This window comes from Lissotriton helveticus, chromosome 8, assembly GCF_964261635.1.
Source record: "Lissotriton helveticus chromosome 8, aLisHel1.1, whole genome shotgun sequence".
In the NCBI taxonomy this organism is placed as follows: Eukaryota; Metazoa; Chordata; class Amphibia; order Caudata; family Salamandridae; genus Lissotriton; species Lissotriton helveticus.
Window position 1 is genome coordinate 672,099,196 of NC_136069.1, and position 72,089 is coordinate 672,171,284.

Sequence of the window (72,089 nt, forward strand, 5' to 3'; positions counted from 1 at the left end):
CTTAGGCTGTGCATCCCACAGACCTGGGAGTTCCCAGGCCTTGAAACCGGTCTCACACTCAGCCATGGTCCAATTCATGTTCAGATCATCAGAAGGAGGTCTTGGAGAAGATAGTGGAGTACCCTTTTTTTCGTGCGGAGATCGGGAAGCCAATGGTTCAAGAAGAGATACATTTTACTCAGAAGAAAACTAAATCTCCTGTTATGCTCCTACTTCAGGAAGACCTGTTATTGCTGGCTGCTGCTCCCTTTGTCTTATTTGCTCAGTTTCCTGCAACATTGGGTACTCACACGGCCTGCCAGGTATCAGTAATAGTCAGCAAAAGTATTGAAAGTTGTCCTTTATCTTTCTGTTGAACAGGGATATGGGATTCAGCAGTGGGTCATGACCCCATATGCACACTCCCCTACAACCAAGCTCTCAAAAAAACCAGGAACACTATTGAGCAAACCTTCAGACAGCTCAAGGCCTGGTTCCACGGCCTGGATATTTCAGGGGGTAGATTGCTCTAATCCCCCTAATGGTCTGCAAATTAATCTTCGTGTGTGCCAAACTGCCCAATATATGTGTGTGTACTAATGTTCCCTGGGTTAGGGACCTACAACTGCAGGACCTGATGGAGGAGGAGGAGGAGGAGTGTGGAGCCATCCAAAACACTGCTGCAGGCAATCGCCAATGCACACACTTTGCGCAACATTTCTTTATGCAATGCACATGATTGGGAATGAAAAATGAACCAACATGTCATGAAGGTTCAACATGAGAAACATGTTTGAAACCATTACTAGGCTTTGTGTTTATGTCACTGTTCCAGGAAACATCTACACACACACATTTAGTCAAATAGAAGTAACTCTCTGAAGTTTACAATCATGTTCGAGACCAAGCATCAACGTCAAAACCTCGGAAGTAATGTACTGTGCATTGTCGTGTGTTGTGTGTCACTTGCACCTTGGCCAACTCCATCGCAATAAGTCAGTAAAAAAACAAGTTTGAGTAGGAAAGGTGACACTCTAGTAGGAAATGTGACACTATAGTACGACGATGACTTTTTAGTAATAAACATGACTCTTTGCTATAGAAAGTCACACATTACCACTACATGTGATGCTTCAGTAGGAAAGGTGATACTTCTCTAGGGAAGATTACATTTTAGTATTAAACATGACTCTCCGTCCGGACCTTCTCCTAAGCGGTCGCTCCCCACGCTTCCCATCTCCAGAGCCCCCAGCGTGCTGCTCCTCTGCCCTGAGCTGAACTTACATTGCCCGGAGTTTCTCCTTAGCGATTGGTATCGTAGCCTGCTTTGCTATTAGTTTTCAAGCGCATTCAACAGGTCATAGCGCTTAGAATCGGAACGCCGCATTTTGCACATTTAATTTATTTGATTTATTTACGCGACGCCGCTGTAACATTGTGCTAGCCTGCTTAGAGATTCACTGCATTTCACCGGTTTCTGCTGACTGTGCCCCTGTCTCGCTCTGTGTTGTTGTCCACCATCTTGTGTTGTTGTTTCCCTTGACCCGCCTCTCCTCCCCGCTACCGCCTCCCAGCTGACCCTACCACCCACGGATAGTAGACTCACCTCCTCCTAATCACCTCTGTGACCGCCCAGACCTTCTCCTAAGCGGTCGCTCGCCACGCTTCCCATCTCCAGAACCCCCAGCGTGCTGCTCCTCTGCCCTGAGCTGAACTCACATTGCCCGGAGTTTCTCCTTAGCGATTGGTATCGTAGCCTGATTTGCTATTAGTTTTCAAGCGCATTCAACAGGTCATAGCGCTTAGAATCGGAACGCCGCATTTTGCACATTTAATTTATTTGATTTATTTACGCGACGCCGCTGTAACATTGTGCTAGCCTGCTTAGAGATTCACTGCATTTCACCGGTTTCTGCTGGCTGTGCCCCTGTCTCGCTCTGTGTTGTTGTCCACCATCTTGTGTTGTTGTTTCCCTTGACCCGCCTCTCCTCCCCGCTACCGCCTCCCAGCTGACCCTCCCACCCACGGATAGTAGACTCACCTCCTCCTGATCACCTCTGTGACCGTCCGGACCTTCTCCTAAGCGTTCGCTCCCCACGCTTCCCATCTCCAGAGCCCCCAGCGTGCTGCTCCTCTGCCCTGAGCTGAACTCACATTGCCCGGAGTTTCTCCTTAGCGATTGGTATCGTAGCCTGCTTTGCTATTAGTTTTCAAGCGCATTCAACAGGTCATAGCGCTTAGAATCGGAACGCCGCATTTTGCACATTTAATTTATTTGATTTATTTACGCGACGCCGCTGTAACATTGTGCTAGCCTGCTTAGAGATTCACTGCATTTCACCGGTTTCTGCTGGCTGTGCCCCTGTCTCGCTCTGTGTTGTTGTCCACCATCTTGTGTTGTTGTTTCCCTTGACCCGCCTCTCCTCCCCGCTACCGCCTCCCAGCTGACCCTACCACCCACGGATAGTAGACTCACCTCCTCCTAATCACCTCTGTGACCGCCCAGACCTTCTCCTAAGCGGTCGCTCGCCACGCTTCCCATCTCCAGAACCCCGCTACCGCCTCCCAGCTGACTCTTCCACGCTCCGCCCCCTCCAGTATCCATTTATGACAGATGTCCCAACGCGCAGCGTCCACGCGCTGAAGGTGCGCCAAAGGTAAGCCCGTCTACGCCCGTCCGCGCCTGGACCGCGCCCAGCGCCAGACCCCCTGGTCCCCGCATCACCCACCCCTCCCGCATTACATACGACGCCTCCACCCTCTTAGCACTTAACCCCGGCCGACTCCCTAACTGCGCCCTAGCAGCACCAGGACACATCCATGGACCCTTCACCTGCCACTCCTGCAAATTCTCCTGCATCAAGACCCACACCAAACCCACAAACACCAAACAGAGATCCAACACCAACCACCTTAAATGCATCCTTCTCAACACCCGCTCGGTTCACAAACACGCCATCGACCTCTGGAATCTACTCAACACCATTTCTCCGGACATCGCCTTCCTAACAGAAACCTGGATGAATGCCTCTTCAGCTCCAGACATCACCATAGCCATCCGAACGGCTACAAGATCATCCGTAAGGACCGCACCATCCAAACAGGTGGAGGCATCGCCATCGTCCACAAGAACACCATCCGCTCTCAACCAGCTCAGAAGACAACATCGCTATCGCCGAACACCTTCACTTCCAGATCCACACCGACCCCAAGACCACACTCAGAGGCACCCTCCTCTACAGGCCACCAGGACCCCGTACAAAATTCAGCGAAAACATCACTGACTTCATCACCCCACACGCCCTCCTCTCGGAAGAATACATTCTACTGGGAGACCTCAATTTCCATCTGGAAAAGAGCAACAACAGTAACACTACCACCCTTCTGGACAATCTCGCCAATCTCGGACTCAAACAACTTGTTAACATCCCCACACACTATGCAGGACACACACTCGACCCTATCTTCACTTCCAGCAAGCATATCTCCTTCACTCACACCACACCCCTCCACTGGACGGACCACAGTTGCATCCACTTCATTTACAATAAGACCACGATCCACAACCACCCTCAACCAACTCTGCGAAGAAATTGGAACAAAATCACCATCGACCAGATCTCCACATCGCTTCTTCAAAACCCCCCTGCCTATTCAGCGAACCCTAACTAAGCCGCCATCAACCTCACACAATGGTTAACCCAAATCGCCGACAAACTAGCACCCTTGAAAAAACATCAAATCAAGCAAGGAAGCAAGAACGCCCCCTGGTTCAACGATGACCTTAAGAAATCCAAGAAGCTCTGTCGTTCCCTTGAGAAAACTTAGAAAAAAGACCCAAACACTATCACCCAAGCCGCCTTCAAAAACGCCACCCGCAAACACCACCAACTAATCCGGACAGCCAAGAAATCAGCACTCAAAGACCGACTAGACAACAACACCCACAACAGCAAGGAACTTTTCAACATCATCAAAGAATTCACCAACCCCACCGCCAGCTCAAACGACATCACCCCCTCTCAAGTCCTCTGCGACTCCCTCGCCTCATTTTTCCATGACAAAATCGCCGACATTCATAACAGCTTTGACAACCAACCCGCAAACCAGCCCACCCCACTCACCTCTGAACCTGCACCTCCTCCGAATAACCTTTTCGACTGGAACCCAAATCTCCACAGAAGACACAATTCGCCTGATGAACTCCATCCACTCAGGATCCCCTACTGACCCATGCCCCCATCACATCTTCAACAAAGCAGACTCCATCATCGCACCCCATCTCCGAGACGTCATCAACTGCTCCCTCAACTCCGCCACATTCCCAGAAAGCTGGAAACACGCCGAACTCAGCGCCCTTCTGAAGAAACCCACAGCTGACCCCACCGAACTCAAAAACTACCGCCCCATCTCGCTCCTCCCATTCCCTGCCAAAGTCATTGAGAAAGCCATCAACAATCAGCTCGCCGCCTTCCTCGAAACCAACAAATCACTTGACTCCTCACAGTCTGGCTTTCGAGCCAAACACAGCACCGAGACCGCCCTCATCGCAGCAACAGACGACATTCGAACACTACTGGACAACGGAGACACAGTCGCCCTCATCCTCCTTGACCTCTCTGCAGCCTTCGACACAGTCTGCCATAGCACCCTGATACAATGCCTCAGAAACATCGGAATTCAAGGAAAAGCATTGGACTGGATCATCTCGTTCCTCGCTGGAAGAACTCAGAGAGTTCGCCTCCCCCCTTTTAAGTCAGAAGCCACCGAAGTCATCTGCGGCGTCCCGCAAGGATCATCACTCAGCCCCACCCTCTTCAACGTCTACATGAGCCCCCTCGCAACCATCGCACGTCAACACAACCTCAACATCATCTCCTACGCTGATGACACTCAGCTGATCCTCTCACTCACCAAAGACCCAATCACCGCCAAAACCAACCTACATCAAGGGATGAAAGAAGTAGCCGAGTGGATGAAGCACAGCCGTCTGAAACTGAACTCAGACAAAACGGAAGTCCTCATCTTATGTGCATCCCCTTCTGCCTGGGACGACTCTTGGTGGCCAACGGCCCTAGGAAAAGCCCCCATACCAACGGACCACGCACGGAACCTGGGCATCACCCTGGACTCCTCACTCTCGATGACCAGACAAGTCAACGCCGTCTCATCATCATGCTTCAACATCCTACGCATGCTCAAAAAAACATTTAGCTGGATCCCCACCGAAACAAGAAAAACGGTCACCCACGCACTGGTTACAAGCCGTCTGGACTACGGAAACATCCTTTACGCAGGTACCACCGCAAAACTGCAGAAAAAACTCCAACGCATCCAAAATGCTTCAGCCAGACTCATACTAGACATCCCCCGCACAGACCACATTTCCGTCCACCTGAAAGACCTTCACTGGCTCCCCGTCAACAAGAGGATAACATTCCGTCTCCTCACCCACGCACACAAAGCCCTTTACGAACTTGGACCTGATTGTCTCAACACGTGCCTTTCCTTTTACTCCCCCACCCGCCAGCTGCGTTCGTTCAACCATGCCCTCGCTGCTGTACCGCGCATCCACAAAGCCACCATGGGGGAAGATCCTTCTCCTACTTAGCGGCCAAAACCTGGAATTCCCTTCTCATCCACCTCCGCCTTACTCAAAACCACCTAGCCTTCAGAAAACAGCTTAAAACCTGGATATTCGATAAGTAAACCTCTCCCCCCTTCCTCAAGCACCTTGAGACCCTCTGGGTATTTAGTGCGCTATATACATTTTTGACTTGACTTGACTTGACATTATTACTAAACATGACATTTGAGTATGAAAAGTGACTCAATAGTTTGAAAGGTGACTTTTTAGAAATAAACGCAACTATTTGGTATTGAAAGTGAAGCTTTATCACTAAGCTTGACATTTGAGAAGAAAATGTGACTTTATAGTATGAAAGGTGACTTTTAGTACTAAATGTGACTCTTTGGTATGGAAAGTGAAGCTGTACCACTAAACATGACATTTGAGTATGAAAGGTGACTTTATAGTATGAAAGGTGACTTTTCTGTAGTATATGTGACTCTTTTTTTTAAAACAACTGATCCTATACCACTAAAAGTGATGCTTGAGTGGAAACCGCATCGGGCAGAAGCCACACATCAAGGCCAAAACGTAAAAAACAATACTTGGCCATAGTGTAACTTGTAGTGTGGGCTATTTCTCAAGAGAAGCACCAGAAAAAATGACGCTTTAGTGGGAAACTTGACACATACTTTAGAAATGTGATGCATCAACACAGCAAATAATGCAATAGCTCATCCATGCTGCAAACCAGTAAGTATGACTTTTCTTTCACTTACTGTCTTTTTGTCTGTGCTGGCTGGTAGAGGTGTTTCAAGCATGCTGGAGAGTTTGATGCTGTTCCCTGAACTTGTTGGTGGCTGTGTTTTGTCCCAACCCATGAGAAACTGCACTGGTGGGAGAAGGTGCGCTTTCAATTGAGCAACATTTTTGGTGTCGAGCAGACCATCCACCAATACAAGCACCAGTGGGCCGATATAGTCAGCGGGGAGCAGGGTCGTCTAGATCAGCTGGGGATGGAAGTTGGTGAGGCTCTCTGTAAATTCTTATATGTAGCAAAATTCTCCTAACAGTTTTGTTATTGGAAGGGACATACATGTATTTACGTTACTATGGCATGGCTAACTCACTTGCAGACACTGAACTGGACAATGGGGGCAGTTCACAGGGGAATTGCAATAGCCAAAACAGACCATGCAGTGCAGGGGAGGTCCATAGGTGATGTGGGACCCATCTGGTTCTGTGCAAGGAGATTTGTCACCTGGCCTTCTAGTTCATTACTCACTCAGAACTGTGTGGACCACCCGCCATATATGCTGCAGGGGACCCAACTCACATTTCAATAGGCCACAGATTGGACAGGGTGTTCGTGTCCTCCCCAAAGGGTCACGAATATGTCTCCATTGCATAACAACATCATCATACTTTTATTGCCCTATTTGGGCCTTAATTGATCAATGTTCATTTACAGTGCACTGGTCATGTGTAAGGAGCTAAGTGAAGGAGACAAATAAGCATGGGTATTGTCTGATGCCTGTAGCATGGTAAAGCACACATATGAGCTTGAGAAAGCCCCATCAATGTCATACTATATGAGTGTGGTCAATCAATTGAACCATGTTGAAAACTAGGCTGGTCTTGTACCTTGTTTGCACTCTGTGCACCTCAAATGTGATGTTCCTGCCATCATCTGAATACACCCCATACAATGGCATACAGATGTCTATCATGAGAACATTCCAACTGTGCTGTATCCTACAAGTCATATGTGCAGACAATACCAGTTATTTGTGTAGACAATGTACTGGGCTTCATATGTACACAGTGTACATGTTCAGCATTCACAGAGCTATGTTCCAAGTTTTTGTGTTGTAGGTGGACCAAACATATACACCTTTGCTGATGTGGCAACATCCTAGATCTCAATACTACAGGAGAGTGTCACCTCATTGTTTCTGTGATCTGTAATGGGTTGCAGTGATATAAGCATGGGGTATCATCACTCTCCGGAAACAAGCTGCACCTTATGTACTACACATCGCAGGGATTAATACCAAGCTCGATAATCTCAACAATCTAATACCAAAAGCACAATCCAAATACTCATTAGCCCCAAGTACCTGCAATTGTGGTCCAATCATTGACAAACTGAGTCTTTTACTAACTCTCCTAGAACAAATCATAGCTCTCAGACAGTGAAACTCAACAGATGTTAAGCATACGGGTGCTGACAACAAAACACAAAGAGTAACTCCTAAGCAGGTGGACAACGAAGCACACACTGCAACTCCTACACAGGCGAAAAAGAAGGGAGGACGATAAGGAAGTGAAAACGCCAGAAGATCCTCAAAGAACGAAGGCAGCACCTGCAACAACTAAGATTGGACTTACAGTCACATCAAAACTGGAAGAACACACCCCTATTAAGCAAACAAAAAGACAAAAAATGCTACAGGAAAGCCAGAAACAAATTAACCATTGGAATCAACAACCCAGGAATTAAAATGTGCCCAATATTTAGTGCAACTAGAGATACACAATACAAACCTAACCTCACCAGAACTGTGGTGGGAAGGATTGACACCTCAAGTGGTAACCACATAGACAGGAATATGGAGACAGACACTCTGGAAGACATGGACCAACACAAATTGAGAGACAGTCATAACCATTGGGATATATTCACAAGAACGTGTGCTAAATATCACCAAAGAATGCTAACGCGAATTTACACATCGCAGCACATCGCAGGAAAATTACTCTGTGTTAACATGGAAATCAAAACACCGCGGTACCATGTGATAGTTTGCCAAAAATATGGCCAATATCTGCGATACAACCACCGCGACGGAGATAAAAACACATACCTCAACGCAAAAAAACATGCAATGAGCTCATTCACGATGAGGAAAGCAGGGATAAGCACTGCCAGGCCTGCGACACACACAGAAGTGAAAACCACACTTCCCGAAAGGGAGAAGGGTGAGCCAAATCAGAGCCAAAGGGACATCCCACACACAATGCCATACACACACGTAGGAAGTAGAGCACCCCAACATCGAACACAATGTGGTACAAGCACCAACATTTGCACAAACGAACACAGGGCACAAGTGTACCCGCCTCTGGCCGGTAAACGGCCATACGCACCTGGCAAAGCACAAGACAGGGACACGAGAATGCACAAGTACAAACCCACAGTCCTGATGGGGTGGCAATGCACATATGGCAGGGAGCCGGAGAGCCTGTGACACACACATTGGCATACAAATCAAGGCACAACATAGTTGGAGACGAGTGAAAGTGTGCCAACTGCGTTTCAGTATGGCCAAGAGAAGTGCCATGATATGCAGACCAATGCAGCAGCAGGCCTGAATGAGGAACATAGGAAAGCGTCCATGTCCACCTCGGGGGAGTCCACCACCAACACAAGTCAGTGCCAACCCGTGTTGGTTGTCCGCGCTGAGATCATGTGTCCAGGACAATGCAGCCATGTCCACTGTCCTCTTGCGACATGTAGCCAGATCCACCACCTGCAAACAGGTGTCAGAACACATCCAATGGGTCACTCCAGTTGTGGCTGCAGGTACCCTGTCATTCGTCCATGAAGGCGAGTGCAGCAGCGTAGGCCAACAGCTCCAATGAGCAATCGTCATCCAACACGTCCAACATGTCGTTGACATAATCCATCAGCTGACCTGTACAGATGTGCTGACTCCAATCACTTGACCCAATGTGCAACAAAGCCCAGTCGGGTAGTTGCTCAATGTGCTCACTGCACATGACGACTCGTGCAATCTCCCCTGCCCAGTTCCCAGCCTGCATGCCAAACAACAATGCATGACATAAACGGGCATCACGGTAACACTCCTGGTCGTGGGCCAACAGGAGGCGCACACACATGTTGAAATCCAGGTTAGCTACCATTACGTTGGAGAGACAGATATTCATGGACCACTCGAACATGCACAAGCGATAATGCAAAACAGGCTGAACGCAGGTGACGTCCGCAAGGCAGAAGCTCAGCCGGTAACATATCCGCAGCATAGTCAAGGGCAGTTCCCCTAGGACGTGTTGCAGACGTGCACGGTACAGCTCCACGTGACTGGAGTGAAGCATGTGTCCGGGATGGTCTGCCATTGTGTCAGTGGCTCTGCCTGATGTGGCACTGCAGACCTGTGGATAAAATGGCACAGCTCACTGCAATGAGCAGTGTCTGTGTGTAACAGGTGCAGGCCTTGGGTGGGGTGGGAGTACGTGTGAAGGCTATTGCACGTACGCTAACTATGACCAAGGACTCCTGAATGTGGGATGTGTACACATTGGTCCCACGTTGGGCAGTGAGTAGTTTGGGAGTCACAAGCAAATGCTATTGTATCTGTCAGGGGGTGCTGGGCACATGCAAGTTCCAGCTCGGAGCTGCAGATGTGCTACCGCCTGATAGTGCAGACATAGGACCTTTCATCCCTACAGTCACTTCACTATTTGCATGCATACAGGAGATGTACAGAGGCCAGTTGTGGGTGTGGTGGGATGTCTGCAACCCGGGGAATGCTGGATGGTATGCCCAGCATGTGGCACATGAGCGGCCCCACTGTGTGTTAAGTTGCGAAACAGCTACTTCTCCCTCCAACGAGCCCCCTCACTTGTGTGCGCTGCGCTCCTACATGTCCCCGTCTGTGCGGGCCTGCCCTCCTGGTGCATGTTACTTTGCAACATCGACTGCTATGGCCCTGGAGGCGACTACACCCCAACACAGAGACACACTTACAGTACTTCCTGCATGAGGCCAGGTCCGAGCCACGCCCTGCTGCCCCTGCCGAATTAGCACACCCCTGCGGTGACCTGACGTACCCCGGACCAGCCCACGGCGCATGTGCATGCAGGGGGGTGCGTGCGCAGCAACATGTCCAGGGTCACTGCCAGCGCTGAGGTGACATGGTAATGTCCGCTGATGGCAGCACACTGTGACGTTGCAGGACCAGTGACCATCATGCTGACACAATGACCACATGGACACACTTGCTCACATGGTGTAAATGGCTATGTGCTGGTGCGCACAGCCACATTTATTAGCAGGCACACATACCGAGTGACACCTGTGTTGGATGTGTGTAAGGTGTGTGCACACCAGCCGGCAAGGGCTGCCTGGTGCAGTCAGAAATCAACAACAGTGTACATCGTAAAGGAAATAGCCATACAACCATAAAGGCCCCATGACTTGTACAGCACAGAGTCAGTGGCTCCGGATGCATTGTGGCCAGAACAGGCACACCGCCACGGTACGGTGACTTGTGGTGCAGTCAGATGGGCCATGTGACCTGAGCGGGTCCCCATCAATGTATGAGGTGTATGTGGTTGAGGGTTGTGAAGGACAGTGGAAGGTGTCCTCCAGGGCATGATGCAGAGGGTGGAATCTGTCTGGAAGCAGCAAATGGAGGAGTGGAATGCCATGGCATCGTTTTCACCACAAAGTCAGTATCACTGACATGATGGCGATGACAACCTCAAGTCCATGGACTCAGTCGCCATCAGAGTCTAACCAGAATGTGTCGTAGGTCTCGGGAAACAGACTTAGTGGTACTGGGGCTGAAAGGGGATGCAGTCTGCGATGAGGCCTGTACAATGACATCAAGTTAGCCATAAATGGATCAAGGCTGAAATACAAATTGTGTGTGACCTACTCGACTGCAGTGAAGGCCTGAGGCAGCGGTCAGCATGGGCCATTCACTGAGTGTCACCCGCTTAGATTGGATGGCCCCACCGGCCTGCGTAGTTCAGGTTCCGTGGCACCACGTATCACCAGCTCGCATTGAACAGGGTTAGTGGCACCATGTGTCACCGGCTTGTGTGGAACAGGGTTAGTGGCACCACGTGTCGCCGGCTTGCGTTGCACATGGTTAGTGGCACTATGTGTCACAGGCCTGCAATATGGAATTATGCCTCAGTGATCGAAGGGGGTCTGGTGCTGTGGCCGCCGCCACAGACTTGGGGAAACTGCCGTTCAGGAATCAGGACACAGTTCCACATGTGGGGCCTACTGGTCTGAAGAGGACGCCGGTGGAGAATGTAAATGAGAAAGGAGTAATGTGGTCCAGAGTCGGGGGCCAGCGATGGTCTATGGAGTCTGCAGAGGTCACGAGACTGGTGCTTGGAACTTGCTCAGGCACGTGGTGGGAAATCTTTGACATGCACCGGTGTAGGCAGGTGAGCGGAGCCTCATTTGTGCGCTGGGGCAGGCATGAGGGGTCTGGGGACAAGCAGCCAGGTGCACAGGGACGCAGGCCCCAACGCGCTTGGTGCAGGACTCGTGGCGGGCTAAGAGAAGCTGCCCTGGCAGACGCATTGTCAATTCAGAATGAGAACCATCGAGCAGTGCAACGGGCTTTTTGTTCACACCCCTACTTAGGCCTGGCGTACGCAGGTCCAACCCACGTAAGGTGCAGCATTTCCGCTTTCTGCCCCTGGGGTGCTATCAAGTCTTATCGGCGTTTTTTGTGGCGCTTGGCAGATCTGGCATTTTGGTGTGAAAGTGGTGTTGTGGTTTTTTCGTGTGTTTTTTGCACGGGAACGCCTACTCTGCATCTCATTAGGGTTAGTTGGTGGTGTCCACCGTGGGGATACATGTTGGGGCAGTTATCGCGGAAATACTGGCGATGTCCGTGATTTGCACCGGCTTTTGAATGGGGTGTTAAATCTATCTCCACTTTTGTTGCGGTAAGGTGGGGAAAAATGGGAAGTACGTCCTTGTGAATATCCCCCACAGTGTGGTTGAGCATGAACCCAGTGGAAAAACATCAATTCTCACTTGGGGGAGGGTGGTGTCGAACCAGGCTCAAGGAAAGGGGACAACAAAAAACCCACAAAGCAGTGACTTAATCCACGGGGGCTTTGATTCCAGTACAAGAAAAGTGGAAACGAAAAAGCCACAAACTAGTGACCAGACCGAAGAGACACCGGTACTGTGGAAAAAGCAATGAGTTAGAAACACTGTGCAACCTGCTAATTTGATATCCCAAACCTTTGCGACCAATATTACCAATCTGAAGCCTAAAGATCAAATAGGAGAAACTTCAAACAAAAAAGAAGTACCTAAATCACTGCGCCGCATTGACACAACAATTACAGATTGGATTAAGCAGGGACTTTCGAAAAAGTACAAGGTAGGATTGAAGTCAATGAGTTAGAGATCAAGAACCACACAGAAACATTCTTTCAAGATAACGATCACAAGATGACACCAACATTGGCGTTCAAGAAATCATCCTCCAGACCCAAAGCAAGAGGCATCATACAGCATGAAAATCTGAGATTTTACATACAAAACAACGAAATTGCAAACTTAACAGGATGTAATCTAGGGAATCGGCCGAGGGCAATCATTCGAGAAACCGAGCCGGAAATCCTTGAACAGGAAATAACTACAAGGCAGACTAAGACAAATCAGAATAACCTGCCATTGACAGTAGCCTTAGTACAAAACTGCACTAAGGGCAGCACGCACCATAAGGGAAACTATAGACTGCAAAAGTCACCCATAGCAGGGAAACTTAAAGAAGACGAAATTAACACAAACATATGGCAGTATGTACGACCATTACAACAAATATTATTTACACCAGAATACGAGTTCCAGGGGCGGCATAATATTCTGAAGAGGGGCAACATATTAAAATTACTAACCAACATGTCAGCACTAAAACATCTAAAGTCAAAACACAAGCTAGCTGTGGAGTTCCGCAAGGGGGAAAAAGAGAACCTCAACGAACAAACACTCACCACACGGCAAACAGTGGAAGTTGCCCAGCTCATTATGAGCCAAACTCAACAATTTGATACATGGGGCATAAAACTCTCTGAACCTGCCACACCATGTTATCCCGGCCTGTTTGCTGAAAATTCCACCCAGAAGGTACATGTAGGGCCAGGACAAATAAAAGAAAAACACAAGTGTACTCAGTGCTTCAGAAAGCTAAAGGGAGGAGCGCACTCCCTACACGCTGCAACAGGGCTCCCACGGACAAAAAGGCAAACTTAGAACCCGATAATGATCAAGGGAACTGGCTCTCAGGAACCCTGAACAAAGAGAAAAACAACAGACCAGCGCCTAAATAGGTGGAGAACTCCAGAAACGGGAAACTACACCTTCTCTCGTGGACTATAGCTGGAGCGAGAAAATGACTAGAAGAAGGCAGCCCCCCAATGTAATTAAAAAATCACAATTTTTTTGAGATTCCTTAAAATTCGCAAATCCAATACAGAATTGGTATTTGCGAATTTGCAAATTAAAAAATCGCAATTTAGCGAATCTGTGATTCAGGTGCAGTCTGATGACATCACAAGCAGGAAGTGACCCCACCCATGCTGTTTCAGAGTGCATGAGGCTGTGGGAGAGGCTGAGAGGATGGGTCCATCTTCAGGAGCAGAACAGGAGTGCTTAGACAGGCAAAAACTGACAGAATCGGCACACAAGAGATGGGAAAGAAGCCTGCAGCAAGGAACAGAAAACACAAATTTTGCGAAAAGGAGTTGGAGGTCCTCGTAGAGGAAATGGTGAAGAGCCATGAGCAACTCTTTGGGAAAACGTCTGTGCACATCCCAGAATCTGAGAGGAGGAACACCTGGCTGGAAATACAAGCCAAAGTGAATGCAAATTGGGGTCACACAGTGCTCCATTGATTACCTAAGGAAGAGCTGTGTTGACTTGCGCTCCAGGCCGAAAGAGAAGGTTGCAAAAAGGCTTCAAGACATCAAACAATCAGGTCAAGCACCATCCACAGAGCCAGCGACAACACCCCTGGAGGACATTGTGGAGTCCACTCTCCAGCCTGAGAGCATAATTGGCATAGTAGATGTGGACAGCTCAGCCACAGACAACACCAGACAAGGTAAGATGCATGCAAACTTTGGGCCAGATGTAGGTAAGCCCCGATTACTGATTCTTAAATACCGAATCATACCGATTCGGTATTTCAGAACTGGCAATCGGGATGTAGGTATATTTACCGAATTAATTACCGAATCGGTATGATTCGATAATTAATGAATCGGTATTTACCGAGTCTGTAATTGCCATTGTTTCCTATGGGCCTTGAGGCCCATAGGAATCAATGTCAATTACCGAATCGGTAAATACCGATTCGGTAATTGGGGGAAATATTGAAGGGTGGCAGGGTGTCACTTTGACACCCTGTTGCACCCCTCAATTGTGCATGGGTGCACATGTTGCTGACATACATGCCCTTAGGGCATGTATGTCTGCAACATGGCACTGTTAAAAAAGCAAAAAACATGCTTTCTAAATGGTTTTCTTAATTTACCACCAACTACTAGTTGGTGGTAAATTAAGAATTCTTAAACCCTTGTAGCACTGAAAACAGTGCTCCCTACATCTGAAATTACAGAATCGGTAATTTTACCAATTCGGTATTTTACCGAATCGGTAAAATTACCGAATTGGTAAAATTACCGAATCTGTAATTTTACATGCCCCTACATACCAATGTCCAAATACCGGTCGGAGACGGCCGAAAATCGATATTTTCGGCCGTTTCCGACCGGTATTTGGACACCTACATCTGGCCCTTTGTCATGAGCCATCACCCTCCTAACTCCACAATCCAAAATGAGTCAATGAGCCAGTTAGATAGCTACTTCAGTCCACATTTTGTTAACACCCAGCAATGCATCATGGAAGATGCAGTCCCAAACATTAAATAGCAAAGCAGTGACTCAGGGAAACATATGCACCGTGTTCTCACACCAGTCAATAAGCAAGCTAGGCATGCTTAGTGGGAATACCAAATCATGTACATTTAATGAAAAGAAAATGAAATAAGGACACACAGTAAATGGCTCTCTTGTATTCACAGGTGAACCTGCGCCACACGCAGAAGACATCCAGATAGATGACGCACCTCAGCAACAACAACATGCAGGAGAGGAAGAGTCTCACACAGGAACAGAAACAACACCTGCACAAAGACAAAGCAGGTACACTGTGGCACCACTACAGGAGATAGAGGTAGGAGTGGAAGAGACCCAGGTAGATCCACTGTCCATGCCCAAAGAGCCAGCACAGCATCCAATTAGTCAGTCTCCTGTGCAACGTAGTATCAGGAGTAGCCTCAGACGCAGAGCAAGGCCACAACGTTTTGCTGTGCAGGTGCAAGAATCCACTGTCTTCTCTGGCCTTGAGGGGACCATGGTCAAGGTGCAGCATCTGAAATTTAAAAGCATGAAATCAATTCAACGGCAGCTGGTGTCCCTGAATCACAACATGAGGAATATCAAGGAGGGCATACCTGACCTTAAACCACAGTTGCAGAGTGTCAGAGGGCAAATACAGAAAGCATGAAGGACATGACTGTAGCTATACAACAGCTATGCACCACCATGCAGAGGGAACATGGCTCAAGGCACTGTGAAAAGCAACGCCTATTCAGCTGAATAGATGTGTACACAAAGGCGGTCAACTACCTCTGCAATGCCACAGCTGTCCTAAGCAGACGCACCGTTTCCATGCAGGTGGAAATGGCCCACTGCAGACAGAATGTTGCAAGGGGGTTGGTGCAGGTCACCAATGCTGTCAATCAGCTCCAGACAGAAAACATAGCTGCCATAGGTGCACTAGGTGCTGGGGACAGTGAGGAGATCTCAAGCTGCATCAGCATCACTCCACCTGTCACCGAGCTCAGACGGCAGAGTGCAGGGCGAGAACAGCAGCAGAACCCTCTTCAAGGGAGGGCAGTGTGAACACTGACTGTAGCAGTGCTGCACATGGGCGCAAGAAATAGTTATTTCTGTGGCAGAGACTTGCACATAGGTGAGGTTACCCATGAGAGACCAGTAAAAGGGTTGTAAATGTGCATGGAGTGTGAATATGCCGTGATGTGCAACTCAAGGCACACAGTGGTCAGGATTGTGAGGCTGTGTGCACACATATTGCCTGATGTCAAGGTCAATAAAATGCAGTTCTGCTGAAGTCATTGTTGGACTTGGCCCTTTTGGCAGGTTCACCCTGAAACTTTTTGCATTTTCCTAGCCTGTTTCTGTAACCTGGTGTTGGTGATTTTAGACCTCTGCGCACTTTTTCACCGTGGTCCAAAGTGCGTGCGCTCTCTGTGTATGTGTGGTGAGAGTGGCCTGCCTTCCCATAGGAATGCATGGGGATATGTGTATTCATGGTAGTTCCTGATGAGTGGGGAGTCCAGGGGCGAGTTTGGTATGTGCGAACTCGTGAGATTAAATGCTGAGTGACGATGTGCACAGATTTAATGTGTCTAGTGTAGAAGTGCCACTTTTAGAAGTTGGCATTTCTGTGTGCAGTGAGCAGTGAATGTGATTTGACTGTCTGGCTTGTGATTGACAGGAGCTGTCTGGTGTGCTTGGCTCCATGAGTCAGGATTGGTCTGCCCGTTGGTAAATTGGGAGATTTGCATGTAGATCAGAGGAAGGAGTTGCACCTGGAACCTGAATAGGGCTCCGCCTTCCCTCCACAATGCTGGCTCCACCCCCTGTGGTGCGTCTGATGTCCCTAGCCTGTGAAAGGGAGAGAGGGACAGAGCAGAACAAACATGCTCAGGAGTTCCCCTGAACCAGCTGTAGCTGGTTCTACCATTGCCTGCACCCATTTAAACAAAGGAAACGTGTGTATAAAAAGGAGCTCTGACCCCATGTAAAACATTCTTGTTTCCTACTTGAATCTATCAGGGCCATGCTGCTGCTGGGGCCAGGGGGAAAGCTTGGCTCACTGGGCCCTGCCCTGCCCCTGGATGCCTGATGGACTTCCTGGACCTAGTCCCCTTGTCTGTTACTTTTGCCAAGGCTTTTTATAGCCTAAGCACTTTGGGTGCGAGGTATTTTAAATGCCTCAGGGAAGGAGGAAGGCATGGGCTTGGCAGTGCGGTGCTGTCTGGTGAGGAAAGGGAATCCCTGGCGCGAGATAACCCCGTGATTGCCTTTGTGTCAGCTGCGGGTGCCCACACCGCTTATTTGATTAGTTATATGCGCGGGTTCCCACCCTGTGACGTTGCTCTCTTTCCTTTCCTTGAATAGAACGGGTGCCCACCCCGCTGTGTGCTTTTGATATTGAGGGAGCCTATCCCTCATTTCCAAAGGAGGGAGCACAGCACAGCGGATCCCCGTGAGGCTCTCTCAGAAGTGAGAGAGCCCCGCCCACTGCCGCATCACCAAGAGAAGCACTTCTGCCTCAGGATGAGGTGCTTCCGCGCTGGTGCCGGTTATGGCGAAGAGGCCCGACAAAGAAGGAGGCTTCCGCGACCAGAACCGGTGAGTAGGACTCGGTGGGGGCGACGACTCTTGGGCATTGCAGTGCCCGGGGGAGCACAGAGTAAGAGTGACCCTATGTGTGCAGTGGGCCGCTCCAACTGGGCAAGATATGTTTCAGAGGGCCAGAGGGTCCCGAGGCCCCTTGGCAGTCAAGAGCGGCCCTTTCTAGCAGCGGGCCGCTCCAATGTTTCGGCATTGATATTCAGAGCCAGATGGCACCAACCTATGGGCCTCATTATTTTCCAATGCCTAGCCTAAATTAGTCCTAGAGCCTGCGTCACTCCGCCATGGGGGCAGAGTTTATTAGAAAGCCCCAGTAAGGCCACCGATGGCAAAGTCGTGCCCGGGCCCGATTTTCCTACATGATCAGAGGGCACAGGGAGTGCGAAGCCTCCAGGTGTGACCCACAGCTGCGCAGCACTTAGTGCCAGCTGCTATGTTGAGGCCCATGTTGTGGATCTCAGCTGCCCGGCAAGTAGTGGGCAGCTGCAACGTTTAGGTTGGCGAAGATGGCGCAATTGGACGTCGCTGCATTGACAGCGCGCCCTGACATTCTGGACACGGGGCGTTTGAGCCCACCTATTTGAGATGGCCAGTTGGCCAGGGGGATGGTTACTGTTATAGGACACCAGGCCCTAATGTGATTTATGTGCTAATGCTTTTGGGTGCTAGGAAATGTATGGTGTATAGTATGTTTTACGTACCCAGTTTGATACCTCTAAATATGGTTTATGATTATGAGGTTATTTTGCATTTCATGTGGTTATGCTAGTGAGGTTATGTTTCACTGTGTGAGGTACACCCCTAATGTGAGTTATACATAGGAGGTAGGGTCTAATGTGTTTAGACTAGTGAGGAGGTTGCATCAGGTGTTTATGCTGGTGAAGTCAGTGCATAATGTAATTTAGGCCTGATGTGACTGTGCATAATGTAGTTTATGTTACAGGTTAAGGTGGAGTACAGTGATTACCAGTGGTTACTGGTTGTATGTTTATGATCTATTTTATTTTTACCAATTTCTGCTAAGTGCTGATTCTGACAGTGGCCCATGTGGCCCTGTCATGTGTAAATAATCTCTTGTGAATATTGCCCGTGCCAGTTGGCACAGTGTATGTTATGTGTTTACTATTCTAATGTGTTATGAGAATACAAAGGCTATTTTTATATAACCTTGTGTGGAGTTCCTTTTGTAGTGTGCCTGAGATTTTGTTGCTGTGTGCGTGCGCAAATGCTTAACACATTGCCTCTGGGATAAGCCTGACTGCTCGTGCCAAGGTACCAAGGGGGTGAGCAAGGGTTATCTTTGGCATGTAACTCGCCAACCCTGACTAGAGTGGTGGTATCTGCCTTTCTTTGGCGCAAGCCTCCGCCAACCAGAGATCCCATTTCTAACAGTCATCATTAGCTTGGTCTCATTACACACTTAGAAATAAATGTGCGTGATCTCATCACATCTGTGTCTCCCATCTGCGGCACCTCCACCACCTGCTGCTCTGCGAGGTGGCAGTGGGTCTCATCATCCTCTGAGTCAGAATCTGTGATGTCCAATGGGATTCCGTTTTTGGTAGCCAGGTTGTGTAGCATGGCACAGGTGGCAATGATTTTACAGCATGTCTCTAGGCAGTACTGCTGAGCACCTCCACTTTTGTGGAGGCAGCGGAATCTATGCTTCAGCAGTCCAAATGTCGGCTCCACCACATTGCGTGTCGACTTATGGGCAGCAATCTAAATACTAGATTTACACAAACATGTATTGAGTGTTTCAATAGTTTTGATTGTATATAATATTTTTCTTTGGGGAATTGAAAAATTGACATCAATTCTTCAGACTGTTGGACGTTTGGTTTATCATTGTTGAATGTGTCTATTTTGTGTAGAAGTATGAATGGAGTGAGTGTGAATTAGTGTATGTGATGTGATTGTGTTGTGTAAAGTATTAATTTCACTTGTTTTTGTGGGATATTGTTCAAAAAATTGTTGTACATATGGATATAAAATGAAAAAGAATTTTTCTTTATGAAAATTGAAATAACTCTTAAAAAAAAAAAAGCGACTAATGAGCTTACACATGTTTTGAAGATGTAAGAGTCATGAGTACTTCCCGGAAATTTGGCAACTATATCAGTAATGATGTGTGAGGCATTATAAATTACCTGGATGTTGATGGAATGAAATTATTTCCTGTTTCAATATTCATACTCAGTAGCTGAGGGGGGGGGCAGATTACGACATGTGTCCCATCAATGCACTCACTGACAGGTGGGAACTGTGCCACCTGATAGAAATCTATTTTAGTGTTCTGCAGTTCCTGTTGCGTAGTGGGGAACCTGATGTAATGGTGCATGCTTTGAAGCATGGCATACAGAAAAGAATGAAAAAAGCATGAAAGGCAACTTTGGGAGACCCCTCCAGCTACAGCTATCACCCCTGGTAACTCCCTGATGTAAGTAGGTGCAGTGAACACAGGACCTGCACATGTTTTGGAATGGCTTGGGTCCTGCAGGTCTGATGCTTCAGGATAGGAAGCAGGTCATCTATCAGGTCTAGGATAGTAGCTAAGTGTAGCCTGTACTTATCATGTATTTCTGCTTCTGTCTGCTGAAACAGGGTAATGCTTTCCTTTCGCCTCCTCCTTCTCTGTGCTGCTGCTTGTATCCACTTTCTCCTCGCTATGACAAACAGGGCTGGATAGATAGTGAGGCAATCTGGGCCTGTTTAAATGCTTTGCACCTGGTTACCACCTGCTTTGAGTTGGTGGTACTTTGCAAGTCGCAAATAGCGATTTTCTAGGTATTCGCTAATTGCGATTTTTCGTACATTCCTTATTTGCGAAATCACAAATTGCGAGTCGCAATTTGGGACACGGTAAGTTCATATTTGCAAAATAAGAAATTGCAAATTGAATGGACTCTGTTTTTACGATTTCTTATTTTATGAATAGGCTATTTCTTTCCTGCATTGCACACTTCGATTTTGTGATTTTCAACACTTCTCTTGGCTGCTTCTGCACCTCTCTTGCCACTTTTGCAAAGCACTTGCCTCTTTCTACACCTCACATTTTCTTTCTGTACCCCTTTTGCCTGTTTCTGCATCCCTCTTGCATCTTTTTCAACTCTCTTGCCTCTTTCTACACCTCTCTTTCCTCTTTCTACCCCACTCTTGCCTCTTTCTCTACCTCTGTTGCTTCATACTGCACCTTTCTTGCCTCTTTCTGTACCCCTCTTGCCTCTTTCTTCACCTCTGTTGCTTCTTTCTGCACTTCTCTTGCTTCTTTCTTCACCTTTCTTGCTTTTTTCTGCACCGCTTGTGCTTCTTTCTGTACCCTTCTTCCCTTTTCCTGCATGTCTCTTAGTTCTTGTCACACTGCTCTTGCCTCTTTATGCACCGCTCTTGCCTCTTTCTGTACCTCTTTTGCTTCTTTCTGCACCCCTCTTGCCCTTGTCTGCACCTCTGTTGGTTCTTTCTGCACTGCTCTTTTGCTTTTTTCTGCGCCTGTTGTTTCTTGCTGCACTTCTCTTGCATCCTTCTGCACCCCATTTGCCTTTTTCTGCACCCTTCTTCCCTCTTTGTGCATCTCTCTTGCCTCTTTGTCTCTTTGTGCACCTCTCTTATCTCTTTCTGCACCCTTCTTCCCTCTTTCCGCACCTCTGTTGCTTTTTTCTGGACTTCTCATGCTTCTTTCTGCACCGCTCTTGCCTCCTCCTGCACCACTCTTGCCTCTTTCCGCACCCTTCTTCCCTTACCTCTTTGCTTCTTTCTGCACCTCTCATGCCTCTTTCTGCACACACAGGGCTATTTAAACTGACCTCAGGGTCAGCAGTGCACACATGCAAGTGCAAACAAGGGCTGTTGCCCTCTAAACAACCATGCCCTATTAAATGCAAGAGACTTAGAGGTATTTTTAATCACCTTGCCCTATTATGCACTAGGGCCTTACAGGGGAGGTCGTGCCAATCACAGCGGTACCCCAACCCATAATGTACCCTAGTATATGCAGGTGTTTTCACTGTATTCTAAGTGTCTTTCAGCATAGCACTGGCTCTGGGCCTGGTTAGGCAGAGTCCAGGGTCAGTCAGAGTCAGTTCCCACCAGTACCAATCAGCAAAAAGTTAGAGGTGGCCAGGGCACATGATGACTTTGCAACAAGGCCTCTTTATACACCTATTTTGGTTCTTTCTGCTTATCTCTTGCTCTTTCTACGCCTTTCTTCCTCTTTCTGCAAATGTCCTACCTCTGTAGGCATAGTTAGAATTTAGCATTTAAACAAACTTTATAAATTCACTGAAAAAAACACATGTTTCAGGAACGTTATAGTTAGTTGAACATTTCACTTATAGAAACCAGAGAAATGTGGCGTTATAGTTAGTTGAGCTAACTATAACTTGTGCCCCTGCAATGCACTGCTGATAATGTCTCATATTACATCATTAATGACATGATCAGTGACATCACCGATGACATCACTGATGAAATCATCCATGTGATAATCTGATGCACCTCCTCACATATAATATAACCTTTGATATACCCACTCTAAAATACAGACTATCATTTTCGAAACCATAGAGAAACCAATACAAGTCACTATGTACCCAATTATTGATACCTAGGTCTATACACACATCTACTCATTCACTCATACATGCAGTCACTCATCAATACAGCACTATCGTATAAAGTCATAAACCTATACAGACACCCATACACTGCCACTCATCCATAGAGATACTCACACACCTAGTCAGTCATGTACAGAATCAATCATACTCCCATTTACTCACCTATACAGTTATAGACACACCACCTCACTTATTCATACCCATACTTACTCACTTACAGAATCACTGATACAGCACACACTCATCCATACAGCCACTCTCACAATCACTCACTCATACATATAGGCCTAGATGTAGGTATTTCCCATTTATAGACTCTTAAATACCGAATGTTACCGATTCGGCATTTAAGAGTCTGTAAATGGGAAGGGGGCAGATGTAGGTAATTCCGAATTCAGGAATACCGAATCTGTAACATTCGGTATTTACCGATTCGGTAAATACCGAATCGGTATTGCCCATTGATTCCTATGGGCCTTGAAGCCCATAGGAATCAATGGGCAATACCGATTCGGTATTTACCGAATCGGTAAATACCGAATCCTGCAAGGGTGAAGGGGGTGTCACTTTGACACCCTCTAGCACCCCAAGTACAGGCTTGTGTGACATGTGGCACACATACATGCCCTAAGGGCATGTCTGTGTGTCATATGGCACAGATGTGCATGCACAGATGTGCATGCACAGATGTGCATGCACACCTGAATTCGTTATTTTACCACACAATAGGATTGTGAGGTAAAATACCGACTCTTAAGGGCCTGTGGCACTCTTAGGTGTGTCAGCTACATATGGATTTACCGATTCGGTAAATATACCGATTCGCTATTTTACTGATTCGGTATATTTACCAAATCGGTAAAATTACCGATTCTTAAAATTACATGCCCCTACATCTGAAAACCCTAATACCGGTCGGAAACGGCCGAAATCAGCCGTTTCCGACCGGTATTAGGGCTCCTACATCTGGCCCTTAGTCATTTATATACTCCAACACTCACATATACTTCCATTCACATATATAGTTACTCACACATGTACCACTGAGACATCCATTAACATACCAACACACCCATATACACACTCACCCGCATATACAGCCCTTCACAGATTCACTCTTTAAAGCATACACCCAGTGAATCCCCCACTCACACATCTATGCACCGATTCACATTTCCCCTACCCACCCACATAGACACTCAGGCACCCATACAGATACTCAGACAACCAATCAATAACCCATATAGGCACTCATGTAGCTACTCACCAACCCATGCAGCTGCATATACAGCAACTGACAGACTGAGACAGACATTCACACAGTTTAGTCACTAACCCATGCATTCAGTAAGACACGTTTAATCACTCACTTATACAGTCAGTCAAACACCTATTAAATCCTCCACCCCCATTCTACACCAACTCATTCTTCAATACACCTTGAAATTAACATATATGAGAGTGAGTAAGTGTGAGAGTGGCAGTATAAATGAGTGTGTGCTTGTGCCAGTGATTGTATAAGAGAGTAAGTTTATGTTAGTATCTGTATGACTAGGTTAGATAGGGAATGTATAACTGTATAGGTGAGTAAATGGCAGTGTTATTGATTCTTCAAATGTCTAGCCAGGTGTGTCAATAACTCTATGGAAGAGTGACGGTGTATGAATGTTTATATAGGTGTATGAGTACATATAATAGTGCTGTATGATGAGTGACTGCATGTATGAGTAACTGTATGGGTGAAAGAAGGAATGTGGGAATGTGTGTGTATAGCTAGGAATTAGTCAGCGGGTATATAGTAACTGCTATTGATTTGTCTATGGTTTCGAAAATGGTAGTCTGTATTTTAGAGTGGGTGTATCAAAGGTTATATCAGGGAATGAGGAGGTGCATCAGATTATCCCGTGGATGATGTCAACAGTGATGTTATCAGTGATGTCATTTCAGATGTCATCAGTGATGTCACTGACCATGTCATGAGTGATGTAATATGTGACGTCATCAGCAGTGCATTGCGGGGACGCGAGTTGTAGTTAGCTCTACTAACTATAACGTTTGGATTTCTCTGCTTTTGTACGAGTGAAATGTCCAACTAACTATAACATCCCTGAATCCTATGGTTTTTTTATTGAACTTCCAAGGTTTTTTAAATGCAAATTTCTAATTATAATATTCATTAAGCCTATAGTTTTTTCCGTGATTTTAAAATTTCATTCCATTCTCAATCTGGTGAAAACAGCCGATATCGCCAGTTTTCCAGCAACAGCTTCCGCAAATAAAATCTACGCTAATAATATGCAGAGTAGGCGTTCCTGTGAAAAAATAACACGAAAACACAACTTATCAATATTTTCAACGAGCAGCAAAATCTTCGGTGTGATCCAAAGACAGGCGATAAGCTGCGTTAGCAGTAGGAATGTGTTCTGCCTGGTTTCTCAGATTAGATAGGACCAGCTCATCAGAGCATTACTAACTCAGCCAGAACGTTACCCTCTCCCCCTCCCTAGGACCTATTTACAACGGGTAACAACATACATCTACCACCTAAGGACAGGGAATTCCTAAGATGCATACCATGTACCTCCTATAATATCAGCAATCGGCGGCCTCGCGGTCCCATACGAACCCAGACCTCTCTACCCAGACGGCAGTATCAGAATCGGCGGCCTCGCGGTCCCCTACGAACCCAGACCTCTCTACCCAGACGGCAGTATCAGAATCGGCAGCCTCGCGGTCCCATACGAACCCAGACCTCTCTACCCAGACGGCAGTATCAGAATCGGCGGCCTCGCGGTCCCATACGAACCCAGACCTCTCTACCCAGACGGCAGTATCGAGATCGGCGGCCTCGCGGTCCCATACGAACCCAGACCTCTCTACCCAGACGGCAGTATCAGAATCGGCGGCCTCGCGGTCCCATACGAACCCAGACCTCTCTACCCAGACGGCAGTATCAGAATCGGCGGCCTCGCGGTCCTATACGAACCCAGACCTCTCTACCCAGACGGCAGTATCAGAATCGGCGGCCTCGCGGTCCCATACGAACCCAGACCTCTCTACCCAGACGGCAGTATCAGAATCGGCGGCCTCGCGGTCCCATACGAACCCAGACCTCTCTACCCAGACGGCAGTATCAGAATCGGCGGCCTCGCGGTCCCATACGAACCCAGACCTCTCTACCCAGCGGCAGTTTATCCTATGATTACCATTACATAAAGGGATCAGTCTCACTATTCATCAGGGGTATAGAACTACAGTATTACCGATCACACAACGGTTGCCAATTTGGATAATGTACAACTTATTCTCTAATTCAAGGGGCTCCTCTCTCCCTTATTCAGTTACCACTTACCTGATCAGGGTTAGCATCTGTTCACATAGCAGCATCTGACTAGAAGAACAGGTTACCCTCTCATACAAGAACACGCAGCACATGTCGGTTCACTAAGAACTGGGGTACTTTATTTCTCATTACAATAAACAATCATATTACACCACACTACAACACATAACCTGCAAAGAGAAGTGAAAGATTAGGTTGTACACTCTAATAAGAAAGGGTCGACATCACCTTATTAATATGAAGTCTGCACTCAGCAGTCATCTAGGTTCCCTTCTCGTCTGTGCCTTGGCTCGTCTTGAAGTCACACCTCCGCAATCACGGGTACACGGCTGCACCGCTATGCGCTGTTCCCTTCACCCTTCTCCAAGTCACTGGAACCTTCCTCTCATCGGCTACTCTCTTTTCCCTGGCTGTTCTGCTAAGTGAGTATCTGTTTCTCGATTCTTCTCCGCCTTTGGAATGGCGCCTGTCTTCCCTGGAATAAGTAATAGCTTTGCTGCTAACGGCTAGATGCCGCCTACGGACTAACTCCACAACTGTCTCGGGCTTTCACTAATATAGAAGCGTGTTTCTTCATGGAAAATTCCGGCCAGTAACCTGCCGCCCACCAAATTCTTGTACCTCCCCGTACCAAGGACACGTTCCCAGCCGGCCGGCCTGATGTTGTGTCTTCAGCATGAAGAGAAATACAATCCTTCGACAAGGGCCGGCCTGAACCGGTTCTCTCCAAGCGAACAACACCTCATAACTAAAACATTACACTTGACCTAGAAGCATCCCAAGCTGCCGGAGCAGAAAGAAAGATGGAGTCTCTCCCGTTTGAGGCCTACCAGGCCCGAATTCAGCATAACTCCATGGAAAGTATAATAATACCCTAACTGAAGGACGGATTATCCCTAATACTAACGAATCTATCCCCTAGCCTATGTGTATAAGCCCTAATCTAAGGAGGAGAATACAGAATTATATCAAAGTGCCTTGTAAATAGGCTCTATTCACTACTCTAACCCTTGCACTGGAATGATAAGAAACTGAAGTCACCTTCAATCACCTTTCCTCAAAAGAGGGCCGGGAAAATCGAGCAGAACATTTCACCCTTGACTTCAGTCTATTATACATTCATCAAACAGAACTAACATCTGTGGAAGAATAATATGAAACAAAACTGACTGATCTATGTCTAGTACCAAGTTTGCAGTATTGAAGTAGAGAAGGAACACACTGAATAAAGCAACAGGTAGCTATTAAGATGCTAATAGTAATCAGAAAACCCCCTAATATTCGACGTAACATATGTAAATCAGGTAACCAATTAAAGAGCCAGTCAAACCAGCCCTGGTCAATGTGTTTTCTAACCTCTTCCGTCAAGTCATGAAGTTTGTCAATATGAGCCTGAATGGATTTCGTATGGTCAGACAGGTTAAAACAACAAAGACCCTCAAAATCAGAACAATCATGTCCATGTTTAAGCAAAAGATAATCAATAGCCGCCCGGTTTTGCAAGATAGCTCTACGTTCACCCTGGGCGTCTAATAGCATGTCAGACAGGATTGTAGAAGTATGATTAATGGATTTCACCATCCAGCAGGCCATTTTCCCAATAGACTTGGCATTATAGACCGCCAAGGCAGGAACACCAACAATTGAGATAGCTAAACTAAGGTATTCAGATTTGGAATATAAATGCATAGACGAATCACAGTCTTCCGGTAAAATCACAGTATCTCGGATCACACGAGAATTGGCATTAGGATGCGATGAAAACATCAACAAGCTCAGTCTGGTAATGGCACAAGGGCCTCCGGAAATGTTCGCGGGAATATATGGCCAGGATGTATTACCACAAGAGAAAAGCCATCCAGAAGGTAGCAACATTGTACGATAATGACTGGGGGTAACCACTAAACTCTTACAAGTCATATTATTTTGAACAGAAGTACATAATTTCGGTGATCTTCGGAAGCACAAAGTTCGTTCATGAGCTGTGAATAAAGTAGTACCTTTCAATTTTAAACGCACACATTCAGAAATAGCACTGGGATCGCAAGTAAGGAAAAAACATAAATCACCCTGCGTGATATTATAAGTGATTATCTGGGACTTGATCGGGGGTGTCGGATCTGACAGCACAATACATAAAGGGCAATATTCATGTGTAGCAAAATCTCCCAGAAGGACATTAGGACGGGCATTTGATATATTGAAAATATGGGCCAAAGTCTCTAATGAAGCAGGGACAGCAACTAAACAAGTCGCTAGAATGTCAGTCACCGAACGCATCGGTGTTAAACAAAAATGAGGGGCTTTAGTCACTCGCTTGGCTAAAGTAGTCCAAAAGTTCGATGACGAATCCCACGCAGCAAAGGAACGCGGTACTCGGGTTCTCAGATCAGCCCGGGTCAATGGGTTCCCTCCTCTCCCGTCGTAGCAGTCCAAAAGGAGTCCAACGCCGACACATCCTGCAGCAACAGTCCAGAGAATGATCTGAAAGAAAATCAAATACAGGCATTATTTATTCTTGTAGATAACATTTGTCAGCCGGGACAGCTTCCCAGCTATCTTTCCCTGGTCTCATGACTAGAACAGTATTATCATGACCGGTTGCAATAATCTCAGCTTGTTCAGGGGGATTCTTAGGCGATTGCACCCAAACTCTAGCTCCAGGATTATCCGTGGAACCAAATCCTTTTTGTCCTCGTACAGTTAGCAACGTTGGGGCAGTGCCTTTTGTGATCTCACCACTGAAAACAGGCATTATCAACAATTGAGCAATTCGGTCAGTTTTATGTATCGGTAAATCAACCTCACTGCTATTCAGCAGGAGCACCTTAATCTCTCCCTGATAGTCACTGTCAATGACTCCTCCGAGTACTTGAACACCTTTCACAGCCAGCCCCGATCTAGGGGCGATTAATCCAAAATTCCCAGTGGGTATACAGACACCAACACCGGTTTCAATGATGACTCGATCTTTACTTTTTATAATAGTATCATTCATGGCATGCAGGTCTAGGCCTGCCGACCCTGGGGTCGCTCTACATGGAGCCAGTGCTCCGGGGGTAATTTCCCAGTACATCACAGTGTCACCAATAGAATTGGGCTTTGCATCAACATTCAGAGGAAACAAACGCATCAATGGAGATTCAGCATTTAGAAAGGGACAATTATTCAAAATTAACAGTGCCTGGAACAAATAATCCCTCCAATTTTTATACTTCTCATCAGTCAATTTTCGCAATTGATTTTTCAGCAAACCGTTCAATCTTTCAATCAGGCCCGAGGCCTGCGGGTAATATGGTATATGAAACACCCATTCAATATTATTTTCCACACAAAATTCCTGCACCAATCTTCCACGGAAATGGGATGCATTATCAGATTGAATTTGGAATGGGACACCATAATAAAGCATAATCAATTCCAATGTTTTAATGGTATTCACTTGGGTGGCTTGTTTACAAGGAAAGGCCACTAACCCGCCACTGTATGTATCAACAATGGTGCAAATGTATTGACAATTTTTACTCATAGGGAGTGGACCAATATAATCAATTTGCCAAATTTGAGCGGGCAATTTTCCGCGATGTAAATGACCTTTAACAATTTGAGGCACTGTCCGCTGTCTAGCATGCTGACAAATGGGACAATGCAAAATAATGTCTTTGATTACATCTAAAGGAATATAAATTCCTCGATCAGCGGCCCACCTGCTAGTGGCTTTCTCTCCATAATGTCCTGCTTTCTGGTGGGCCCATTTCGCCAATCCTTCCATATCAGAATCCTGCATGTCCACCAGTGCCTCAGCAATTTTAGATTTTTCATCTGCAATATTATGAAAGAATTTGTCAAGGGAATCTATTGGGGTATGAGCATCCACATGAAAGATTGTAACAGTACTTTGCGGGAGCATTTCCCAAATCTCTTGCCATAATTCTTTTCCCCACAGTTCTTTTGAATGCAATTCCCAATTATGGGAATGCCAAGTCGGTAACCAAACTGCCAATCCATTGGCAGTAGACCAGGAATCAGTAAAAATATGACATGTGCCAGGTAACTCTTGTTTCAAAACTTGATAGACAACATAAAGCTCAGCGAATTGGCTGCTCTTTCCCTCACCAGTTGTACTCAGCAATTTTTGTGTGATCGGATTATAGGACACTGCCTTCCAATGTCGTTTTGTACCTATGAACCTTGCCGAACCATCCGTAAACCAACCATGGTTTCTGTCCTCCGCAGATAGATCATCAAATGGTTTACCCCACTTAACAGGGGATTCCTGTACTAAAGGTACGGAACATTCACTCTCTGTCTCAACCGATGGCGCCCGCGCCACCTGCTCATGCAAGGATGCAACTCCTTTTGGTCCCACACGTGCCCTGTCTTGTATGTACCATTTCCACTTAATCACACTCGCCTCCTGAGCGTGTCCAATTCGGTGAGTTTTCGGCGAACTCAAAACCCACTGCATGATAGGAATTTCAGGTCGCAGGACCACATCATGTCCCAAAGTTAATTGCTCGGTATCCACCAGAGCCCAGTAACATGCAAGCAACTGTTTCTCAAAAGGTGTATAACGCTCACCAGCATCAGGTAACTTTTTGGTCCAAAAACCTAACGGTACTTTACTTTTTCCTTGTTTCTGCCACAAACTCCAATTTGCATAAAGGCCTTGTACAGACACATTCAAATCCACATCACCATCGCACACAGGCAATAAATCCAAGGCATACTGAATCGCTTCTTTTGCCAAACTAAACGCATCTTGCTGTGGTTTACCCCATTCAAACGCATTCTTTTTACGAGTGACACGATACAAAGGGGCCAATATTTGACTCAAATGTGGAATATGCTGGCGCCAAAAACCAAACAAGCCGATGAAGCTTTGGGCTTCTTTCCTACTCCTCGGAACTGCAAACTCAAGAATCTTCTGTTTTACCTGTGGGATCACTTCTCGGTGACCTTCATGCCAATTAATGCCCAAAAATTTTACAGTCTGGGATGTAACTTATCCGGGTTGATTTCCCAACCTTTCTCACGCAGACACTCAAGGATTTTATCTAATTGGGTCTGAACTTCATCTTGTGTTTCACCTTGAATCAGAACATCATCAATATAATGACATATCTGAATTCTCGAATGTACAGGTACCTCAGCCAAATGCTCTGCCACCAGTCGGTGACATATCGTAGGACTATGCACATAGCCCTGGGGAAGACTTCTAAACGTCATTTGACGTCCGTTCCATGTAAAACTGAATTGTTCCTGGCATTCAGGGGCAATCGGGATTGAAAAGAAAGCATTAGCAATATCAATGGACGCATACCATGTACCTGGATGCTTTTGGATTCTTTCAATTAAAGTAATATTATCCGGTACTGCAACAGTCAAAGAGGGTGTGTACCTATTCAATTCTCGATAATCAACAGTCATGCGCCAAGAATTATCACTCTTACGCACGGGCCAAACGGGATTATTCCAAGCAGAAGTAACCGAAGTTATAACTCCTGCATCCACCAAATCCTGAATAGTGGTACTAATCTCTTCATGACCACCTGGAATACGATACTGCTTCTGGCAAACCACTTTTGTCACCTGGGGAATCTTTATGGGGGGCATTCTTAAACGACCAACCCGTACGGGTCTGGATGATATATAATGTTTAGTTCCAAATTGATAACATCCATCATCCAAATGCAAAGTCATTCCTTTCAGAATGTCAATTCCAATTATGTACTCTAAGAGTGGCACGACTAATACAGAATATTCTTTTCTAGGAATTCTGCCTATTCTCATTTCAAGTGTAGTTTGTACTGCGGGAGTTTCCTTTCCACCTAAACCAGTAATTGTAAAAAATTGGCCTTTAAATTTCTTTGATTTTCCATGAATAAGAGTGGCCTCCGCTCCTGTATCTACCAATGCTCGGGCCCTTTGGATATTACGATGTCTCCAAACAATTTCAATATCTACATAGGGTCTATTATCTCGGTGAGCCCATCTGTGTACGGGAGCTTGACCTACTTCCTAGTAATTTTTACTACGTTCTGTCAGCCAGGACAAATCAGGATAAATGTTCTCACGTTTCTCAGGTATCAATATATCATGTTCATATCCATCTCCATTACGAAATGGATTCCTGTCCTCTGTATTGTACTGCGAATTTCGATCGGAAAATCTGTGTCGATCCTCCCTCCTCCTCAACTCAGGGGACTGATCCCTTTCATCTCTACGTCTGCTGTTAACATAATCATCTCTCCCCCTTTCTCTTTCCCCCTCTCGCTCTCTCTCTCTTCCACGTCGAGGGGACGCATCACGTACATATCGTCGATCATCACGACGATCAGAACGCACACGACGGTTGTCATCACCGCTGTCATCAGAATAATCACGATCGCACTCATTTGTCCGCACACGCTGGGCACCCTCCTTTCGGTCTAAACCGCGTTTGCGAAACAAGTCCCACAAACGAGAAGTAGTTTCACCATCAATATCCTCCTTCCTCACACCATCAGCCAAAAGTGCAAGAAACATGTCACGTCTAGTAAGCTCATTGTCTCCAGGAGTACGAGTGTCCGACCGGGACTGTCGTTCAGGTTTAAACCAATCACCCAACTCACCGAGCTGGCGTACAGATTCCAGTACCATAGACAACGCGTTACCAGTCTGATTGATCAATAAAGTCATCATGACTTGCTTATAAGCAACCGGGGAAGAACGAATAATACGATTCCGCACAGAAGACGTCAACAAACCATCAAGCAATCTGTCAGCAGTACTCAGAAAAATCGCAGTTTTTATCACCTCCTCTTTGAGACGTTGTGCAGCACCGCGCAATGTAAACCACGGCTTGTCATTCACAGGCCAGTCAGATTCAGTAGGGTACTTTTGATTACAACCCTCAGTCGCCAACTGAAGCAAACTGATTTAACCAGCACCATTATAATTACGAAAATGATCTTGAACAGTAGAATCCGAACTCAAGGAACAAAATTTCAAAGAATCGCCAGCATCCAACATAATGCCAGCAGCGCCCAGTTCATAAAGGCGCACCATCCACGTAAGCAAGGTCTCACCTGCTCGCTGTCGAAATCGCTGCAAAATATCACTAATTTCCTGTTGAGTAAAATCCTCCAAAGAGTCCAAAGGAATACCATTCGGATTACCGGGAGCCTGCTGCAACTTCCTACGAAAAACAGGATGTACAGAGACCGCAGGAAGAGCATCACAAGGAACCCGATCAGTAAACTTAGGGGAACAATCTGTATGAGAAGTATCAACACAATGCAAAGAGCGATCGTAGTCGCGGAACTCAACATCTGTAGCACAAGAAGCAGATTTAAAAGCCTGTCCGGAGCGAGAAGACTCGCGATTGTTAGATTCCTCATCCGAGGAACGAGAATCACTCGAATGCCAGATATTACCATCCCATTCATCAGGATTCCAATCCAGTCCGGCTTTCGCCATGACTAGTTGCACTTTCCGTTTAGAAACGTGACCACGACGATTCTTGTATTTATATCTTGCAATCCGAACAGCCGCCCTTTCAGCGATAGTCTGATACGTTTCAAGTTTGTCGGCAAGCAATTTATTTTGACACCGCAACAAAGTATGAGCATTTTGAATTTCAACAAACTTCCGTTCCATTTCCACATGCTCCTTCTGCAATTTCAACAACCTCTCATGTACAAGCCTGTACGCAGACAAAACAATCCAACCTCTGCACCCTAAAATAGGAAGCTCCTCACCCTTCGCTACTGGCGCCTTCTGCAAACAGGAAATCACATCAGCCGGCTCCGCCAGCTCCAGACAAGAATTCCAATTTTCACTCAAACCAGTAGAATCAGCCCACTCGCGGGCCAAGGCCTCATAAGGCGTTGAATCCCAGCCGGGAATATCAACAGGCAACTTAAAAACAGATTTGGACTTTCTCAAAAACATCCTGACAAAACAAAAACTATACACACAAGTATATACAAATAATATACAAATGAAACCACGTACGCGCCGAGTACAAACTCAAAAACAACCACAACGCACACAGGTTTCGTAAACGGTTCGTGACGCCAAATGTTCTGCCTGGTTTCTCAGATTAGATAGGACCAGCTCATCAGAGCATTACTAACTCAGCCAGAACGTTACCCTCTCCCCCTCCCTAGGACCTATTTACAACGGGTAACAACATACATCTACCACCTAAGAACAGGGAATTCCTAAGATGCATACCATGTACCTCCTATAATATCAGCAATCGGCGGCCTCGCGGTCCCATACGAACCCAGACCTCTCTACCCAGACGGCAGTATCAGAATTGGCGGCCTCGCGGTCCCCTACGAACCCAGACCTCTCTACCCAGACGGCAGTATCAGAATCGGCGGCCTCGCAGTCCCATACGAACCCAGACCTCTCTACCCAGACGGCAGTATCAGAATCGGCGGCCTCGCGGTCCCATACGAACCCAGACCTCTCTACCCAGATGGCAGTATCAGAATCGGCGACCTCGCGGTCCCATACGAACCCAGACCTCTCTACCCAGACGGCAGTATCAGAATCGGCGGCCTCGCGGTCCCATACAAACCCAGACCTCTCTACCCAGACGGCAGTATCAGAGTCGGCGGCCTCGCGGTCCCATACGAACCCTGACCTCTCTACCCAGACGGCAGTATCAGAATCGGCGGCCTCGCGGTCCCATACGAACCCAGACCTCTCTACCCAGACGGCAGTATCAGAATCGGCGGCCTCGCGGTCCCATACGAACCCAGACCTCTCTACCCAGACGGCAGTATCAGAATCGGCGGCCTCGCGGTCCCATACGAACCCAGACCTCTCTACCCAGACGGCAGTATCAGAATCGGCGGCCTCGCGGTCCCATACGAACCCAGACCTCTCTACCCAGCGGCAGTTTATCCTATGATTACCATTACATAAAGGGATCAGTCTCACTATTCATCAGGGGTATAGAACTGCAGTATTACCGATCACACAATGGTTGCCAATTTGGATAATGTACAACTTATTCTCTAATTCAAGGGGCTCCTCTCTCCCTTATTCAGTTACCACTTACCTGATCAGGGTTAGCATCTGTTCACATAGCAGCATCTGACTAGAAGAACAGGTTACCCTCTCATACAAGAACACGCAGCACATGTCGGTTCACTAAGAACTGGGGTACTTTATTTCTCATTACAATAAACAATCATATTACACCACACTACAACACATAACCTGCAAAGAGAAGTGAAAGATTAGGTTGTACACTCTAATAAGAAAGGGTCGACATCACCTTATTAATATGAAGTCTGCACTCAGCAGTCATCTAGGTTCCCTTCTCGTCTGTGCCTTGGCTCGTCTTGAAGTCACACCTCCGCAATCACGGGTACACGGCTGCACCGCTATGCGCTGTTCCCTTCACCCTTCTCCAAGTCACTGGAACCTTCCTCTCATCGGCTACTCTCTTTTCCCTGGCTGTTCTGCTAAGAGAGTATCTGTTTCTCGATTCTTCTCCGCCTTTGGAATGGCGCCTGTCTTCCCTGGAATAAGTAATAGCTTTGCTGCTAACGGCTAGATGCCGTCTACGGACTAACTCCACAACTGTCTCGGGCTTTCACTAATATAGAAGCGTGTTTCTTCATGGAAAATTCCGGCCAGTAACCTGCCACCCACCAAATTCTTGTACCTCCCCGTACCAAGGACACGTTCCCAGCCGGCCGGCCTGATGTTGTGTCTTCGGCATGAAGAGAAATACAATCCTTCGACAAGGGCCGGCCTGAACCGGTTCTCTCCAAGCGAACAACACCTCATAACTAAAACATTACACTTGACCTAGAAGCATCCCAAGCTGCCGGAGCAGAAAGAAAGATGGAGTCTCTCCCGTTTGAGGCCTACCAGGCCCGAATTCAGCATAACTCCATGGAAAGTATAATAATACCCTAACTGAAGGACGGATTATCTCTAATACTAACAAATCTATCCCCTAGCCTATGTGTATAAGCCCTAATGTAAGGAGGAGAATACAGAATTATATCAAAGTGCCTTGTAAATAGGCTCTATTCACTACTCTAACCCTTGCACTGGAATGATAAGAGACTGAAGTCACCTTCAATCACCTTTCCTCAAAAGAGGGCCGGGAAAATCGAGCAGAACAGAATGTAACATCTGTCTTTTGCTAGTGTAAAGTAGGACGACTACCTACAGTGTGAAAAGGAGCCCACCACAGAATCACATCTGAAGACCAACACGTGTCACGGAGCTACTGATCATGCATCTCTGACCCCCAAGAAGGCCACAAAACCCACTGCCACCACCCTCAGTACCTCCCCCGGACCACCACCCTTACTACCACTGAGGCAGCGCACAACAGGACGGCATACTTTCCAAAAACGGCATGGCCCATCAGCTACACAATAGCTGAATGTTGGAAAATATAGCAGCCAAACATGTGTGAAGGATGCAAATCACCCACCAATAATAATGCACACAATACCAAGTGTAGTGGTGATGTGCTGAACAGACCTCACTCTGCAGAGCGCAAACCTCTCCATGTGTACATATACTGCTGGTGCTTGTAGTGTTGTGGACAGTGGTTACAACCATGTTACCTCAGGCAGTGGGGAAGATCTCGGTCATGTACCTGTTTCGTCGTCTCCTGTTAGCGGAAAGGTACAAATCTTCCCTTGACTGTAATCTATTTCGTCATGTCTGATTTTGCTCAGTTTTTTGTCCTTAATTTGTAATTGGTGACGTTTTACAACCTCTTTTAGGATAACATAGTTTTTCTCTGTTAGCTCTTTTAGATTAATTTCTTCAATCTCTTTCTCCAACTCCGCTATTTGCCTCTTCAATTTCTCAACCTTACGTTCTGAATTTTTTATAAGAATGTGCATCATTATGAAGGATGATGCATAAAGATTCTCTTCCCAGTCTTTTAAAAGATCTTCATCAAGATCATCGAACGTGGGGAAGATTAGGATTCTAAGTCCCCTCGGTACTCTTTTTTGATCTATGTCGTTTTTCAATGTCATTCCGACCTACCATTTGGATAGTTCAGATTTTTTTAATCTTTCCCATTTTAAAAATGTGTTTGTTAAACTGTCATTGGTAGAACCTTTCTTCACCCCAGTCTCAGGTGTTTTAGTTTGCTGGAATACTTCCGCTGCCCACTTTTCTCTGCCATCCTCCATGTTCATGGAAAAGTTACAATATTCATGTGCAGCACTACCCTTAGAATAATCCTATACTATGCTAACGATGGAGAGACAATTTGTGCGCACTGTGAACGGTTCAATCTCTTTCAAGTCTTAGCCAATGTCTATGCTCTACTTCCTGTGACCCACCGTTCAAGACACCCTGAAAATATAAACTCCCTAGTGTAAACTCCCTAGTGGAAGGAGCGTACAAGTGAACACATTCGTAACAATCAATCATTGATTCCATGAAAGATTGAGATCCAATGCAAGCTTCCTTTTGTAGCAAGTCCAGGCTTTTATTGTTAATCGATGATAATTATTGTTCAATGAAGGAAATGATTGAGCTACTGTAGTTAACTGAGTTTGAGTCCCCCTGTCCTTCCCTAGATACAGTCTGTTTGCGCTTTGCTATGTCATCAAAGCCTCTAGCAAAGGTAAAAATCCTCCCCTGACTGTAATGTCTTTCGTCATGTCTGATTTTGCTCAGTTTTTTGTCTTTAATTTGTAATTGGTGATGTTTTATAACCTCTTTTAGGAAAACGTAGTTTTTCTCTGTTAGCTCTTTAAGATTCATTTCTTCAATCTCTTTCTTCAACTCAGCTATTTGGCTCTTCAATTGCTCAACCTTACGTTCAGAATTTTTGATAAGAATGTGCATCATTGTGAAGGATGATGCATAAAGATTCTCTTCCAATTCTTTTAAAAGATCTTCGTCAAGATCATCGAACGTGGGGCAGATTAGGATTCTAAGTCCCCTCGGTACTCTTTTTTTGATCTATGTAGTTTTTCAATGTCATTCCGTCCCACCATTTGGATTGTTCAGATTTTTTTAATCTTTCCCATTTTAAAAATGTGTTTCTTAAACTGTCATTGGTAGAACCTTTCTTCACCCCAGTCTCAGCCGTTTTACTTTGCTAGAATACTTCCGCTGCCCACTTTTCTATATCATCCTCCATGTTCATGGAAAAGTTACAATATTCATGTGCAGCACTGCCCTTAGAATAGTCTAATACTATGATAAGGATGGAGGGACAATTTGTGAGCACTGTGAACGGTTCAATCTCTATCAAGTCTTAGCCATTGTCTACGCTCTACTTCCTGTGACCCACCGTTCAAGACACCCTGAAAATATAAACTCCCCGAGCGTACAAGTCAACACATTAGTAATAATCAAATATTGAGTCAATGAAAAATTGAGATCCAATGCAAGCTTCCTTTTCTAGCAAGTCCAGTCTTTTATTGTTATTCGATGATAATTATTCTTCAATGGAAGAAATGCTTGAGCTACTATAGTTAACTGAGCTCGAGTCCCCCTTTCCTTCCGTAGATACATTGTCAGAAAAGATTCCCTTTTGGGTACAACCTTATATCATAGAAACAATTTATAACCACTAAAAGACATTCAAACCGGAGCAATAAAGGAAAAATTCATTAAAATAAGACAGTTTATTCAGTACAATTTGCTAAAAAGCTTATCGTTTCTATTTGTCAGACACAAATTAAAATATACAGAAATTAAACACAATAACATTTCATTACACAATACAGCTACATATCACAAGTGGGAAACAAGGCTTAGGAAAAAAATGTATCCTATTAGCATGAGGTAAGTACAATAGCAACAATCATAGTCACGCTCTGATATCAGACTAGTTTTAGTTAGAGGTGTTGTCACTGGGCTTAAAGTACTTCAACTCAACAAAAAGGGCATCAACGCGTTTTGGTGGGCATAGTATTTTTAGGAGCCAACACCTTCTTCAGGATATTATGGTTGAATCCCACATTAAAAGTAAAATATCTGCAATATAAGAAAAAGTGTCTTAGATAAGCATACCTACAACGTTTTTATATTAAAACATTAAAATACGAATGACGAATAGAAACGATAAGCTTTTTAACAAATTGTACTGAATAAACTGTCTTATTTTAATTAATTTTTCCTTTATTAATCCGGTTTGAACGTCTTGTGGTGGTTATAAATTGTTTCTATGATATAAGGTTGTACCCAAAAGGGAATCTTCTTTGACAATCATCTTCTGGTACCCTACCCTTTTGGATGCTGGGGTCCCTCTCTTTTGTTAGAGCTTCCGTAGATACAGTATGTTTGTGCTTTGCTATCTCATCAAAGCCTCTAGCAAAGGTAAAAATCCTCCCCTGGCTGTAATCTCTTTCATCACGTCTGATTTTGCTCAGTTTTTTTAGGCTTTGATGAGATAGCAAAAGCCCAAACAGACTGTATCTACAGAAGGACTGGGGGACATATATTGGCGGAGCCTAACCCCCGAGCATGAGCTTGGCTCCAATTGGCTGCCCTCAATGTGCCAAAAACAGAAATGTGGGATTTGCATGGCCCTGAATTGCTACAGCTACAACACTCCACTGAATGTGCAATAAACATTCATATCCACACAGATGTGTCATGTGCACGATCTTTCATGTGTGGAAGTATGGATAAATGTAGGGTCAGTGATTCCCCTACCTTCCTTGTTGGCCATGTTTTGGGTCTTGGCGGTAGCACTACAACAGGGACCCCCGCATCAGTTGATTCCTCATACATCCCAGGATGGAACCACGTCCAGGGCTCTGGAGTCATTGTTCACAGTCTCACGCAGGACTGGCGAACGCCAGGCCAGCCCACTCCGCTTACGCATACAGGAAGGGACAACAACTCTACATGACCCAGATTTTCATCGTAGTGATCTGCTGCTCACAGGTCTAGTTGGCAGTACACCACTGCCACACCCTGAAGTCTGGTTTACCCCCACACCACACTCATCAAGCACAGATGTCACATGACACGTGACCCTACCAATAAAAAGGACCAGGCACATGTGTTCAATGCCAATTCAATGTCAGACTTGGTGCCACCGGATGCACTAACTAAGCTGGAGGGCTCCACCATGTCCCGGCGCGTGGTTGGAGACATACCGGTGGCGGAAAGATGAGCTGTGAGGGTTTTAACCACAGTGTGGGCACTCACTGTCCCTCTCCATCCCTTCCTTTCTCTCCGTTGTACTCTTTCTCTTTCTCTTCCTCTCTCTCTCACTCTCTCTTCCTCTCTCTCACACTGTTTCTCTCTTTCACTCTCACTTCCTCTTTCTCTCTCAGTCTTTTTCTCTCTCTTTCTCTCTCTCACTCTTCCTCTGTGTCTCTCTTCCTTTTTCCTTTTTCTCACACTGTTTCTCTCTTTCTCTCTCTCTCTTCTTGTCTCTCACTCTTTCTCTCTATCTTCCTCTCACTCTTTATTTCTTTCTCACTCTCTCTCTTCCTCTCCCTCACTCTTTCTCTCGCTCTCTCTCCTAGGATGGACGCATGACGCACAATCTTATCTTGCTTTTTTTCTAGCAGGCTGTGATTCACAGATTGACAACTCACCCCACACGGACCTCCCGCCACTAGGCAGTGACTTCAGTTCCACTGAGTTAGTGCCACCAGACCTGAGCGTGTCTGCAGCCTGCGAAGATGTATGGCCATCCTAGCAATCAACACCCACTTTAAATTGTGAGCTTGGCTTGACAGTGTGTACGCAACAGCTGAGGAGGTTTCTTTGGCACGTGGTGGACCTTCTTTGACACACGCCAGTGGTGGAAGGTGAGCAGAGAGGCTTGTTTGCGCAGCGGCAGGCAGTCACCTCCGGGCAGTGGGAGTGGATGGGGTGCAGCAGCCTGGGTGCACAGTGGCGGGCAGACACATCTGGACAGTAGGAGTGGATGGGGTGCAGCAGCCTGGCTGCGCAGCAGTGTGCAAACACCTCTGGGCAGTGGAAGTTGATGGGGTACAGCTGCCTGGATACACAAAGGCGGGACAGCGATTTAGGCATGTACAGTTGTGTGTACTCTGTTATTACTGATTCCATACTATGTTTCAGATGACTAAGCTTGAGGGCTGCACTATATCCTGGCACGTGGTTGGAGACACACCAGTGGCAGAAAGGTGAGCTGTGAAGATTTTCTCCACAGTGTCAACACTCACTCTCCCTCTGTATCTCTTCCTTTCTGTCACTCACACTCTTTCTCTCTCTCTCACTCTCTATCTCTTCCTTTCTCTCTCTCACATTCTTTCTCTCTTTCTTTGTCTCTTTCTCTCTCTCTCATTCTTTCTCTTTCTCTCTCTTCCTCTCTGTCTCACTCTTTCTCTCTCTCTCTTCCTCTCTCTCACACTATTTCTCTCTTTCTCTCTCTCTTCCTTGTATCACACTCTTTCTCTCTATTTTCCTCTCTCTCTCACTCTTTCTCTCTTTCTTTGTCTTCCTTTCTCTCTCACTCTTTCTTTCTCTCTCTCTTCCTCTCAGCCTGGGTGCACAGGAATGGGCAGCCACCTCTAGGAAGTGAGAGTGGATGGGGTGCGGCAGTCTGGGTGTGCAGGAACGGGCATTCACCTCTGAGCAGTGGGAGTGTATGGGGTGCAGCAGCCTGGGTGCACAGCAGTGGGCAGACACCTCTGGGCAGTGGGAGTGGATGGGGTACAGCAGCCTGGGTACTCAGAGGCGGGCAGACACCTCTGGGTGGCAGGAGTCAATGGGGTGCAGCAGCCTGGGTGCGCAGGGGCGAAACAGAGAATTAGGTGTGTGCAGTTGTCTGTACTCTGCCATTACTGATTCTATACTATGTTTCAGGTGACTAAACTTGAAGGCTGTACTATGTCCCGGCACATGGTTGGAGACACACCGGGTCAGAAAGGTGACCTGTGAGAATTTTCTCCACAGTGTCAACACTCCCTCTCCCCCTCCTGCTCCATCTCTTCCCTTCTGTCACTCACACTCTTTCTCTCTCTTTCTCTCTCTCTCTCTCTCTCTCTCTGACTCTCACTCTCTATCTCTTCCTTTCTCTCTTTCACACACTTTCTCTGGCTCTTCCTCTCTCTCTCATTCTTTCTCTTCCTCTCTGTTCACTCTTCCTCTCTCTCTCTCTCTCTCTCTTTCTCTCTTTCTATCTCTCTCACGCTCTTTCTTTCTTTCTCTTTCTTCCTCTCTCTCTCACTCTTTCTATCTTTCCCTCCCTCACTCTTCCTCTTTTTCTCTCTCTCTCCTTTGATGGACGCATGACGCACAATCTTATTTTGCTTTATGACTTTCAGTCTGTTGTTCACAAATGGTCCAGGAATGACACTCCATGGCTGTACCTAGTTGTATTTGATGTTGTTTTGTTTAAATAAAATGTTTTATATGTAAATCCATACATGACTGTGATTCCTATTTGTCCAACCCCACATGAATCTTCTTAATTATAATTGTGCAACATCAGACAATTTGTTACCTTCCAAATTTCCTAAGGTTGCTGTCATATTTGTTTGTGGGGGAGGTGAGGGGGGATGGCAGACAAGAGGTTGGTGGCGGCAGCTGTCAGAGCAGTGTTGGGTGTCTGAGCTGCATGATCAATGGCTCCATTGCATCTCTTGTCATTCAGGGGTGGCTCTGGGCTGGACTACCTTTCAGTTTTTAGGCTGTAGTCAGACTTAAAACCAGCTCTGAGCAGGTGAAAACTTCCTGCTACTAACGCAATATGTCACCTGTTTTGTACTCTATTCGATGATCTAGCTGGTGGTTGAGAAACTTGCGAAGTGATGTGCTCGCTGCTCTTTGCACAGGAAGGCCTACTCTACATCTCATTAGCAATAATTGCCAGGGTCATCCGTGACAATGCTTTTTGAGGCTTCTATCGCTGGTAAACCGGTGATATGGGCTGTTTGCTCTAGCTTGTGAACGGTGCGTTAAATTTATCACCATTTTGGTTGTGAAAAAGTTCCATTAACTAAGCGATGTGTCCTTGAGAATATACCCCTCGGTGTTTGAAAGACTTAAGAAGTACTCGAGAGCCGCGCTGAGAGCCGCGCACCCATCGCTTTCACACGAGGGCCGAGCTGAGACCAGCCCTAGAGTCGCAACTAAAAAAAAAAGGTCACTTTCGCTATTTTACATTCGCCTTGGGGACACCCTTCCGACAAAGCATGCCGACATGTTCATTATTTAAAAAAAATTAGAAGAAGACCACATTGGCCCCCCTCCCGTGGCCAATTTTGGTCAGAGGACCCCATCCCCCGGGGCCTGGCCTCACCATTGGGGACCGTGGGGGGAGCCCCAATACCCCCACGGTCCCGCCGGCTCCCGCCCTGCGGGAGCAGATATCGCTTTTACACACGGGGAGCTGCTCACAGGCACCTCCCAATGTGGAAAAGCAATCAGCTTTGGATTTTGGAAGCGAGAGCAGGATACCCAGGTCTCGCTTCCAAAACAGTGATGTCATGAGTGATGTCACTGACCATGTCATGAGTAATGTAATATGTGACATCATCAGCAGTGCATTGCACGCGCAAGTTATAGTGAGTCCAACTAACTATAACGTGGGAATTTCAATGGTTTTATGCGAGTAAAATTTCCAGCTAACTACAACTGGTGTAAAACCTATGGTTTTTTCAGTGAATTTAATAGGTTTTTTAAATGCTAATTCCTAACTATAACTGGTGTGAAACCTATGTTTTTTTCTGTGAATTTCAATGTTTTTTTAATAGCAAATCTTTATAGGTATAGAAAGTGAAAAAATGTTTAAAAATTTTATATTGTCCAGGTGAACGCATGGGTAAGAGCAATATTACGGCACGGGGAGCGTCCCGTTAGCGCTATTGCCGCGAACGAAAACAACATCGTGACGTATCGCGTACACGCGTGATGCGTCATATGACGCCCAGCGTAATCGCAACCGAAAGCACGCGATCGCATACGATCGCGAAACGTCCTGATGCGCTTACGCTACGCACCCGCGGGCGCGCACTGGAGCGCGACTACGGGCCCGCCCCGGGGCGCGTAGCGTAAGCGCGTCGGGTCATGTGACTTGAAAATAACACTTTCTATTGGTGCAGAACAGTTTTGGTTTCTAAATGAGTAATGCCTGGGTCTTGTGACCAGCCTGGGTCTTGTGACCTGAAAATAACACTTTCTATTGGTGCAGAACAGTTTTGGTTTCCAAATGAGTAAAGCCTTGGTCTTGTGACCTGAAAATAACACTTCTGATTGGTTCAGCACAGTTTTTTTTCCAAATGATAAAAAAACACCTTTCTTACTTACTCTGACTTTGTCCTTTGACTGAGGAAGACCTGTTTCATCTACAGAGACAATTCTTTTGTACTTTGAAATGGCTAGTGTAGCAGCAACAGCTGGAGCATCTGCACCACCACCACAACCACCAAGAGGACCACCACAACAATACATTGGTGATGAAGAAGAGGGGGAGGAGGAGGAAGAGAAGAGGAGGAGGGGAGCAGATGGCTGCCTGAACAAAATACCCCATACAAGCCAAAAGAACACATTGTATGGGAGTTTTTTTCACTTCCTGAGGGCAAGAAAAAAGTTAATGCGACCAAGGTAACATGTCGAATCTGTGGTGCAGAACTCTCAAGGGGCAATCCAGATAAAAAATATTCATTTAGTAATAATACCATGATTCGGCATATGATCCGGAAGCATCCTGCTAACTATTCTCGTGCAGAGATCAGGGAACTGGCCAGTCACCTCCCCCAGTGTTCAAGGAGCAGCTCCAAAAGAAAGCAACCCACTCAATCGGGACCAGAAACATCAGAGGTGATGCCTTGTATCCAGGAACGATTTGCTGATTTTAGAATCACCTGTATTGCATGTGGCAAGCTCATTGCCTATGGTGAAAAGAGCATGAAGCTTATCGTCCTTGCTGGTGACAATCACAAATGCCCCAAAAAACTGTAATTTTTTCTGTTTTTTGTTTTTTGCTCCTGTTGAGCCATTTACAATTCGCTGTTTTTTGATTCTCCCCATAAAAAATACAAAAAAAATATAAAACTGTTTTGAAAAGCCAAAAAAGTACAAAATGTTCAAAAAAACATTAAAAAAATATAAAACAACAAAAAGAAGAAAAAAAACAGTTCTTTTTAGAACTACCTTTCATTTATAAAAAGAAACCTATATTTTTAATGAATCTCTGTCAATTTTTTTTTCTAAGGGTACGCGTACCGGGACACGCCCCCCAAAAATATAGAATTTTTTTTTATGAAGGAGTTAGCATGAGGGAAGAACACAAAGAGAGTAATGTTAAGAGAAAGAGAGCTACAGGATGAACACAGAGGGATTGTTTATTACATAGTAAAAAACAGAGAAGGTGTAATAGGGTGAAAGTGAGAAAAGTAAAATGACTAATGGAGCGAAAGAAGGGAAGAGAGAGGAAGAAGACTAAAGTAGAGATAGTGGGAGAATGTGAGTGGGCGTTGAAAGAAAAAGAAAGGACAGTAAAACATTGAGAATGAAGGGTAGTGGCGGAACCGGGATAAATGAAGAACGATGAGGGAAAGTGAGAAAAGACCAGGTAGTATAAGTAAAGAGGGGTGAAAGAGGGGGAAAAATTGAATTAGGATAAGACATGGGGAGTGAGAAAGAGAAAGGACAAAGAGAGTAAAGGAAACAGTACCTGAATGGGCTTGAGTGAAACAGCAAAGAAAGATAAGTAATGCAGTGTGTCTGACTTATAGGGAGTCAGTGGGTGTAGGTCGGGGTGTGGGTGTGTAAGGTGTGTCTGTGGGTGTGGCTCTGTGGGGTGTTTTTGTGTGGGTGGAGGTGAGGGTGTGTGAAGTATGTGTGAGGAGTGTATGGGTGTGGGGTGTATAGGTGTGCGATGTATGTGTGTGTATGGAATGTGTGTATGTATGTGAAGAGTGTGTGTGGGGGGATTTTTTGTTGTGATATGAGGTGTGTGTGTGGTATGTGTGTGGGGTGTATGTTAGAGGTGTGTGTATGTGTTGAGAGGGGGATGAGGTGTGTGTGTAGGAGTAAGATAAATAATTAAGAAAAACGAAATGAGTGAAGAAGCAAAGGAAGGGAACAGAGGGTAAGTGAAGTAAAGAATTGGGATTGAAAGAAGTTGAATATGAGAGGGGAAATAGGGAAATTGGAGTAAACATGGAGAATAAGAATAAGTGTGGTAAGCAGAATAAAGACACAGGAGTGAGGTTGGTTGAGAAAATATTAGTAAGCTTACAGCAAAGGGTGATGACAAAGTACATTTCTTTAGTCATACTTACCATATATTAAATGTAACTTTAATTATTTGTTTTACTGCACTTTGTATCTGTGAAAGAGAGAAGAAAAAATAAGTTATAATTAGTAAAATGTGTATTTTAAATTAAAATATACAAATGAAGAGGTTAAAAATATAAACAGTGTATCTAGAAATAAAGTAAGAGTGAAGGACACAGAAAGGGAAATAAAGTAAGGTAGAAGGATAAAAAGAGAAAAAAAGAAATAGAATGAGAGCAAATTACTAAAATTAAGGCATATAGATTCACTGACAGAGAGGAAGAGAAGAACAGAGAAATGAAATGAAGGTAAGGAAGATACTAAAACAATGTGACTTAGCAAAACTAAATCAGGAAACAGTAGTAAGTAAAAAGATAATGACTGAGACGGAAAAGATAAACACAAGTGAACATAACACAAGGAGAGTGAGGCACTGAGGACATAGAAGTAGTGAACGAAAAATAGAGAGAAAGGGTCAAAAGTAAGGAGCAAAAAAAGATAAGCGAGGGAGAGTGGGTGATTTATAGTGATAGAGTGCGATAATACTGCTGAGTGAGTAAACAGGAATTACTAAAAGAGCAAAGGAGGAAAATACGGAAAAGGGAAGTAAAGCAGAGACACTGAAAGCTGAAAACATATGCAAGGGAGAGAGGGGATGCAGACAGTTCAAATGAGAATGAGGGCTTGTCAAAGAAGTGGAGTAAAGGAACGGGGGTTACAGAGAGTGATAGAAAGACATTATAAGTGAGTAAAAAGAGCTGAAAGAGGATGGAAAAAGGAAAGTGAGTGTCAGAGAATGGGAATACAATTTAATTTACACAATCCAAAGTATAGAATAACTTGTACAACATGTTACATTGTTTATTTTTGCTGTTCTCAGAATATATTGAATTTCACTTAAAACAGTGAGTTCAAATTACTCATCATATGCCAGCGGGGAAAAATAACACAATCTAAAAGATTGTGTTTTTAAAAAAAACTTAGATACTGACAAATAACAAATGTACACTAATGTTTGATTGACTTACTTTTCCTTGAGGCCAAATAGTATATCATAGAGGTCCTTTTCTCGTTGCAAAGTACTTTGCTGTTCAGTAAAAAATCCATGTCATCGACTTTCTAGAAGAAAAGCTCCAAGAACATCTTAAATATTTTCATTATTTTCATATATTCCTTTTTTTCAGTCATGACTCTTTACTCATTCCTGTACCTTTCCTTTTGGGCAAATAGTGTCAGATGTATGAGTCTATTTTCAAATTAATTCCAAGAAACTCTGAAATTACCTTTTTTCCGACGTTCTGAAAGAAAGGCTCTACAACATTTTCACAATATTTAACTATTTGTAAAACCATCTCTGACTCACCCATGTTCATCATTTTCTATAATACTAATATCACTTACTATGAGATCCACTTACAGTACCTATATGACAAGTCAATTTTGTATATTACCTGGATCACTTTTACTCAGAATATATTTTTAAACAGCAAAATAACCTTTATTAACTGCTCCCGTCTTCATAGGCCAATTACCTTTACCTAAATTTTGGTTGTAAAAATACTAGGTATGAATTTTTTAAGCCAAAAGGCAAACGTTGTTTGAAAGTCAAATTAGTGTCGTTACATTAGGTCCAACCATTACAACTTTTTAAATAGCATATGTGTTGTAGAAGGACCATCATGAAAAATAATAGCTGCAGTTGCAAAGGTTCTTCCTGATATCGATAACTGTGAAGCCACAACATTTTTAATAGAAGTTGTCAATTTAGTTCCATCAGGTCTCCATCGTTGGAACATTAAAATGACATACTGACCATAATTTTGTAGAAATAATGTGGACAGCATTGTAGACTTACATTGGGGACACACCATATTGTGATCCGCTGCTTTAACTAGATTATTAAAAGGCACTGAATTGCAGTCTGGTAAAGTCAAATATATAAATCTTTCAGTGTCTATTCTAGTAGTACTTGATAAAGTACAGTTGTCGCAGTCATGCTGCCACTGATAAGAAAGGCTAAAAATATTTTAATATCTACACCTTCATCTTCCAATACATCAAACATATAGATTAAAAATTCCTGACAATCCTGCTGAATATTCTGTGAAAATTGATTTTGACCAGTAGATATGTCTAGAAGATTGCGAATTTCTGAAACACTTTCTATTTTTGCTCTATCACTGGTACATTTCTCAAACACGAAATTCAACAAACAACAGAATCTTTGGTCCCGATTTTCAACAATCTGTTCTTGTATATTTTGAAGAAAAAAAACAACATTAACCACTACATTAGCATAGCAGTTGACACCAGAACTGTTTTCAAACTGAAATCCAACAACATCTTCAACAGAATCTTTTTTCCTTCTGCTTACAATTACAGTTTTGTCTACTTTTTGTCTTTTTGCTACTACGTCACTGCAATTACTCTCATTTCTTCCTTTTTGGCCTACCACACGTTTTTCAATCAGAGGATATTGAGGCAAATGTGGAGCATACTCTCTTCTTACCTATTGTATTCTTTAACACAATGTAGATCTGCACAAATCTTTGTTTCATCACACTCAATCAAGTACAATCCTGATAAAGTTCTGACTCGTGATAATGCCACATATGCCATACCCTCTTTAAACACAGAACTTCCAATGTTCACCAAAGCACTATCTACACTTAAACCTTGAGATTTATGAATTGTCACCGCATATGCCAAACAAATAGGAAACTGTTTTCGCCGAACATATAAGTCGCGAGCAAAAATCTAGCTGAACAACGACAAATTTGTTCTATTTCATCAATGCCATCAAATTTAATTTTTAAAATTTCAATTGCATCTCTATTTTTGTAATTCACAAAACCAACAACATGACCCATTGCTCCATTTACCAGACCTCTTTCAACATTTAAATTCCTTCTCAAAATGATACGACAAAATTGCTCAAAACTTACCTGCAACGTCACTCGCCACACGCCGACAGCTACAGGGGCAGCTAGGAGTTCCAGCCGCCACCGCCGAGAGTCATCTTGACATCCAGACTCGCGCCGCCGCTCCGGGAACCACAACACCCGGCAGGCAACGCGGCGGCGCGTAATTGACGCGCCAGGAGAGCGCCGCCGGCCCATAAAGCCCCTGACATCCCGGCAGAGCGGGGGAAATTGCTCAAAACTTACCTGCAACGCCACTCGCCACACACCGACAGCTACAGGGGCAGCTAGGAGTTCCAGCCGCCACCGCCGAGAGTCATCTTGACATCCAGACTCGAACCACAACACCCGGCAGGCAACGCGGCGGCGCATAATTGACGCGCCAGGAGAGCGCCGCCGGCCCATAAAGCCCCTGACATCCCGGCAGAGCGGGACGCGAGCGGGACGCCCGGGGTGAAGCCCGGGCAAAGGGCGGGCCCTCTACGGCCCTCATCGGCAGGAAGAGGCAGGGGCAGGGCCAGAAACGCTGCTGGACTCACACGCAAGTAAGATACATAGTCGAAAATATTTTTACACTCATTATTTTATTTTGAAAAGTAAGGCTGCGAGTACATTGTAATCATGCCTACGAAATTGAAGGAAGCCCCACAGAACACCCTTGACAATTACCTTGTCCAGACAGTGAGGAAAATAAATACGCAAAGGAGAGACTCTCTTGGGCTAAGCCAATCCCCAGACCTTCGCTGTTTGTCCCCGACTGCATCCATCTTGATTGATGACACTATTTTGCAGGAAACCAATCAGGAGAATGCAATTAGCGGCTCCATTCTTCTAGAATTAAGTAGTGCACCTGATAATGCAGTCCCGGCCACTGAGACTTCCAACATACAGGCCGAAGGTGACATTGACATTGACTCTGATCAAGAGAGACATGTACGAGTTTTACCTGATGAGATGACACCGAAAGGGCGTGTAACAAGGCCGAGACGTTTATGTACTAAGAATCCTCCTAAGTTGAGTGGCCCACGCCCGGGGACAAGAAGGAAAAGGGTTACTACCCCAAAGATAAAGCAAGTAAATGTATTGGAGGATAATCAAAACCATACTTTCGAGGATGCTTTTTTTGAAAGGATTGCTGACTTTCTTGAACTAAAAATTAATGCCATTGTCAAACCTTTAATATCTAAACTTGACAAATTGCATGCAGAGATTAAGAGGTTGGGTGGTCTCAACACTACGGTTGCGGGTGGGGTAGAAAACATCACTAAGATGGTCACAAATTTGCCTAATAATATAGGGGGAAATGTGAATAGTGAAGTTATTCGTTATAGTGAAGGGATTCAGTTGCCTGTTGAAAATGTATTGCCCCAACCATTAACACCATTGACCACCATCACTGAGGGCTCTCTTTTAGTCAACATCCCAACAGATGATATCCCCTCTGTCAGTTTACCCCCAGTAACTACCCATACTACAGACCCCCTGCAATTTCTAGTCGAGGCCACACCAGTGGTTCTTGTGCTAGCAAATGTACCTCCTTTGGAAGGGGGAACAGTGGAAAGCCCTACCGCCCTTACAAGTAAGGCTCTGCATTGGCTAACTGGTAACATGCGGTTAGCCCCAGGGGGGAAACATCAATTGGCAAATGTTATTAAGTCTGCAACCAGGGTCCCCTGGCTGGGAAACCGGCCGAAAAAGTTTAAAGGGGACTGTGTGGCAGTGAGCCTCTCGAATCAAGATGTCCTTCCTAACATACTGGCAAACTTATTCCCTCGCCAACGCAGACAAGGTACTGTTGTTCCTCTAACCCTGAAGTTTTTTTATGGGGAGCAACAGAACGTCACTTATCCAAGGACTCCTGCGACAGGGTGGGATAGATTCTGGGATTCTGACCCTAGACGGGGGCAGGATATAAGGCATAATGCAGTGGCCCATTATCCCCTTCTACCACAGCAAAATTCTTTTGTGGAACCTCTTCAGTTATTTATTCGCTATGCCCCATTGTCTTTCATGGATCAGAACGATTGACTCTCTTTTACAGAAGACACCAACAATGAGGGTCCTTTGCCTGCTTTCGTACCTTTAGATCCAAAATCAACAGGTAACAGGGTCTGCAGAATTTTGAGCTGGAATGTCGCTGGTATCAGATCTAAATTCAACAATAAGAACTGGTTGGAGATGGTCAGATCCAACGACATTCTTGTGTTTCAAGAAACTTGGGAGACGTCTGACAGACTTGTTCTAGACGGCTTTTCCCATTTTTCTGTACCTGCAGTACCTAGCAAATCTGGAAGGGCAAAGGGAGGCTTGGCTATATATATCTCTTTAGATGTCCAAGGAAAGCCAAGATAGATTAAAACTAACTCGACAAACATATTAGCGGTTGAACTAACAATACAAAACTCACAGCCTATCTTATTAGTTAATTTTTATAATTCCCCTGTCAGTCAAATCTTGAACGAGCATTTGGTAACTCTAGAGGATTTCTTGTCCACCCACAGTGAGAACAGTGCTCACGGTTTTGACGTGATTCTCATGGGAGATTATAATATTCACCCATGTAACATGGATTGCCGTGTGGAATATGAGGATTTTCCCCCCTACCTCTCTATCCCGCACTTTGAACACTCATCACGTGGAGAGGCCTTGGAATCACTCTTAGCAACTTTTAACCTTTATGAATTTTTTAGTAGTAACATATGCTTGAGGTTACCAACATACGTGGGTAACAACACCGGCACAATTGTAGACTATATTTATTTATCGTCTAGCATCTTGTCTGAAGTTTCAACCTATAAGGTAGAAACTTCAGTCTTCAGTGACCATAACCCAGTAATTTTAGAGATCGTATCTCAGGGAGTATTGGAAAAGAGAGAGACTGAAGTTTTATGTGCGACTAATTTAGTCCTGGGAGATCAGAATCGCAGGCTGAAATGGGACCAAGTCACCCCAATTACTTTTATACAGGATACCCTGTCTAAAGTTGAGGGAGAGGTTGCAATCTGCCTGGATAATAATAATTCTGTTATTACCCTGATAGAAGCATTTAATGCTATTTGCCGCCAGGTCAACCTAGACCTGACTGTAAGGAAAAAGCCTCATATATGTAGGGGCCCAAAATGGTTTGATTCAAATTGTTCCAAGGCTCACTCAATCCTCTTGAAGGCTTTAAAAAATAGACCAAGAGATAAAGCACAGATAGCGTCGCTAAGAAAAAAATATAATGACGCTATCGGGAAGAGGAAATCAGAGATTAAAAAGGAGGCCTGGAACGATTTGTTGTCGCCCGACATACAGAGAGACAGTTCAAGATTTTGGCCGATAATAAACCATCCTTTTTTTGTGGGTCTAGACAAACAGAGAGCAGATTGCATTATACCAGACGAACAGTGGGTCACACACTTCAGTAATATTTATAGCTGTCCTGATAATATCCCAGGCTGTAGAATACAATCTACACAAGCAGCAGCTCTTATTCCCCCTTTTAGTATAGAAGAGGTAAAAAAAGCGATCAGCGACACACACTCTAAAAAGGTGCCGGGCCCCGACGGGGTTCCCGCAGACTTTTTTAAGAGTGCTCCTGAATTAAGTGCCAAAATCCTCACTAACATCTTTAATGCTACAAGAGACTTTGTTTTTCCTATTAGCTGGTCAAAGTCTACCATAATACCGATTTTTAAAAAGGGACAAAGAACAGATCCGGCCTGTTATAGGCCAATTTCCCTAATTGATTCTAGTGTTAAGATCTTGGGAAGAGTCCTTTTAGGAAGACTGACTCAGCTTCTAGAAGGGAAGGGTATTTTATCAAATGCATAATATGGCTTTAGAGCCAAAAGAGGAACTTTAGATCAGTGCTTAAATTTAGAACTGATCATAAGTAAATATGTAACTGCCAAGGGGGGCTCTCTGTACATGGCCTTTATGAACCTCTCCTCAGCTTTTGACCTGGTTAACAGGGCCAAGCTGTGGGGGGTCCTCTTGTCTATGGGCATCGATGCACCCCTGGTAGGGTATCTGGCAGAGCTACACAGAGACCTCAAGACCTCGGTCAGAGTGACTAGGGAAGGAAGATGCACCTGTCACTTTGACTCAGAGAGGGGGGTTAGGCAAGGATGTATCCTTGCCCCCCTCCTCTTTACTCTTTATATAAATGGCCTTGAGGCAGCTCTGGCAGAGTCCCACATTGACATCCCGCGTGCAGGAGAGATAAAGATACCTGTCCTCCTGTACGCGGATGATGCTGTCCTCTTAGCACGCTCTGGAGTGGCATTGAATAAACTCCTCTTATCCTTTGGGGATTTCATGTCCTCGTTGGACATGAAAACTAATGTAGAAAAATCCCACGTAATGATAGCAGGAGCCGCAGGCAGGAAAAGAATGACCAAAACTTTTTTTTGTGCTGGGAAAGAGGTTAGGAGAGTCCCATCCTTCCCTTACCTAGGCGTGATCTTTGACGAAAAAGGCAAGTGGGGCCCCCAGCTTTTGGCTAAAAGCAACGCAGTAGCAAGAGCGGCTGCTGGGTTGCTTGGTTTTGCTAAAAAACTCGGAGCCCGCCCCATGGAAAGCATTATAAGGGTCTACAAAGCCAAATGTCTGTCGGTTGCTCAATACGGCTCTGTTATTTGGGGGTACACTAATCATGAACATGACAAAATTCAGAAAGTAGAAAATAAATTCCTGAGAACTCTGCTTTCTGTCCCCCAATCGACTTCTACATATATAATACACACAGAGCTTGGACTGGGCTATATTACCGACATTTTAAAGTCAGCCCCAGTTATTGGATGGTTGAAAGTGTGGCTCAACCAGGAGCTTACTCTAAACCATCACATACTTAAAGATTGCTTAGCCCTGGATAAAGTATACAACATTCCATGGTTAAAATATGTTAAGACGCAGTTAACTCTAGTTGGCCGACCTGAACTTTTTTCTTCCCCACATTTGATAAATCAGGAAGACATAAAGATAGTCAAAAACCTTTTGACTGACTGTTATGTCTCGGAGAGGGAAGCCACAGAGTTAAACAAACCTACGGTTAGGAAACATTGCATGTTAACATCTGTCCCAGGTATGGAACCGTATCTCTTTTTGGTACATAAACCATACCATCGTTTCCTTCTAACAAGATTTCGTCTTGATCTGATTCCTTTTATTCTGGGTAATTTTAAAAAGTGGACTAGACCTGAAAATGCTGACCCATGTGACTGCGATTATTTTTCTATTCAAGACACGACTCATTTTATCCTGTTCTGCGGTCATTATAAAGAGAGTAGGAAAAAATACTTGCTGCCTATACTGTGCAATATGGGTTTTACACAGGTAAAACCAGCTATGCTGTTCCTGCAACTTCTATCGAACTTAAAAGTGGCATTTCATGTTGCTAGTTTTTTGGTTGCTGGTGCACGTATAAATAAGCATCGAATTAGTATTAGGCACCTTGTCCCTGATTAATGTGTACCCTCTACATTTTATTGATTTTACTCTTTTTAAACATTATTGTATATTTTATTCTGTATAACGTGTTTTTAGGGTTTTTTAATCAAAATTTTGATCTATATTATTATGTGTCATGATGAAATGTTCTCGTGTATTGCTCGCTCTTTTATGATTTTAAATAATCGAATAAAGATATTTGACTGATACGACAATTTAAACACACATTCAGAGTCTTTTCAAAACCAGCAGTTTTAGATATAGTCTTCTCTAATGAATCCAATTTTGATTTCAAATTTTCAGACAAAATAATTGTTGCTCCCATATGCTCTATTTTATCTGTAGCTTCCAGTTTCACTATCTCTTCATTTTCTAACTGTAACATTTTGTTGTTGAACATGTAACATTCTTTCAGAGTTGGCATCAAACATATGCCAGATTTCTTCTCGTTAATTTTCTTAAAAATATTCTCTGGAAGAATGTTTTCATTTGGGTACAAATTTGAAATTAATCGTCCATGTAAAGCTTCTTTCCCTTGCTGACTTACTTTTTCGATTCTTACATCTTGTAAAATATTTTTATAATCTTCATCCTTTGCCTGCCGCATATTTTGAAGCAGTTCTGCATATTTGAAGTTTAACCATATATTAACGTTTCCAATACTTCCTAAGTACTTCCTGGTATCTTCATGCGTGAGCATTTTGAACACAGGTTGTCCTTTCACTGGAGTCAACTGCAGTAGATCTCCAAAAACAATAATGTGTTTTCCTCCAAATAAGACATCATAGTCTGTTCTAAGAATTTCTTGCATTCTCAAATGCACAAAAACAAGCATTATATTTGACACCATGCTTACTTCATCAATGATAAGAAGTTTCATTTTCTTCAGGACTCTCGAAACTTCGGAACATGCATCTCCAGATAGCTTGTGGTACTCCAATTTGTTATCATGCTCCACTGGCAGCATCAGTAAACAATGTAAAGTAATCCCTTTAATGTTATGTGCAGCCAGCCCAGTTGGAGCGGTAACAACACAAGACAGCAGTGATTCAGTCCTTTTCTGCAGATAAGTTACAATTGCTTTAATCAGAAAACTTTTTCCAGTTCCAGCTTCTCCACTCACGTACAGTTGGACAGGCTTAAATGATGTACATGAGCACTCTTTCTTCTCATGACTGAATCCATGTTCAATCTGTTCTGTGACTTCGTCATATATCTGTTTCTGCTCAAGGTTTAGTTGTTTCACCAAATCTTCTAAGTTAACTACATCATCTTGAGCTTGTTCCATAGCTCTTTCCACCTCATCCATGGCAGTGGCAGCTTCATTTTGTATAATTGGTCCTCCAAGTGGATCCTGACTTAATGAAGCAGAACTCTGACTGTCTTGAGAACTGTCTCTAGCAATCTCTGCAGCAATTGTGGCTTCTTGCTCTATTTCTTCGTTCAACATTTGCAGATAATTTGGAAAAACAGGGCATTCTATGGTATCCTTGATTGCATTAAAAGAATCTTCGTAACACAGAAAATCTCCAAGTAGTTCCTCTTCTGTACGCCATGGCTTAAAGAGTTGCAAAAGAGCTAAATAGTAAAATTACCTTTTCTCTGGATTTTCACAACTCAATTTTCGATGATTAATCAAATGGCCTTTTTTCTGTCTCACTAGACATCCTTCACACCCAATGATAGCATATATTCCATTGTTGATATCTTCTCTGATGGTTCTCTTATAAATATAGTTTTGCAGAACTTCATACAAACAACTGTTCTCAAGAGGACTACTTCTATTTGGATAGTATGTATCCAACATGTTTGTCTTCAAAATATCTGTACTTTCTGGTTCTTTCCGTGCCAAATACTCTATTTCTTGTACAGATTTCAAAACTCGATTTCGTGTTGCAGCAAGACCTAGACTCACCCAAATGATGGTTCTAGATTTGGAATAGAGACTTGCTGACGACAATCGATCAGAACATTCATATGCTCCAATTTCTCGATATGACAACATCTTCAGACTGTAACAGTATAATTTCTTGCTTAGACTCTTTTCATGTGAAATGTCCTCCCACATTTCCTTCAGTTCTGTCTTTTCTTTTTTTGTGATGTAAGACGTCACATATCGAGCCACAGCAATAGAGTTGTCAGCAACGAACTGAATATCCATGTTAGCATTCCACATGGACAAAATCACTGGGTTGTAGTCGTTGATGTACTTGGACTCTTCGTTTCTTTTTAAATTGTATGTATTTTTTGGTGATTTCCTCGTCACAGTATGTCACAGAGAAGACATCAAATTATTTACTCTTCCTTTAGAAATCACTGGTCGTGGAAAGCCGAAACGACATTTTGTGTATAACTTGTCCTTGTTTCTGAATTTTCGACGACAGTACTTTCCACAACGATGGGATTGAAAGCATAAAACTTGTTGCCTTAAACTGTTTTCCTCTGTAGTTTTCGGAACAGCACATGTTGAATACTCTTCAATGAACCTCATCACTGTTTCATCCGAATCTGTTCCAAATTTGGGTGCATCTTTAATCCACAACAACATATGTATGTGAGGAGCACCTCTCGCTTGATACTCCTTTCTCCAAAAGAAATCCAAAACCTCTCCAAGGGGAGGATTTTTTTTGTTGGTAATAAAAGACATCATAGCTTCAAATCTATGATTGAAATATCTGCATACATTCACTGGATCTAAAGAACACAGCTCTCCAGGTGTTTTGAATTCTATATTTTGTATATTTGCATTTGCCTCTCGTAGAAATTGAAGTAAGTCGTCCCATGCATACTCGGCACAGCTAAGAGTAAGGAACCATGTAGGAGTTCCTAAGTTTCTTAGCATACATTTCAATTCCCCATGACAACGGCACCAATACTCATTTGTACCACGCGGACATGCCATGAGATTGATTAGATGAGATTCCAAAATATTATCTTGCAGATTCACTTTCTCCATAAAGTCCCTCGCCGAAACATTTTGCAGATGTGCTCCACTTTTCAGTATATGGTTTACTGCATAAGAAAGCCCAGACAAGTCACTTTCATACAGTAGATGAAACAAATAGGGAATGCATTGACGAAACCTTGGATCTTCAGCATATAATCTTACAGTTCGATATTCAGATGCGGGAATTTGAAGTGGACGATCGTCATATCGTCCACCTCGACCTGTTGGAAATAGCTGTGGAAAACAACGAGCTTCCAAACTTTCTTCCCATACACTAATGGGACTTCCTTTTTACTGCTTTCATTTGAAACAATTCAATTGCATTCTCCATTACTTCTTTGGAATGCAAAGGATGAACAGTATAATGTTCATATATTTCTTCACTTCTAGACACATCAACGTTTTCAATTTGGCCGCCTGAACAATCACTGTCTTCATCTGAAGCTGTTTCCTCTGCTGCAACACATACATCTTTGTAATACTCATTGTTTTTTACTAAATACAACGTTGCCTTTTTGACTTTCCTAACATACACTAAATCTTGCCAGATTTTCTTACTCTTTGTCGGAACCCCATTAACTAGAATAACTAAAGGTTCCTCTTCTACTTTTTCTATACCAATTGTATCAATATATTTTTTTCAAATCAAGAGGCAAATAAACAACTCTTCCCTTTAATCCTCTCTGCAAATCTGTAGGAGGCAATTTCCCTATCTTAGGCTCCATGCGAACAATTGCCTGAAAAGGATGGACACATTGAATCAAAATAGACTCATATGTTTTTAAATCCATCAATTCACGGGGAATGTCTACCAACTCCAGATTATTATGAATAACTCTAGCAGGCATTCTGTTTTGATTTAATTTATCATAACAATATTTACAAATACGCTGATCAGAACTCAAATCAAAACAATTCTCCACCCACAAATAAGTTGCAAAATCCTTCCACTCATAATTATTCATCTTTTCACTTTTTACGTATAAATCAACTAATCTAGTTTGATGCTTATAATGACTTCGTCGACAACACACACAAGTAAAATTCGGCCTTTCACTTGATTTCACCTTAAACCTGGTAATTTCCTGCTCAAACCTTTCTGTACTTGAAATCTGTACATTGTCTTCCACATTACCTTGAATTGATGTGTCAATTTCTACACTATCCTCTTTTTCACCAAAATAACAAATCTCAATTTCTTCACAAATCTTCTTCACATCTAATTCAGTTCCATGCAAAAGAGCACTGTTTAATTGTTTAAGCTTAGGTGCTGGACTTTTTGCATAATGCAACATTCTCACTAATTTCCTCATTTTGGTATGATGCACTGCTAACATCCTAAAATGATGAAAAACACTCTGACAGACTTTTCTAGAAAGACAAGCCAGTGAATGCCCTTGCAAACCTGTGTTTTCCTTCACTCTGCAAGGATCTAAGTCTTGCAACAACTTCACTTTCTGCTTTAGACTTTTCTTACTATATGTACGTAAGAAATTACAAAACAAATCAATTGATTCCTGTTGCACACTACAAATACGACTACACTTCCAAGTGTACACAGGACCCTTAGTACGTCTCCCTAAAACCTCATCAGTTAACACCTCTTCTGGTTCTCTAGGCACAAGTTTCTCTTTTTCAATCGGACAACCGTCTTTCACTTCATACGCTCGACCACTGGTGTCAACTGCATGCACTAAATCATTCTCCTGGAAGTAACTCTCCTCATTAAAAAATGGCTCACAACTTGTACTGTGCATCCATTCTCCAGAAAAAACTTTACAAAAATTAGTCCGATTAATTACTCTTTTCCATCTACTGTTTGATTTGAAAACATCAATTGTCTTGTTAAGTGTCCTAATTCTATTGATTATTAAAAGAAATAATTTTTTCTTAACTTCAAAAGCCTGATCAACAATCTTCTCTACACTTTTCTTTTTCTTATAAAAAGCAGCTCTCTGTTTACCTTTCCTAATGTTTTTTAACAAATTTAAAACCACCCTATTGCGAAACATTCGTTTACGAATGTCTCTAAACTGATTCTGCCTTCTATTCCTATACATATTATTTTCTCTCCTGCTCCAGTTGTAGGATTCTTTGAGGTTCTCTCCTTCCTTTTCAAATTTACTCTCTCGTTCTCTTTTTCTACATGCTGTCCATCATTTTTTTTTAAGTACATATGTTCCATATAAAAGACTTAGGTGTCTTACCAGGAGCTTGGTTCCTGTTTTTTGAAGTATTTGCTGTGGAAGAGTGCTGAAATTCCGTTGCTGTTTTTGTTTTTTGGCGGTTATGTTGTTTTCTTTTCCTTTCCCTTGAGGGCATCTTTGCTTACTCTTGAAATCTTGATTTCAATCTGTGTTAAAAAAAAATAGCACATTATAGACCACTATTACCAAACAACAAAGCAATGACAAAAAGCAAACGATCTATTAAGGGTTACAAATCAGGTGAGGATTCTCCAGGGGTGCACGAAAGGTGAGGCCTGTATTGAAGATGCGTCATTTTTTAAACCTTTTGCGCCACATTATACCTCTGTCAAGTGTAATATACAGAGAGGGGTCATATCTCCGCAAAAAGCCTCGTAATAATGACACAGTGAAATCTATGAGATTTCACTGCGTCACTTTTAGGACACTGTTACGTCAAAATCGTGCACCTGCCTCACAGCAGGGATAAGACTGCGGCAAACGCTTTCACATGGGGCTTTCCCCATGTGATACGATTCTCACACCTAAGCAGGAGTGCAGATGAGATGAAGACTGTCCAGGGGAGCACAAAACGTGAGGCTTGTGTCCAAGAGTGCAGTGGACAGGACTAAACTGGTGTAGTGTCCAAGAAAAAGATGAGCCTCATTTATAAAGCCATGCGTCAGTTTTGCGCTACTGATGCGTCACTTTTTGTGACGCATTGGCGGCATAAAACATGTGCCTTGTTGCACCATATTTAAAAAGTGACGCATGTAGGTAGATGCGTCATTTTTTAAACCTCTGCGCCACATTATACCTCTGTCAAGTGTAATGTACACAGAGGGGTCATTTCTCCGCAAAAAGCCTCGTAATAATGATGCAGTGAAATCTATGAGATTTCACTGCGTCACTTTTAGGACACTGTTACATCAAAATCTTGCACCTGCCTCACAGCAGGGATGATACAGAGGCAAACACTTTCACATGGAGCTTTCCCCATGTGATATGATTCTGACACCTAAGCAGCAGTGCAGATGAGATGAAGACTGTCCAGGGGCAGCACAAAAGGTAAGGCTTGTGTCCAAGAGTGCAGTGGACAGGACTAAACTGGAGTAGTGTGCAAAATAAAAAGAACCTCATTTATGAGGCCCTGCGTCAGTTTTGCACTGCTGATGCGTCACTTCTTGTGACGCATCGGCGGCATAAAACATGTACCTTTTTGTGCCATATTTAAAAAGTGACGCATGTAGGTAGATGCGTCACTTTTTAAACCTCTGCGCCACATTATACTCAAAAATGTAAAAGCCATTAATTTTCCCCAAAATCGTTTTTGACATCACATTTAGGAAACACAGCACAGGTCCTATGTACAAGCATTCCATGTCATTACTGAAACCTCACTATTTTACAAAATACAATTCCTCTATGCAAACAAACTCAATATGCTTCCTACACTGAGTTAACACAAGTAACATCATTGTAAAGAGTTAAATTGATGCCTGGTCTAAGAGTGCAGTCGGGCATAGGCTTCATGAAGCCTAGTCCACTGCACTCTTAGACACAAGCCTCACCACCTACGCTCCCCAGGAAAGCCCTCTCTCCCACTACAGTCTTGAACAAAGGCCTCACCTCCTCTGTACCTCTAGACATGCCTCACCTCATCTGCACAATCTACTTCCTAATCTAAGGTAACACAGGTGACATCATTGTGAAAGGGGCACATTTATGTCTTTAAGCATGCAAGCAGTCTTTATTCCTTCGCAAAAATGTAAAACCCATTAATTTTCCCCAAAATCGTTTTTGACATCACATTTAAGAAACACAGCACAGGTCCTATGTACAAGCATTCCATGTCACTACTGAAACTTCACAATTTTACAAAATACAATTCCTCTATGCAAAGAAACTCAATGTGCTTCCTACACTGAGTTAACACAGGTAACATCATTGTAAAGAGTCAAATTTATTTCTTTAAACATGCACACATTATGTATTCCTTCTAGGAAATGTAAAAGCCATTCATTTTTCCCAAAATCGTTTTTGACATCACATTTAAGAAACACAGCAAAGGTCCTATGTACAAGCATTCCATGTCACTACTAAAACGTCACCATTTTACAAAATACAATTCCTCTATGTAGTAAAAACTTTTTACCAAGCATTATCAAAAAGCATGACACAAAGCAACATTAAAAAACCACAATTTGCTTCCAAATCTTCTCCATAGAGTATACAAGTCTCTATGTATATTAAATGATTTATAACTCACCTTTACAAATGCTCTAGGAGATTCACAACAGTGTCAGATACACATACCAATATTCCTTTAGCAGAGCAAAAGGTATGTTCTCCAGGCACTGCAACCATTAATGGTACAGAAAACCTCTGTTTCTACACACATATTGCTCCTGGTAACCAATCAAAACTCTTCCCTCTTTATTTTGAAACCATCACCCTTCCATCCCTCAGCCCTTTCTACCTGTTACCATAGCAACTCCCTCCTCACTGAGCTCTCAGGTTTAAAAGTTTATTCTACAATGTTGCAAATCACCTCAGCAAGGATGTTTGACCTGCGAATACACCAGCTTATCTGGTGCCATGTTTCTTTAAATGACTTTTTTTTAACCATTCAAATTACTTCTTACACAGAACACAACCATGCACCCTAACTTTCAGTTTTCAACTATCTCAATCTACCAATATTGCTTGTGATTCAAGAGCACTGAAACTCCACAGTTTTTTTTTTGCAAACTCCTACTGTTCCAACTGCCATTTTATTCCTACACTTCATCTGACTGCACTAGAACCTCCTCTACCATGTATTCTGTATGGATTATTGGACATAGCTATATCCACTGGGCTCAAAGGTATGCAGCTACCAGAAATTTTCACAACCTTGATTTACAAAATGTGAACATTAAATGGATTGGCCAGAGAGGATTGAAATGTCACCAATTGATACCATTGGTGAAAACCTTTTTGCATTTGCCACACCCTAACCTCATAATTCTGCACTGTGGTGGAAATGACTTAGGCACTTTGACTGGGGTAGGTCTGGAAATGCTTTTAAAGGACACCTTTGAACATTTGATGGCACTTTTTCCTCAAACTGCCTTGGTATTTTCCAATATATGCCAAAGACAGAAATGGAACTGGTCCAACCAATTTTGTCCACAATTTGAGAAAGCACGGAAGCATGTGAATAAATCTGTTTCTGCTTACATGAGAGACTATGGAATGGGTTCAATATACAACAACAACTTGCGTTACAACATGCAATATATCTACAGAGGAGATGGTGTGCACTTCTCAGATGAGGGGAATAGAATATTCCTCCTGAATTTAAGACTGTGCATTGGTACCTACTTGTAGGTACCTAAATCAGCCACAGAACCCAAAAGCTCTTTTCAGAGCTACCCTACCTCTGATCACTCCAAATGATTATCTTTTTCTAACTTTTTTCACTATTTTTCACCAAAGTACGCTCCCCGGTACGCTTCCCGGTGCGCGTACCGGGCGCTCCCCCCGCGAAAATTTAAAAATATATATATATTTTTTTGTCTATATGGGCCTCCTAACACCCCCTCAGAAAACCTAGGGGGTCAGGGAGTGCCTACCGTGCCCCCTTATACCCTTTTCCAACGTTGTGTGTCCTCCATTTTCTGTCTCAAATCTACCGAAACACAAAATGGAGGACTCCCGTTGCGCTTACCGGTACGCGTACCGGGGCGCGCACCGGGAAGCGCTCCCAAAAAATGTGAAAAGTTAATTTACATAAAAACCACTGGAGACACTTTCACCAAATATAGAATGGCTCATACTACATACCAATCCCTACCATTTTCCCAAATTTGGTGGAATTCCATTGAGCCATTTAGCCTGTAGACCTCTCTAAATATCCTGAGGTAAATTACTTCACAAAAACACATCTGAAGTGTTGTAATTGACAACCAAATAAAATGTTACTTTAATTTTCTACTATTATTTCATGACATTTGATTGGTTATGTACCTGAATATATATAAAGAAAGAGAGGGAAACACAGCCATTTTGACTACTACTTCCTGAAGTACATTTCAAGAGCATTTTCACTGACAACTTCAACTGCTTTCTCAAAGGTAAGTTATTATTTTGAAAACTGAAGTATGTTGTGCACTTTAAGTTAATTTGGAAAACTTTTTCTGATAGTTATATACTATCCCTCTGTAATAGTTATAGATTGAGATAGACTTCTCTGTTATAGTTATGGATGGAGTTAGGCTTGTCTTGTATAATTATGAATTTACTTAGGCTTCATCACATACACTTTTTTATATTTCTACTTCCAGTCTGATACCATACACTGCCCAAAGATAAATTCACTGTTAAAAAATTCAAACTACCTGTCTGAACTTAAACCCAACAGTGCCCTATCCCTACTGATATATTTATTTTTTATTCAAATTACAGCACGAAAATGGAAGGAGAGCCAAACATTTCCTTTGAAATTGTTCTGGAGAGCAACAGTGAAGAAATTATTGTACCCAATGATAACTTGGAATTCATGGATGAATCACGGGACTATGAACTACTTCAATGTGTAGAATCAGTAGATTTGCTGATTCAAAATGAGGACATTTCTGACAGTCAAATATTAGAAGTTCTGTTTAATTTGGAAAAAGAATCTGAAAAATAAATTTATATTTAATAATTCTAAAATTGTTTGAGACATTATTCATTTTTATATGTAATTCTTAAACTAGTACCAAATTGATTATAATGTAAAGTCAGACTTATAGTATACTGTGCAACTTTTTTATGTTACATAGTAATTTTGCTCATAGATACTTCCTTTCTCCCACTATATTATCTCCAATATGTATTTGACATCTCTTTTTCATCTCCTGCCTACATGTTCTTTCTGCTTTCCTGACAGACTATGATATGGATTCCATATACCACAATAACTTCTGTAACAACATGCAAGATATCTACAGAGGAAACGGTGTACATTAAATTTAAGACTCGGCATTGGTACCTATATGTTGGTACTTAAAACACCCAAGCAACACAACAACTCTATTCAGAGCTACCCTACCTCTAAGCACTTTAAATTATTATTTTAGTGTTTCACTGAGTTTTCCCCATGTGTGGGGCGGGGAGGTGTGTGTAGGGGATGTGTGGGGTGTGTCTGTGAGGTGTGTGTGTGTGTGTGTGTGTCTGAGGGGGGATGAGGTGTATAGGTGTGTGTAGGTGTGTGGGGTATGTGGGTGTGGGTGGGGATGTGAGTGTGTAAGGTGTGTGTGTGGGTGTGTGCAGTGTTTGGGTGTAGGTGGGGGTGTGGGTGTGTGAGGTGTGTGTGGGGTGTGTGTGTGTGTGGGGGGTATATGTGTAGGATGTGTGTGTATGTGTGGGATGTGTGGGTGTGTCTGTGAGGTGTGCATGTGTGTGTGTGTGGGGGGGAGGTGTGTGTGTGGGATGTGTGAGGTGTGTCTGTGAGGTATCTGTGTGTGCGTGTGTGTGTTGGGGGTGAGGTGTGTGTGTGAGTGTGTGTGTGGGATGTGTGGGTGTGGGTGTGGATGTGTAAGGTGTCGGTGTGGGGGCGTGGGGTGTTTAGGTGTGGGTGGAGGTGTGCGTGTGTGTGGGAAGTGTGTGGGTGTGGGGTGTGGGTTGTGTGCGTGTGGGTGTGTGTGGGACGTACTTGTAGGTACCTAAAACAGCCACATAACCAAAAGCTCTTTTCAGAGCTACCCTACCTGTAATCACTCAAAATGATTATTTTACACTATTATTTTCACTATTTTTCACCAAAGTACGCTCCCCAGGACGCTCCCCGGTGCGCGTACCGGGCGCTCCCCCCGCGAAAATCGAAAAAAAAGTAATTTTTTTTTCAGTCCCGCTGGACCCTTTTAAGGCCCCCACATCAAACTTAGGGGGTCGGGGGGGTGTACCCTGCCCCCTTTTGGTCATTTCCCCCTTTGTTTTTTGCCACCTCTTGTGTCTCGATCCTACCGAGACACAAGATGGCGGCCGCTGCGGACAGTTTCGAATGTTTACAGACACCCGAGAGCCAATCAACTTTCCGTGCGCAAGTCGCGTGGCGCGCCCGGAGCGCTCCCCGGTGCGCGTACCGGGGCGCTGCCATAGATATATAAATTTTTTTGAACCTAAATTACTCACAATCCTCTGGAGCACATATCTTGAGACATAGCAAAGGCACATCGGGCTACCAGTCCCTACAATTTTGCCAAGTTTGGTGAAAATCCATTCAGCCGTTCGAGCTAAAATTGCGACCGACCGCCCTATGGAAATTAACATGGGGAAAACACGTTTTGGGACCCCCCTTTTATCTCGGCCCCCACTTGACGAATCCCCCCAAATTTTCAGAGAAGGAGCGGAGCGCCGCGAGGCAAAGTTGCTGAAAATTTCAGGTAGATTCCTCAACCGGCGCCAAAGTTATTCCCAATAGAATGTTACGATTTCCCTATGGAAATCAATCCTAACTATAACTACCTACTGGCGACCGCCAGTAGGTAATATATATATATATATATATATATTACCTACTGGCGGTCACCAGTAGGTAGTTATAGGTAGGACCTAGTGTCCATAGGAAATCCGCAACATTCTATTGGGAATAACTTTGGTGCTGGTTGATGAATCTTTGTGAATTTCTCAAAGAAGATGGCCCGCTCCCCTCTGCACCTTTCCCGAAGGTTTTGGGTAGATTTGTGAAGTGGGGGCTGGGAAAAAAGGGGTTCCCAAAATGTGTTTTCCCCATGTTAATTTCCATAGGACGATTAGACACGGCTACAGCCTGAACGGCTGAACGGAATTACAAGAAATTTGGCAAAATGGTAATGTCTGCTTCGCAAATCACCCTTTTGTTTAAATGGTGTAAATCCCACCAGCAGTTGTTGAGAAAATCGAATTTGAAAAAAATTATATATCTATAAGCGCGCACCTGCGCGCACCTGTGCGAACCGGGTGTGCTCGGGCAAAATTCTGATTTGCTGTTAGACGTCTATGAACATTTGATTCGGTGGTAACCAGTAAGTGTTGTCCGCCATTTTGTCAGTGTGAGGCTGAAAAGAGGGCAACATAAAAGTGAAGAACATGAAAAGGGGGCAGGGTAGAGAGTCCCTGACACCCTAGGCTTTCTCAGGGGGTCCCTGAAGGAACCCGTAGGCCAAAATATATATATAAACTGCAGCCTGCGCGCACGGTGCACGCACCCTCGAGGCACAAGAGAGTGAAAAAGAAAAGTGGAGAACATGAAAAGGCGACAGGGTAGAGTCTCCCTGACCCCCTAGGCCTTCTGAGGGGGTCCCTGAAGGATCCCGAAGGGCAAAAAATACTTTTTTTGTTTTTGAAAAAAATCCCGAGGTGCGCGCACGGTGCGGGCCCCCTTCAGCCGACATTTTGTGTAGTTTCAGAAGAGAGTGAAAAAGAAAAGTGGAGAACATGAAAAGGGGGCAGGGTAGAGTCTCCCTGACCCCTAGGCCTTCTCAGGGGGTCCCTGAAATCGCGAGGTGCGCGCACGGTGGGAAAAAAAACAAAAAAAAAAGATAGTTAAATAACATGTTTGAGTGTTTAGATGTTGGTTGGCTCTAAAAAGAGCCGTTGTGTTCATTGAGTGTTTTTTTGTACCTACAAGTAAGTACTGATGCAGAGTCTAAAGTTTAAAAGGAAGACTCTGTTCCCCTCATCTGTGAAATGTACACCATCTCTCCTATAGATGCCTTGCATGTTGTAACGCAAGTTGTTGTGGTATATAGAACCCATACCATAGTCTCTGAGGAAAGCAGAAACAGACTTATTCACATGTTTCCTTGCTTTCTTAATCTGCGGACAATATTGGTTGGACCAGTTCCATTTTTGCCTTTGGCATATATTAGAATATACAAAGGCAGTTTGTGGAAAAAGTAGACATCAATTGCCCAAAGGTGTCCTTTAAAAGCATTTCCAGACCTACCCCAGTCAAAGTGCACAGGTCATTTCCACCACAGTGCACAATTATGAGGTTATGGCATCAATTGGTGACATCTCCATCTTCTCTGGCCAATCCACATAATATCCACATTTGCTAAATCAAGGTTGAGAAAGCATCTATTTGCTGCATACCTTTCACTCCAGAAAATAAAACTGTGTCCTACAATCCACACTCTAAGCATATTGAAGGCAGATCTGGTTGTACTCAGATGGGCTCTGGAAATAAAATGGCAGTTTGAAAAGTAGGAGTTTAGAAAAAAATGTGGATGAGATTCAGTGCACTTGAAAAAAAAATGAAATGATTGGTGGTTTCTGATAAGTTAACATTGAAAACTAGGGTGCATACTACTGGTTTTTAAAATGGATAATACTATTGGTTTAGAAAAAGTCATTGAAAAGAACATTGCACAGGATAAGCTGGAATATTGAGAAGACAAACACACTTGCAGGTTTGGTTTGCAACATTGAGTGATGAACTTTTCACCTTTTGAGTTTAGATAGGTGTTCTCTGGAGAGTTACCATGGTAGAGAGCAGTGGGGGAAGGTTGAAAATTATGTGAGTTTGAAAGTGTTGAAATGCCAACCAATTAAAATGTTTCATTGGTTATGTACATGGATATGTGTGAAAAATGAGAGGGAATCAGGGCCATTTTGTGGTTGCAGTGTCCAAGGTACATTTCAGAGATTCTGCTTAAGAAAATCTGGTGTGTGACTGACACTGTTCTAAATCTTCAAAAGCATTTTTAAAGGTGAGTTATTAATTTGTAAGGGGATATATGTGCACTTTAAGTTAATAATAAAAATGTGTTCTAATGTGGAAGTTACTCACTCGCCCTCTCTTTCACTCTCTCTCACTGTCTTCCTTTCTTTCCACCACTGTTCTTTTTCCTTCCTCTCTTTTTCTATAAATCCTTCTGTTTCACTTACTCCTTTATCCTTTTTCTTAATATGCTTTTTTTTCTCTCACTCTCCTTTCCTCACCCTCATATCTCTTTCCTCACTGTCATTATCCCTTTCCTTCTCTTTTCTAACTCCCTCTCTCTCCCTCACCCTTGCTCTCTTTATACAACACTACTAGCAAGACCGCTCCTTCACTGTAGTAATCATTTGACTGAATTGCAAGGATTTCTGTTATGTGTCTAAGATCACAGTGTGAGTCAGTATTCATTTCATAAGATTCTGGCAGAATAATCTACTTTTCTCTTTCTGCCTGTAGCTTTTCACCCTCTTTCTGTACCATTTTCTCTCTGTATGTATTATCTCCCTCTCTGTGTGTTTCATCTCCCCTCTTCATGTAACATTTCTTTCTCTGTTTGCAGCATTTCTTTCTTGCTGTACCATGCTATCCCTTTGTGTGCATTATCTCTGTGTCTGTGTTCATTTGTCTCTCTGTGTGAACCATATTACATTGTCTGTTTTATCTGCCCTCTATCTGCAGCAACTCTCCTCTGCCTGCAACCCTGCATCATGTATTGTTTTTGGTTGTAATGTATGGTTTAAAATTTTTGGTCCAGGATCACACTGAGTGTCTGTCTACATGGAAGAATTACATTTTGATCTTTTTCTACAATCTCCCCTGTCTGTCCTCACAGTCTACCTCTCTCTGCTTATACTGTCCTTTGTTTTCTGAAATTTCCACTCTTTCCTTATTTTTTCTTGTCTTTCTTGTGAGTGCTATTTTTTTTAACTGTTTCTTGTGTTCTCTCTGTTGTGGTTGTCTTTACTGTCCCCGAATGTTCCCCTTTATTTTTATACTCCTGTAGGAGAGTAGGGTCTGCTATCCTATGGTCACCCCAAATTTTTGCTTTTTGCTTCACTGGTTTATGACTTAATGTGGCTGTGGGCCTTCTAATCAGACCCACAGCCTGCTGTTCTCTCTCTAAATTACCACCCATGCACTTTAGGTGCATAACGACATTGGAACTGGTTCACCTTATTGGCCCCTGTAACAGTGTACCCAGGTACCCAGGGCATAGGTGCTTCCAAGGCCTACCAGGGGCTGCAGCATGTATTATGCCACCCCTGGCCTGGCCTCCATATTTGACACAACTGGCTGATCACTCAGCTGGGGTAAGTCGGTGTAACCACCCCTTACTTAGGTGTAGTATGCCTATACCTAACTTAAAATGGACACATATATTCCTATCAGCCACTCCTATGGAAGGCCTCATCAATCCTGGAGGCAGAGTGCTTGGAAATATGTGAGATGGTGCTCTGGCATGAGCTGAGCCTGTCTGCAGCTTTCGGAACCATGTCCTTTAGCTGTTTCATGATACTGCCATACCATATACTCTTAAGTGCATTATAATCCTCGCGGTTAAATGCTATCTTAGGTTTGGCTTTATCAAAACATGTCCAGTAAGGTGTCATACGAATTGAAATACTACCCCCTCGCCAATTCTGCCGACGGGGGTAGCATTCCACCCTTCTAGAGGGACACGACATGTACCTAACCTGAACCCCGGTTCAAGTTAAACAGAGCCTTAGCATCCCAAAATGGATGCTGCCACCGCAGACACAAGTCTGACCTCCTGTTGCTGGGAGTCCTTCCAGCGAGGGCGGCTTGGACAAAGGGTTTCCTGCCTTGGGAGGTGCTAGCACCACCCCAGACAGGATTTTGTGTATTGGGTAGGACAGGGCTGAATAGAATCAGACATGCCTGGGGCACACAAGGTGTCCCTGTGCATAGGCCAGTTCAAACCGGTGCTGGGGCTTTCCAGCCCCAGTCCTGGCGCAAAACTGGACAGAGGAAAGGGGGTGTAGCCACCCCCCTTCCTGGTCCCACCCAGAGGAGGGACCTAGTAGGTGATCCGGCCCCCCAGATTCGAATAAGAGTGGGAGCTGTGTCCTGAGACTTCAGATCATCCTGAATCAACTTGAAATACAGAAGAAGACTGGACTTCGACATTCTGCTGCACAGAAGACGGAAGAGAATCTCCCTTGTGGCCAAGGAGCGACACCCTGTGAACACAGGCACCAACCAGCAACTCGACGTCTGCTTTGCCGCCGCCTCCCGCCGGAGCCCGAGCCCAGAGCCTGACAAGACCCAGACTCCCAGACTTCTCACCGCCCGATCCACAGTCCCTGCGAAGAAGGGACCCGTGGAGGCACTGAGAGACATGGGACCGGACCTCTTGGAGGACCCCCGAAACGCTGACTGCTCAGCATCAGAGGTATCCTCGACGCTGTGCTTTGGGGTTTGAGAAGCCCCAACCTCGAGCAGCCCTTGCACCGAAGATCAGCCCCCCAGCATCTCCACGATCTGCGTGGGGCCCTTTTGCACCGTGCCACTTGACGCACCTTCCCGTCCACTTGCCACGCGGCTAGTGGCCATCTTGGCGACGAAACCTTCAACTTACACTGCGGGTCTGGTTGCTTCAGACTTTCCCTCGCTCCTGTAAAAGGGAGCACCCACTCTGACCTTGCTGGTCCGAGTAACAAGCCTTTTTCACTTCCTGCGTGGCTTGCTTTAGCCAAGGCCTGTTTGCTTCTATCAAGTCGCCGACACCGTCAGCAGCGAGAAGCCTGCGTGGGACAGCTCGTGACCGACTCCTGGACGTCTTCGACCCCTCGGGTCCACGTGGCTGCAGAGAGAAGCTACACCTCGACGCCTGTTTGCACCCGACATCGCCTGGTTCCAATCTGGTTCCAGGGTAGTCACTGGCTAGTGACTTTGAACATTGTCCCCTCTGCTTTCAGGTCTTCAACTCTTCAGATCCACCCTTGGATCCACCGGAACTCTTCCCATCGAGCCGCCTGCAGCATCTTCAGCTCCAAGCACCATCGACCAGCGTGACGAAACCCGACACGACTTCGACCCTATGCACCCGCTTCCTGTGGGCGAGGTAACTCAGCTCCGCCGGTGTTCCCACACTGGTACACATCTCTAGGGTCTGTGTCTCAAGTTTCGTTCCTCTAGGTCACTCGGAAGGTTCCTTTCTAACTGACTTTGTACTTTTTACGCACCATAGACTTTGCATTGGTGAGTGCGTGCACTTTAAACACTGCACCCGAGTCACGCGGGCCTTTCCCGACTTCATCACTGTTAGTCTCGAACAGCTCCAGCGATTCCCCAGGCCCTAGGCCTCTTCACTTTCCCCATAGTGGTTCTTATACCACTATTTTAGTATATGGTTTAGGTGGCTTCTAGGGCTCATCCATATTGTGCAACTTTTGTGTATTTTAAACTGTGTTTTGTTTTAACGCTTGTGCTTCTGTGCTCATAAAGAGTATCAGGGTTACTTGTAGTAATAAATCTATATATATTTTCAATATATATCTGTGTGGTGTCCTTTCATTTGGTATTCAAGGGATTGTGTATGGTAAAACAGCTTGCTTCACATGCCTTTACAGAGTTTAGCCTAAGACTGCTTAGTCCATGCTACCCCTAGGATAGCTTGTCTATAAGGTTGACTTTACAACCTGCACCATAGGGTTGCTTGGCATGGTACAAGGTGATCAATAGAACTAGTGAGCATCATATACCAGGCTAACTTCTCACATTGGTGAGCAGCGGATTGGGATTTGAGCTTGCTGTTGTTTTACCATTGCAATCTTTGAAAATATCATTTGAAAGATCATACAGGTACCTGATAGGTACACTAAAACAAGACTAG